The following is a 61,657-nucleotide window of genomic DNA, read 5'->3' on the forward strand; positions in this document are numbered from 1 at the left end:
TTTTTTTTATCTGAATGTGAATGATTTCGAAACGGTTTGAGATATCTTTGTGCGGTTTTCGCAATTATTTCCTCTTGGAATTCTGGATGGAATAGATTCAATAGATGATAATTTCAAGCAATATTCGAATACTAATAGTTTTCAGTATTTTTCATTATATACAACATATTTTTGATCTCTCACATTAGCCCACCTAGGAATAATAATTTTCTATTAGTCCGCTTTCAAATCTATAAGAAAGACTATTTTTCGGGACATACTTGACTTTTTTGGGGAGATGATTTTAGGTTGCTAGAGCCATGCTGACAATTTCATTGTATTAGATAGGCATACTGGTTAGGCAAGGTTTATTGTATATTAAAATGTTCGATGATAGTAGACTGATTCTATTGGCATTTCAAACTGACACTGTTTCAAGAGACTGATTTGAATTTATAATAAATTGGCAATTACGAGGGGGGGTGGCACAAAAGGAGTGGCTATAGTTGCTGCAGTCAGCCCAGTGAGTTGGTACAGCATTGGTGCCATGATAGTCGTAAAATTAGTACCTAATATTGAATATTTATAGAATATGATTCTTCATGTTCTTAGTAGGCTTTCAATGTACAATGGTGAACTTTCAGTTATTTAAAAAGGTACTATACCATCATCTGACCGAAATATCAACTGATCAAACACAAAATGGCAGATTTCTGTGATGTCACTCCAGGAATGGCAGAACACCTACACACAAACTTACATGTTTTAGGCCCACCGCAAACTACATCCATGCAATCTATAGCCCATGCTCGAGGTGGATTGTAAAGGTAAGCCGAACAACTGGGCTGGGCCTGTCACCGCAAAGTCAACCCATGGTCTAGGGCAAGTGTTGCTTCACTTGACTTTTAATGTGGATTAGAGTGGACCATAGATTTCGTGGAAGAACTTTGTGTCAGGCCTTAGGCTAGACACTGATGGTGGAACATGATGATGTCATGAATTGTTGTGTCTGCAGGGAAATACTTGAAATGACAATTCTTGTCGTTCAGTTTTCCATTATTGCTCTATTTGAGGTTAAATCATTGTTCTTCCACTTTTGTAATTTCCCAGTGGTTTATTGTTATTGGTTATTTATTTAATGTTACAAGACTCTTGATGATTGCAAACATTCATGTTTTATTTTCAGTAGCCAACCTAAGATAGGGTTATGATTTTGTCTTATTGAAAGTTGTGTCTAGTTGGGATGTTGGCATAGGTTTCTAATATTGTAGCCCATCTAGCCATTCCTGAGGGAATAGAAACTGCTGCTAGGCTATTCAATAGATCACTGAAATCTGCCATTTTGAGGAATTTGGTGTGTGTGCATTCCGGACAGATGGTGTACTTCCAGCCTTTGAACATACGAAATTATTGGTTGCTCAATCTGTCACGACAAATGGCTACCAATTGTGTACCACATGCCATCGCTGGCTACACACTGCACAGTGTAACGTCACAGATTTGTCAGGATCCCAATATTAATGTTGCTGTCCACTATGTAGTGAGGTTAATGATTGTGTAATGTGAATATAGACACGGCGACCAGATATTACAATGACATCAGTGGCCATATATTCTCTGCAGTCAGATATGTCAGACAACGTCATGGACATCACTACATACATATTTCTCTATAAATAACTCAAAAGGGAGTAAATTACCATGTCTGTAGCCACTGCACAATGAGAGAGTTCATAGGTAAGTGAGCTGTAGCCACAGCAACAAGCTGCCAAACTTTTATTACTGGCTACAAACTGCACTCTGTGATGTCAGATTTGTCAGTAAATGGTAATTGCTTCTGCTTCAGTCACCTATCTATGTAGTAAGGTTAATGATTGTGTACTGTTGCTAGAGTCACGGCAAACTGCTATGGATGTTGTCAGTCTGTTTCTCATGACATCATCATACTTGATGGAGAGTCAATTACCGTGTCTGTAGCCACTACACAATAAGTAAGTTCATGGGTAAGTAGGCTTTAGCAGATTCAGCAACCAGCTGACAAATGAGTACCACTGTCTACACATTGCACTCTGTGACACCACAGATTTGTCAGGATCCCAATATTAATGTTCCTGTGGCCACTCTACTATGTAGTAAGGTTAATGCTTATGTACTGTGGCTATAGACACGGTGACCAAGTATTACAGTAACATCACTGGCCATATATTTTCTGCTGTCAGATGTGTCTGACAACGGCATGGACGTCACTACATACATATTTCTCTGTAAATAACTCAAAGGAGAGTAAATAACCGTGTCTGTAGCCACTGCACAATGATAGAGTTCATAGGTAAGTGAGTTGAAGCCACATCAACAAGCTGCCAAACTTTCACTACTGGCTACAAACTGCACTCTGTGATGTCAGATTTGTCAGCAAATGGTAATTGCTCCTGCTTCAGTCACTTATCTATGTAGTAAGGTCAATGATTGTGTACTGTGGCTAGAGTCACGGCAAACTGCTATGGATTGTGTCAGTCTGTTTCTCATGACATCATCATACTTGATGGAGAGTCAATTACCGTGTCTGTAGCCTCTACACAATAAGTAAGTTCATGAGTAAGTAGGCTTTAGCAGATTCAGCAACCAGCTGACAAATGAGTACCACTGTCTACACATTGCACTCTGTGACACCACAAATTTGTCAGGATCCCAATATTAATGTTCCTGTGGCCACTCTACTATGTAGTGAGGTTAATGCTTATGTACTGTGGCTATAGACATGGCGACCAGGTATTACAGTGAAATCAGTGGTCATATATTTCCTGCTGTCAGATGTGTCTGACAACGGCATGGACGTCACTACATACATATTTCTCTGTAAATAAATCAAAGGAGAGTAAATTACCGTGTCTGTAGCCACTACACAATAAGTAAGTTCATGGGTAAGTAGGCTTCAGCAGATTCAGCAACCAGCTGACAAATGAGTACCACTGTCTACACATTGCACTCTGTGACACCACAGATTTGTCAGGATCCCAATATTAATGTTCCTGTGGCCACTCTACTATGTAGTAAGGTTAATGATTGTGTACTGTGGCTAGAGTCACGGCAAACTGCTATGGACAGTAACAGTGAGTTTCTCATGACACAATCATACTTGATGGAGAGTCAATTACCGTGTCTGTAGCCACTGCACAATGAGAGAGTTCATAGGTAAGTGAGTTGTAGCCACAGCAACAAGCTGCCAAACTTTCAATACTGGCTACAAACTGCACTCTGTGATGTCAGATTTGTCAGCAAATGGTAATTGCTCCTGCTTCAGTCACTTATCTATGTAGTAAGGTCAATGATTGTGTACTGTGGCTATAGACACGGTGACCAAGTATTACAGTAACATCACTGGCCATATATTTTCTGCTGTCAGATGTGTCTGACAACAGCATGGACGTCACTAAATACATATTTCTCCATAAATAGCTCAGAGTAGATTACCGTAGCTGTAGCCACTGCACAATGATAGAGTTCATAGGTAAGTGAGTTGAAGCCACAGCAACAAGCTGCCAAACTTTCACTACTGGCTACAAACTGCACTCTGTGATGTCAGATTTGTCAGCAAATGGTAATTGCTTCTGCTTCAGTCACTTATCTATGTAGTAAGGTTAATGATTGTGTACTGTGGCTAGAGTCACGGCAAACTGCTATGGATGTTGTCAGTCTGTTTCTCATGACATCATCATACTTGATGGAGAGTCAATTACCGTGTCTGTAGCCACTACACAATAAGTAAGTTCATGGGTAAGTAGGCTTTAGCAGATTCAGCAACCAGCTGACAAATGAGTACCACTGTCTACACATTGCACTCTGTGACACCACAGATTTGTCAGGATCCCAATATTAATGTTCCTGTGGCCACTCTACTATGTAGTAAGGTTAATGCTTATGTACTGTGGCTATAGACACGGTGACCAAGTATTACAGTAACATCACTGGCCATATATTTTCTGCTGTCAGATGTGTCTGACAACGGCATGGACGTCACTACATACATATTTCTCTGTAAATAACTCAAAGGAGAGTAAATAACCATGTTGTAGCCACTGCACAATGATAGAGTTCATAGGTAAGTGAGTTGAAGCCACATCAACAAGCTGCCAAACTTTCACTACTGGCTACAAACTGCACTCTGTGATGTCAGATTTGTCAGCAAATGGTAATTGCTCCTGCTTCAGTCACTTATCTATGTAGTAAGGTCAATGATTGTGTACTGTGGCTAGAGTCACGGCAAACTGCTATGGATTGTGTCAGTCTGTTTCTCATGACATCATCATACTTGATGGAGAGTCAATTACCGTGTCTGTAGCCTCTACACAATAAGTAAGTTCATGGGTAAGTAGGCTTTAGCAGATTCAGCAACCAGCTGACAAATGAGTACCACTGTCTACACATTGCACTCTGTGACACCACAAATTTGTCAGGATCCCAATATTAATGTTCCTGTGGCCACTCTACTATGTAGTGAGGTTAATGCTTATGTACTGTGGCTATAGACATGGCGACCAGGTATTACAGTGAAATCAGTGGTCATATATTCCTGCTGTCAGATGTGTCTGACAACAGCATGGACGTCACTACATACATATTTCTCCATAAATAGCTCAGAGTAGATTACCGTAGCTGTAGCCACTGCACAATGAGAGAGTTCATGGGTAAGTGAGCTGTAGCCACAGCAACCAGCTGCCAAACTTTCAATACTGGCTACAAACTGCACTCTGTGATGTCAGATTAGTCAGCAAATGGTAATTGCTTCTGCTGCAGTCACTTCACTATGTAGTAAGGATAATGATTGTGTACTGTGGCTAGAGTCACGGCAAACTGCTATGGACAGTAACAGTGAGTTTCTCATGACACAATCATACTTGATGGAGAGTCGATTGCTGTGTCTGTAGCCACTACACAATAAGTAAGTTCATGGGTAAGTAGGCTTCAGCAGATTCAGCAACCAGCTGATAAATGAGTACCACTGTCTACACATTGCAATCTGTGACACCACAGATTTGTCAGGATCCCAATATTAATGTTGCTGTAGCCACTCTACTATGTAGTGAGGTTAATGATTGTGTACTGTGGCTATAGACACGGCGACCAAGTATTACAGTGACATCACTGGCCATATATTTTCTGCTGTCAGATGTGTCTGACAACGGCATGGACGTCACTACATACATATTTCTCTGTAAATAAATCAAAGGAGAGTAAATTACCGTGTCTGTAGCCTCTGCACAATGAGAGAGTTCATAGGTAAGTGAGTTGTAGCCACAGCAACAAGCTGCCAAACTTTTATTACTGGCTACAAACTGCACTCTGTGATGTCAGATTTGTCAGTAAATGGTGATTGCTTCTGCTTCAGACACTTATCTATGTAGTAAGGTTAATGATTGTGTACTGTTGCTAGAGTCACGGCAAACTGCTATGGACAGTAACAGTGAGTTTCTCATGACACAATCATACTTGATGGAGAGTCGATTGCCGTGTCTGTAGCCACTACACAATAAGTAAGTTCATGGGTAAGTAGGCTTCAGCAGATTCAACAACCAGCTGACAAATGAGTACCACTGTCTACGCATTGCAATCTGTGACACCACAGATTTGTCAGGATCCCAATATTAATGTTGCTGTAGCCACTCTACTGTGTAGTGAGGTTTATGATTGTGTACTGTGGCTATACACACGGCGACCAAGTATTACAGTGACATCACTGGCCATATATATTCTGCTGTCAGATGTGTCTGACAACGGCATGGACGTCACTACATACATATTTCTCTGTAAATAACTCAAAGGAGAGTAAATTACCGTGTCTGTAGCCACTGCACAATGATAGAGTTCATAGGTAAGTGAGTTGTAGCCACAGCAACCAGCTGCCAAACTTTTTCCTGCTGTCAGATGTGTCTGACAACAGCATGGACGTCACTACATACATATTTCTCCATAAATAGCTCAGAGTAGATTACCGTAGCTGTAGCCACTGCACAATGAGAGAGTTCATGGGTAAGTGAGCTGTAGCCACAGCAACCAGCTGCCAAACTTTCAATACTGGCTACAAACTGCACTCTGTGATGTCAGATTAGTCAGCAAATGGTAATTGCTTCTGCTGCAGTCACTTCACTATGTAGTAAGGATAATGATTGTGTACTGTGGCTAGAGTCACGGCAAACTGCTATGGACAGTAACAGTGAGTTTCTCATGACACAATCATACTTGATGGAGAGTCGATTGCTGTGTCTGTAGCCACTACACAATAAGTAAGTTCATGGGTAAGTAGGCTTCAGCAGATTCAGCAACCAGCTGATAAATGAGTACCACTGTCTACACATTGCAATCTGTGACACCACAGATTTGTCAGGATCCCAATATTAATGTTGCTGTAGCCACTCTACTATGTAGTGAGGTTAATGATTGTGTACTGTGGCTATAGACACGGCGACCAAGTATTACAGTGACATCACTGGCCATATATTTTCTGCTGTCAGATGTGTCTGACAACGGCATGGACGTCACTACATACATATTTCTCCATAAATAGCTCAGAGTAGATTACCGTAGCTGTAGCCACTGCACAATGAGAGAGTTCATGGGTAAGTGAGCTGTAGCCACAGCAACCAGCTGCCAAACTTTCAATACTGGCTACAAACTGCACTCTGTGATGTCAGATTAGTCAGCAAATGGTAATTGCTTCTGCTGCAGTCACTTCACTATGTAGTAAGGATAATGATTGTGTACTGTGGCTAGAGTCACGGCAAACTGCTATGGACAGTAACAGTGAGTTTCTCATGACACAATCATACTTGATGGAGAGTCGATTGCTGTGTCTGTAGCCACTACACAATAAGTAAGTTCATGGGTAAGTAGGCTTCAGCAGATTCAGCAACCAGCTGATAAATGAGTACCACTGTCTACACATTGCAATCTGTGACACCACAGATTTGTCAGGATCCCAATATTAATGTTGCTGTAGCCACTCTACTATGTAGTGAGGTTAATGATTGTGTACTGTGGCTATAGACACGGCGACCAAGTATTACAGTGACATCACTGGCCATATATTTTCTGCTGTCAGATGTGTCTGACAACGGCATGGACGTCACTACATACATATTTCTCTGTAAATAACTCAAAGGAGAGTAAATAACCGTGTCTGTAGCCTCTGCACAATGATAGAGTTCATAGGTAAGTGAGTTGTAGCCACAGCAACAAGCTGCCAAACTTTCACTATTGGCTACAAACTGCACTCTGTGATGTCAGATTAGTCAGCAAATGGTAATTGCTTCTGCTTCAGTCACTTATCTATGTAGTAAGGTCAATGATTGTGTACTGTGGCTAGAGTCACGGCAAACTGCTATGGATTGTGTCAGTCTGTTTCTCATGACATCATCATACTTGATGGAGAGTCAATTACCGTGTCTGTAGCCACTGCACAATGATAGAATTCATGGGTAAGTGAGCTGTAGCCACAGCAACCAGCTGCCAAACTTTCACTACTGGCTACAAACTGCACTCTGTGATGTCAGATTTGTCAGCAAATGTTAATTGCTTCTGCTTCAGTCACTTATCTATGTAGTAAGGTCAATGATTGTGTACTGTGGCTAGAGTCACGGCAAACTGCCATGGACAGTAACAGTGAGTTTCTCATGACACAATCATACTTGATGGAGAGTCAATTACCGTGTCTGTAGCCTCTGCACAATGAGAGAGTTCATGGGTAAGTAGGCTTCAGCAGATTCAGCAACCAGCTGATAAATGAGTACCACTATCTACACATTGCACTCTGTGACACCACAAATTTGTCAGGATCCCAATATTAATGTTCCTGTGGCCACTCTACTATGTAGTGAGGTTAATGCTTATGTACTGTGGCTATAGACATGGCGACCAGGTATTACAGTGAAATCAGTGGTCATATATTTCCTGCTGTCAGATGTGTCTGACAACAGCATGGACGTCACTACATACATATTTCTCCATAAGTAGCTCAGAGTAGATTACCGTAGCTGTAGCCACTGCACAATGATAGAATTCATGGGTAAGTGAGCTGTAGCCACAGCAACCAGCTGCTAAACTTTTACTACTGGCTATAAACTGCACTCTGTGATGTCAGATTTGTCAGCAAATGTTAATTGCTTCTGCTTCAGTCACTTATCTATGTAGTAAGGTCAATGATTGTGTACTGTGGCTAGAGTCACGGCAAACTGCTATGGATTGTGTCAGTCTGTTTCTCATGACATCATCATACTTGATGGAGAGTCAATTACCGTGTCTGTAGCCTCTACACAATAAGTAAGTTCATGGGTAAGTAGGCTTTAGCAGATTCAGCAACCAGCTGACAAATGAGTACCTCTGTCTACACATTGCACTCTGTGACACCACAAATTTGTCAGGATCCCAATATTAATGTTCCTGTGGCCACTCTACTATGTAGTGAGGTTATTGCTTATGTACTGTGGCTATAGACATGGCGACCAGGTATTACAGTGAAATCAGTGGTCATCTATTTCCTGCTGTCAGATGTGTCTGACAACAGCATGGACGTCACTACATACATATTTCTCCATAAATAGCTCAGAGTAGATTACCGTAGCTGTAGCCACTGCACAATGAGAGAGTTCATGGGTAAGTGAGCTGTAGCCACAGCAACCAGCTGCTAAACTTTTACTACTGGCTATAAACTGCTCTCTGTGATGTCAGATTAGTCAGCAAATGGTAATTGCTTCTGCTGCAGTCACTTATCTATGTAGTAAGGTCAATGATTGTGTACTGTGGCTAGAGTCACGGCAAACTGCTATGGATTGTGTCAGTCTGTTTCTCATGACATCATCATACTTGATGGAGAGTCAATTACCGTGTCTGTAGCCTCTACACAATAAGTAAGTTCATGGGTAAGTAGGCTTTAGCAGATTCAGCAACCAGCTGACAAATGAGTACCTCTGTCTACACATTGCACTCTGTGACACCACAAATTTGTCAGGATCCCAATATTAATGTTCCTGTGGCCACTCTACTATGTAGTGAGGTTATTGCTTATGTACTGTGGCTATAGACATGGCGACCAGGTATTACAGTGAAATCAGTGGTCATCTATTTCCTGCTGTCAGATGTGTCTGACAACAGCATGGACGTCACTACATACATATTTCTCCATAAATAGCTCAGAGTAGATTACCGTAGCTGTAGCCACTGCACAATGAGAGAGTTCATGGGTAAGTGAGCTGTAGCCACAGCAACCAACTGCCAAACTTTCAATACTTGCTACAAACTGCACTCTGTGATGTCAGTTTAGTCAGCAAATGGTAATTGCTTCTGCTGCAGTCACTTCACTATGTAGTAAGGATAATGATTGTGTACTGTGGCTAGAGTCACGGCAAACTGCTATGGACAGTAACAGTGAGTTTCTCATGACACAATCATACTTGATGGAGAGTCGATTGCTGTGTCTGTAGCCACTACACAATAAGTAAGTTCATGGGTAAGCAGGCTTCAGCAGATTCAGCAACCAGCTGATAAATGAGTACCACTGTCTACACATTGCAATCTGTGACACCACAGATTTGTCAGGATCCCAATATTAATGTTGCTGTAGCCACTCTACTATGTAGTGAGGTTAATGATTGTGTACTGTGGCTATAGACACGGCGACCAAGTATTACAGTGACATCACTGGCCATATATTTTCTGCTGTCTGATGTGTCTGACAACGGCATGGACGTCACTACATACATATTTCTCTGTAAATAAATCAAAGAAGAGTAAATTACCGTGTCTGTAGCCTCTGCACAATGAGAGAGTTCATAGGTAAGTGAGTTGTAGCCACAGCAACAAGCTGCCAAACTTTTATTACTGGCTACAAACTGCACTCTGTGATGTCAGATTTGTCAGTAAATGGTAATTGCTTCTGCTTCAGACACTTATCTATGTAGTAAGGTTAATGATTGTGTACTGTTGCTAGAGTCACGGCAAACTGCTATGGACAGTAACAGTGAGTTTCTCATGACACAATCATACTTGATGGAGAGTCGATTGCCGTGTCTGTAGCCACTACACAATAAGTAAGTTCATGGGTAAGTAGGCTTCAGCAGATTCAGCAACCAGCTGATAAATGAGTACCACTGTCTACACATTGCAATCTGTGACACCACAGATTTGTCAGGATCCCAATATTAATGTTGCTGTAGCCACTCTACTGTGTAGTGAGGTTTATGATTGTGTACTGTGGCTATACACACGGCGACCAAGTATTACAGTGACATCACTGGCCATATATTTTCTGCTGTCAGATGTGTCTGACAACGGCATGGACGTCACTACATACATATTTCTCTGTAAATAACTCAAAGGAGAGTAAATAACCGTGTCTGTAGCCACTGCACAATGATAGAGTTCATAGGTAAGTGAGTTGAAGCCACATCAACAAGCTGCCAAACTTTCACTACTGGCTACAAACTGCACTCTGTGATGTCAGATTTGTCAGCAAATGGTAATTGCTTCTGCTTCAGTCACTTATCTATGTAGTAAGGTCAATGATTGTGTACTGTGGCTAGAGTCACGGCAAACTGCTATGGATTGTGTCAGTCTGTTTCTCATGACATCATCATACTTGATGGAGAGTCAATTACCGTGTCTGTAGCCACTACACAATAAGTAAGTTCATGGGTAAGTAGGCTTTAGCAGATTCAGCAACCAGCTGACAAATGAGTACCACTGTCTACACATTGCACTCTGTGACACCACAAATTTGTCAGGATCCGAAAATTATTGTTCCTGTGGCCACTCTACTATGTAGTGAGGTTAATGCTTATGTACTGTGGCTATAGACATGGCGACCAGGTATTACAGTGAAATCAGTGGTCATATATTTCCTGCTGTCAGATGTGTCTGACAACGGCATGGACGTCACTACAGACATATTTCTCTGTAAATAAATCAAAGGAGAGTGAATTACCGTGTCTGTAGCCACTACACAATGAGTAAGTTCATGGGTAAGTAGGCTTCAGCAGATTCAGCAACCAGCTGACAAATGAGTACCACTGTCTACACATTGCACTCTGTGACACCACAGATTTGTCAGGAGGATCCCAATATTAATGTTCCTGTGGCCACTCTACTATGTAGTGAGGTTAATGCTTATGTACTGTGGCTATAGACATGGCGACCAGGTATTACAGTGAAATCAGTGGTCATATATTTCCTGCTGTCAGATGTGTCTGACAACAGCATGGACGTCACTACATACATATTTCTCCAAAAATAGCTCAGATTAGATTACCGTGGCTGTAGCCACTGCACAATGAGAGAGTTCATGGGTAAGTGAGCTGTAGCCACAGCAACCAGCTGCTAAACTTTTACTACTGGCTACAAACTGCACTCTGTGATGTCAGATTAGTCAGCAAATGGTAATTGCTTCTGCTGCAGTCACTTCACTATGTAGTAAGGATAATGATTGTGTACTGTGGCTAGAGTCACGGCAAACTGCTATGGACAGTAACAGTGAGTTTCTCATGACACAATCATACTTGATGGAGAGTCGATTGCCGTGTCTGTAGCCACTATACAATAAGTAAGTTCATGGGTAAGTAGGCTCCAGCAGATTCAGCAACCAGTTGACAAATGAGTACCACTGTCTACACATTGCAATCTGTGACACCACAGATTTGTCAGGATCCCAATATTAATGTTGCTGTAGCCACTCTACTATGTAGTGAGGTTAATGATTGTGTACTGTGGCTATAGACACGGCGACCAAGTATTACAGTGACATCACTGGCCATATATTTTCTGCTGTCAGATGTGTCTGACAACGGCATGGACGTCACTACATACATATTTCTCTGTAAATAAATCAAAGGAGAGTAAATTACCGTGTCTGTAGCCACTGCACAATGATAGAGTTCATAGGTAAGTGAGTTGTAGCCACAGCAACAAGCTGCCAAACTTTTATTACTGGCTACAAACTGCACTCTGTGATGTCAGATTTGTCAGTAAATGTTAATTGCTTCTGCTTCAGTCACTTATTTATGTAGTAAGGTTAATGATTGTGTACTGTTGCTAGAGTCACGGCAAACTTCTATGGATTGTGTCAGTCTGTTTCTCATGACATCATCATACTTGATGGAGAGTCAATTGCCTTGTCTGTAGCCACTACACAATAAGTAAGTTCATGGGTAAATAGGCTTTAGCAGATTCAGTAACCAGCTGACAAATGTGTACCACTGTCTACACATTGCACTCTGAGACACCAAAGATTTGTCAGGATCCCAAAATTATTGTTCCTGTAGCCACTATACCATGTAGTGAGGTTGATGATTGTGTACTGTGGCTATAGACAAGGCGACCAGGTATTACAGTGACATCAGTGGCCATATATTTCCTGCTGTCAGATGTGTCTGACAACAGCATGGACGTCACTACATACATATTTCTCTGTAAATAACTCAAAGGAGAGTAAATTACCGTGTCTGTAGCCACTGCACAATGAGGGAGTTCATAGGTAAGTGAGTTGTAGCCACAGCAACAAGCTGCCAAACTTTTATTACTGGCTACAAACTGCACTCTGTGATGTCAGATTTGTCAGTAAATGTTAATTGCTTCTGCTTCAGTCACTTATTTATGTAGTAAGGTTAATGATTGTGTACTGTTGCTAGAGTCACGGCAAACTTCTATGGATTGTGTCAGTCTGTTTCTCATGACATCATCATACTTGATGGAGAGTCAATTACCGTGTCTGTAGCCAATACACAATAAGTAAGTTCATGGGTAAGTAGGCTTCAGCAGATTCAGCAACCAGCTGACAAATGAGTACCACTGTCTACACATTGCACTCTGTGACACCACAGATTTGTCAGGAGGATCCCAATATTAATGTTCCTGTGGCCACTCTACTATGTAGTGAGGTTAATGCTTATGTACTGTGGCTATAGACATGGCGACCAGGTATTACAGTGAAATCAGTGGTCATATATTTCCTGCTGTCAGATGTGTCTGACAACAGCATGGACGTCACTACATACATATTTCTCCATAAATAGCTCAGAGTAGATTACCGTAGCTGTAGCTACTGCACAATGAGAGAGTTCATGGGTAAGTGAGTTGTAGCCACAGCAACTAGCTGCCAAACTTTTACTACTGGCTACAAACTGCACTCTGTGATGTCAGATTTGTCAGTAAATGGTAATTGCTTCTGCTTCAGTCACTTATCTATGTAGTAAGGTCAATGATTGTGTACTGTGGCTAGAGTCACGGCAAACTGCTATGGATGGTGTCAGTCTGTTTCTCATGACATCATCATACTTGATGGAGAGTCAATTGCCTTGTCTGTAGCCACTACACAATAAGTAAGTTCATGGGTAAATAGGCTTTAGCAGATTCAGTAACCAGCTGACAAATGTGTACCACTGTCTACACATTGCACTCTGTGACACCACAGATTTGTCAGGATCCGAAAATTATTGTTCCTGTAGCCACTTCACCATTAGTGAGGTTGATGATTGTGTACTGTGGCTATAGACATGGCGACCAAGTATTACAGTGATTTTAGAATTTTGTGCTCGATAATCAGCGGGGGGGGAGGGTTGTAGGTAACCAGGTCCCTTGCCGCCCACAGGAAAGGTGTATTCAAGAAAAATCTGATGGGAATCGATGAAACAAGTCTACAGTTATCATATGATACCACTTTCAAATTCCGGGCTCAATAATCACGCTGTCAGTGTGGGGGAAAGGTTGTAGGTAACCAGGCACCTTGCCGCACTTGAGGGAGGAGTTTTACAGAAGAATGTGATTGAAATCGATGGAACAAAGCCCACAGCTATCATATGATACCATTTTCGAATTTTGGGCTCAACAATTACACCGTCAGCGGAGGAAAAGGTTTGTAAGTAAAAAGGTACCTTGATGCCCTCAGGAATTGTGAAATCGAGAAAAATCCGATTGGAATCAATGTAACAGGTCCACAGCTATCATATGATACCACTTCTGAATTTATGGCTTGATAATCACGCCGTCAGTGGGAGGAAGAGTTGTAGGTAACAAGGTCCTATGCTGCCCCCAGGGTATGTGTATTCAAGGAAAATCATATGGAAATCGATGTAACATATCTACAGGTAACATATGATACCACTTTAAAATTATGGGCTCAACAATCACGCCCCTCAGTGGGGGGGAAGGGTTGTGGGTAATAAGGTCCCTTGCCGTCCCAAGGGAAGGTGTATCCAAGAAACGTTCAATGAAATCGATGTAACAAGTCTGCAGCTATCATATGATACCATTTTCGAATCTTGGGTTCGATAATCACGCCGTCAGTAGGGGGGAAGGGTTGTTGGTAACCAGGTCCCTTGCCACCCCCAGGGTATGTGTATTCATGGAAAATCTGATGGAAATCAATGTAACAAGTCCACAGCTATCATATGATACCATCTTCGAATTTCGGGCTGGATAATCACGCCGTCAGCGATAGGGGAATTGTTGTAGGTAACCAGGTACCTTACCATCCCCAGGGTATGTGTATCCATGATAAATCTGATGGAAATCGATGTAACAAGTCCACAGCTTTCATATGATACTACTTTCAAATGTTGGGCTCAATAATCACGATGTCAGCGGGAGGGCAGGATTGTAGGTAACAACGTCTCTTGCCGCCCCCAGAAAAGGTTTATCCAAGAAAAGTTTGATGGCAGTCGATGGAACAAGTCTACAGCTATTACATTATACCACTTTCAAATGTTGGGCTCGATAATCACGCCGTCAGCGGGGGGGAAGGGTTGTAGGTAACCAGTTCCCTTGCCACCCACAGGTTATGTTGATTCAAGAAAAATCCGATGGATATCGATGTAATAATTCTATAGCTATCATCTGATACCATTTTCAAATTTTGGGCTCAATAATCATGTCGTTAGCGGGAGTGAAGGGTTGTAGGTAACCAGGCCCCTTGCCACCCTCATGAAAAGTGTATTCAAGAAAAATCTGATGGAAATCGATGTAACAAGTCTACAGGTATCATATGATACCACTTTCAAATTTTGGGCTCAATAATCACGCCATCAGGAAAAAATTTATGGAAATCGATGTAACAAGTCTACATCTATCATATAATACCACTTTCAAATATCGGGCTCAATAATCACGCCATCAGCGGGAGGGAAGGGTTGTAGGTAACAAGGTCCCTTGCTGTCTCCAGGGAAGGTGTATCCATGAAACGTTCGATGGAAATCGATGTAACAAGTCTACAGCTATCATATGATACCATTTTCGAATTTTGGGCTCGATAATCACGCCGTCAGTAGGGGGGAAGGGTTGTTGGTAACCAGGTCCCTTGCCACCCCCAGGGTATGTGTATTCATGGAAAATCTGATGGAAATCAATGTAACAAGTCCACAGCTATCATATGATACCATCTTCGAATTTCGGGCTGGATAATCACGCCGTCAGTTGGGGAGAAGGGTTGTAGGTAACCAGGTCCCTTGCCGCCCCATGAAAGGTGTATTCAAGAAACGTTTGATGGAAATCAATGTAACAAGTCTACAGCTATCATATGATACCATTTTCGAATTTTGGGCTCGATAATCACGCCGTCAGTGGGGGGGAAGGGTTGTTGGTAACCAGGTCCCTTGCCACCCCCAGGGTATGTGTATTCATGGAAAATCTGATGGAAAACCATGTAACAAGTATACAGCTATCATATGATACCATTTTTGAATTTTGGGCTCTATAATCACGATGTCAGCGGGGGGGGGGGAAGGGCTGTAGGTAACCAGGTCCCTTGCCGCCCCAAGGGTATGTTTATTCATGGAAAAACCGATGGAAATTGATGTAACAAGTCCACAACTATCATATTATACCATTTTCAAATTTTGGGCTCGATAATCACGCCGTCAGCGGGGTGGAAGGGTTGTAGGTAACCACATCACCTGCCTCCCCAAGGGAAGTTGTATCTTGAAATAATTTGATGGAAATCGATGGAACAAGTCCACAGCTGTCATATGATTCTCTCAACAAATTTTGGGTTGATGATCAGGCTGTCAGTGGGGGGGAAGGGTTGTAGGTAACCAGGTCATTTGCAGCCGTCAGGGAAGTTCTATTTCATAATAATTCGATGGAACAAGTCGACAGCTGTCATATGATACTACTTTCAAATGTTGGGATCAATAATCACGACGTCAGCGGGAGGGCAGGATTGTAGGTAACAACGTCCCTTGCTGCCCCCAGGGAAGGTTTATCCAAGAAAAGTTTGATGGAAGTCGATGGAACAACTCTACAGCTTTCATATAATACCACTTTTCAATTTCGGGCTCAATGATCGCGTCGTCAGTGGGGGTGAAGGGTTGTAGGTAACCAGGTGCCTTGCCGCCCCCAGGGTTTGTGTATTCATGGAAAATCTGATGGAAATCGATGTAACAAGTCTACAGCTATCATATGATACCACTTTACATTTTGAGCTCAATAATCACGCCGTCGGCGGGGGGGAAGGGTTGTGGGTAACCAGGTCCTTTGCCGCCCCCAGGAAAGGTGTATACAAGAAAAATTCATGTAAACCGATGGAACAAGTCTACAGCTATTATATTATACCACTTATATTTTTCGGGCTCAATAATCACGCCGTCAGCGGGAGGGAAGGGTTGTAGGTAACCAGGTCCTTTGCCGCCCCCAGGGAGGGTGTATTCCATGAAAGTTTGATGGAAATTGATGTAACAAGTCTACAGCTATCATATGATACCATTTTCGAATTTCAGGCTTGATAATCACGCCGTCAGCGGGGGGGAAGGGTTGTAGGTAACCAGGTCCCTTGCCGCCCCCAGGAAAGGTGTATTCAGGAAAAAAATTATGGAAATCGATGTAAAAAGTCTACAGCTATCATATTACAATACTTTTTAATTTCGGGCTCGATAATCACGCCGCCAGTGGGGGGAAGGGTAGTAGGTAACTAGGTCCCTTGCCGCCCCCAGGGAAGGTGTATCCAAGAAAAGTTTGATGGAATTCGATGAAACAATCCCTCAGCTATCATATGATACCACATTTGAATTTTGGGCTCGATAATCACGCCGTCAGCGGGGGGGAAAGGTTGTAGGTTACCAGTTCCCTTGCCACCCGTAGGCAAGGTGTATTCCATAAAAATTTGATGGAAATCGATGTAATAAGTCTACAGCTATCATATTATACCACTTTCAAATTTTGCGATTCAAAATTGGGATCATCAAAACTCATCAAAAATGGGATTATTTAAGTCTAATTGAATCGTATTAATTTTATTCCTATTTTATTTTGCAGTTTTATAGATATAAAATTCTTCTTTCACATTCAATTTATTACTCTCATTACCAAAGCTTAATATTGTCATATTAGAATTCATATCGATATAACTATGATTAGTTCCAATTAAATGTTCATCAAAAGCCGATTTATGAGTAGTATTTTTTAATTTTAAAGCCTGAATATGTTCATTGAACCTATTTTGAAAACATTGATGTGTCTGACCAATGTAAAATTTTTCACAATTACTAGGCTATATTCCAGTTTATAAACGCCTGATTTTTTAAAAATCTTCTTGTATATTCTATCAGAAATCTTCCTTATTAGTTAAAAAACATTAATTGTTGTTTTGTATCCTATATACTAGTAGTTCTGTGAACAGTAGACCTCACGCAGTTTTCTCATCCACAAGTATCTGATGTCACCTGTTCTAGTTGATTCAGTAATTTACTCTTAAAAACTGTTATTTGTTTTCTCCAAGATCAAAAACTCACTTATAAAATAAACTCAGTACACGTTTGAATTTGTATCCCATATGATGATTTATTCATTTTCGTGATAATCTTTCCTTCTCATAAAAATATTTCTCAACTATTTTAAAATTATTATTTTTCAATCAAGAATATTATAGTCTCTTTAGCATTATTTAGTTCATTTAATATGTTTTTATTTTATTTTCAATCACCTTTAAATTTTCAAATGTGAGAATATTGATACTGATGGGCACGCATCTTAAAAAATATTGAAACCCTACCTTATAGAAATATATACGGCCAGACATCTGTTTAATGCATGCAATAAAAAATCCACTTGTCAAATCCACTGAATATAACTTATCATTCACATGATGATCATATGTGTTTGTCAAGCTCCGTTCAATCTTATAGAATCTATAGAATAGAATAAATTATAGTACCCTTTAAAATCAATAAAATAATAAAGCAAGAATACAAATTGTAACTGCTAGTTTCGGTGATCACACCATCGTCAGTTTATAAAAATTGCTGAGGGCAGTACGGTGATGAGCAATTATAAACCTCTTCAATTGAAGCTGGCATTTGAAGAGTTCTAAGGAGGGATGAACAGTCCATTGAACATTCAATTCTAAGAATTCCTCCCTTGAGCAAATCCTTTTTCTTGAAGGCGGCAATGACAAGTGCTCTTTTCTTGTATGCTTCACTGCAAACACTCTTCTTAACAATACATATTGCGACCTCGAGAATGGTGTTTCTTATGTTACATGTCTCCAGGGATTTCCTATAGAGGGGACTATCCGAATATGCAGATGCAAATATTTGACATTCTGCATCGAAGCTGCATGTGTTCGAGATTATAATTTGACAGTTGTTTATATGCGTGTACTGGTCAAATTGTGGCCATTTTTCATGACTCCCAGCTTCATAGCTCCTGGAGCGTCAATTGCATTTACAAAATCCGGGCTAGGCCTCCAATAAAATCCCTTTTTCCCGGCTGGGAGAGACAAGCCTTGCCAATGTTCAATCAAATGTTTTTGAATATCTAAAATTTTCTCCTCCTCCTGAGGATATTTCCTGCGTGGTGCATCCTCCTTTTGAGGTGTCTTCTCTTTTCCCTCCTTCTGTGGTTTCTTCCTGTGTAATGTGTCCTCCTTCTGCGATGTGACCTGTGCCTCCTTCTGAGGTGTGACCCGTGCCTCCTTCTGAGGTGCCTCCTCTTCTTCCTCCTTCTGAGGTTTCTTCTTGTTTAATGTGTCCTCCTTCTAAATAGTCCTCTTTCCTAAATAGTTTGAGCCATTTTTTGGAGAATCTAGGATATGAAGGTGACTCAATGATTCTTGGAGACATCAACATTAATATAAATGACTTGAGTAGTGCTGGAGCTTTTGATTATATGGAAATCATGCATTTCAATGGCTACCAATCACTGATAGATGTAGATACTCGTGTAACAAACCTTAGCTCAAGTTGCATTGATCACATCTTTTATAAATCCAAGTTTAACAGGAAAATAATTCAGAGTGCAGTCATTGAATCGCTGATTACTGATCATAGAGCTATATCGGCTTCATTGTCTGTGTCTGGAGACAGGACCGGTCATGCTACTCCCATAGTAAAAGATATCATCGACGTCAAAAAATTGACGGACTTGTTGATGGAGCATGATTGGTCTGACTTATATGCTTGTGACAGTGTTGATGATAAGCTTTCTGTGTTCATGGATAGTCTGCTGGCGTATATAAAGCAGTGCACTCGTTCACGCCAGATGCTTGTCAAAAATATTACGCGTCTGAAACCGTGGATGACAGATGGGATCTGCCTCGCAATTGAGCATAGAGATAAACTCTATAAAGCGCAAAGAAAATCCCCCCAAAACGAGAGATTAAAATTTAAGTACTTGGCTGCAAAAAATAACATCAATAAATTGATAAAAAATCAAAAGATTAAATTTTACTCCAACTTGAATACTTTTCCTGTAAAAAAACAATGGGAAATTATAAATAATCATTGCAGTAAATCAGTTTCCAAACGAAAGTTGATCCATCTGCATTGTGGAGATAGTCTAATAATAGATGGAAACGTTTTAGCTAACAAATTCAATGAATACTTCATAAATATATCTGATGAAATAGTTTCTTCCATACATGACCCAGATGAATCCATGAGAGAGAATTATGATAGAAAATTTAAAAGTTATATTATCGAAAATTCTTTTTTCTTAAATCCTATTAGCTATCAAGAACTACTAACTGAAATAAATAAATTGAAAAATGGAAAATCTCCGTTCCTGATAATATTTCCTCCATTTTAATAAAATATATAGCTTACGCTATTGTTCCGGTTCTGTGTCACATTTTTAATGACAGCTTTTTGAATGGCCATTTCCCATCAAATCTAAAAACAGCTAAGGTAATACCTATTTTTAAGAGTGGATCGAATAGAGAAATTTCAAATTATAGACCCATCTCACTGCTTTCAGTGTTCTCAAAAATTCTAGAGAAACTTTTTAAGAAAAGATTAATGAGCTTTTTCAATAATAGAAACTATTAATGAACTATTTTAATAGAAACCAATTTGGATTTCAGGAGGGCTTGAACACAGAACAGGCATTATATAAGTTTTTGTCAGATATTTATCACAGCATCAACACACCACATAGAAATAGAACATCTGGTCTATTTTTGGACATCTGAAAAGCTTTCAACACAGTTGAACACAGCACCTTGTTGAATAAGCTTCATGTTGCTGTCCGTGGTGTTACCAACATGTGGTTAAAATCCTACTTGATGGATAGAAAGCAGTATGTGTCTATTTCAGGTTGTGATAGTGAGCTGACAACAGTTAAATACGGCGTTCCACAAAGATCCGTTTTGGGCCCAACATCGGACTCAACTTCGGGTGGATTTACTCTAATCCAATTAGAGGTGTTTGTAGCAGGAAGTATAGGCTTATTAGGATGTTTATTATTATTAGCTAAGCCCACTTCTGTCTCATTATTAGCTACTACAACTAATCCTACATCTTGAATGTTTGGTACAGTAGCTTCCAAAACAACACTTTCACTATCACTTGAATTATCATCTAAACTGTCTACATCTTCTACAATAAAATAATTTTCTTCACCGTCATCTAAGTTAATAAACACCCACGAATGTCACTACTATTTGATCATTCGCTCATTTTTACAACTAACAACAAAGGAACACAAATGCACGAATGAAGTTGGTCATTACACAAATTTAACTAGACTGTAATCAGTTGATCATGAACACACTTGGAACAGATAGTATATTAGAGTGGTAGTAGATAATAAAATACTTTAGTTCAGTTGAGCTTATTCTTCAAAACCTTTTGAATCGAATGGTATTGTTTCCAAAGAAATCTGACCTACGGCAGCCGAGATATAAACAGTTTTTTAAGACATCTCATTTGGATAGATAGATGCCAGTTTGAGATGGCTGCCAACTAAATGAGAGAGTTTATAATTACATAATGAGAATCACGGCATACTGCTATGAACAGTGACCATATATTTCTCACTACTACAGTGACATCACCATCATTATACGTGATGGATAGCCAATTGCCATGTCTGTAGCCACTGCACAATGAGAGAGTTTATGGGTAAGTAGGCTGTAGCTAGAGTCACGGCAACCAGCTGACGAATGTGTACTACTGGCTACACACAGTACTCTGTAATGTCACAGATGATTCCAATGGTGATTATTGCCGTTGCTGTAGTCACTATGGAGTAAGATGAATGATGGTGTACTGTAGCTAAAGCCATGGCAGTCAGCTGCCAAATGTGTACCACTGTTTGAACTCTGTGATTTGTCAGGATCCCAATGATGATTCCCATTGCTTTAGTCTTTTCACTATGTAGTAAGGTCAATTGTGTACAGTGGCTAAAGGCATGGCAATCAGCCATGAAAAAATCTCTGAATGCCAGTCATTCTTTTTAATAGCAGAAAGTGATTATTAAATTATTGAAAAAAAATAATTTATTGAATAGTAAAATGTAATTGATTATTTTAAACGAGAATAGACAGTTAATATTACATCAATAAACCTGTATGAGCTACCGGTACCATCTATACAAGGCATTGACAAGACTGAGGAGCAGCAATGTTGTTCTCCTATCTCTCTTCACTGTCATTATAATGTGAACATCACTATAATTGTGTTGAACACAGCCACATATTCAACTCCATTGATGTCACCATATTGTACTCGAGCCTCGAGGGAGAGTCAAATACTGTGTGTGTGGTCACTGCACAATGAAATAATGTTAATCATAATGGGTTAGTAGGCTGTGGCTAGAGACACTACCATCATCTGACAAATGTGTTGAATATAGCCATAGGATCTGACTTAAGTTGTGGCAATATTGGCTACCAATTCTGGATGACACAGTCATGTCTTCACTGACCATATATTCAACTACTCAAGTGACTAGCTTCATAATTCACTACTCAACTGATGTCAACATTGGAATACTCAATGAAGTGTTAATTTCCATGTCTGTAGCCACTGCACAATGAAATGAAGGTATTGAGTAAGTGAGCACTGGCCATTATCATGGAAATTTGCTAGGAATTGTGTATAACAGTCATTATGTCACTGGCCATATATTTTTCATGAACTCCAGTGACTGGCTTCATCATTCACTACCCCAGTGGAGTCATCATTATTATACTCAATGGAGTGTCTGTTGCCAAATTTTAATGGGTGAGTGGGCTGGAGATAGAGCCCAATGTGTTGGATACATCCATGAATTCATCAGCTTCATATTTCACTACCTCAGTGACATCACTGTAACAGTAACCATTTGAGTCCATTGACGTGTCTGTAGCCACTGCACAATGAAATTAGGTTATTGGTGATAGTAGGTTCAGACTAGGGTCAAGGCAATCTGCTACCAATAGTGTATTTCACAGTCATGTCCTTACTGGCCATATATTTCACTATTCAAATGACTGGCTACATATTCTACTACATATTCCTCAGTGATGTCATCATCATTATAGTCAATGGAGAGCTAATTTCTCCATCTTATAAATTTTAAAATTCAAGTACAGTAGTGCTGTAGTTGAGTACTATATAAGTTGTATCAATACTGCATGCAATTAATTATAGGTCTACCAGTTATACTGTTAGTTAGCCTACGGTATATCATTAAAAGGGTGAGTCAATTTAGTTGGCTAAAGAAATATTCATCTGTGCCAAAAATATGTTGTAAATTTAGAGTTGATTGATGAAGGTTATTGTCAAATATTTATTCACAAATGGATTACGGTAGGCCTACTACTCGAGCCTCAAGTGAAAGAAGGAAGTTTATAAGATTGTTCAACTATTTAGTAGCTGAATAATGGGTAGTTGGGTTGCTAAAAGTGATAGCGGAACAAAAATTGGATTTCAAATTCCCTCATTTACGTGAAGCAAAAGTAAAATAATAGAACACTGGAATGTTTTCTAGAAATATAATGAATTATCTGAAAATTACATTGGCCTACATGTTTCAACACCTATAGGGTACCGTATCATCTTCAGTGTGAAAATTCAAAACTTTTAATCCAAAACAAGGAATTTTCACACTGAAGATGACACCATAGGTATTGAAACATATAGGCTACCTATGTAATATTCCAATGAACACATACTGCACAATGAGAGAGTTTATGGGTAAGTAGGCTGTAGCTAGAGTCACGGCAACCAGCTGACGAATGTGTACTACTGGCTACACACAGTACTCTGTAATGTCACAGATGATTCCAATGGTGATTATTGCCGTTGCTGTAGTCACTATGGAGTAAGATGAATGATGGTGTACTGTAGCTAAAGCCATGGCAGTCAGCTGCCAAATGTGTACCACTGTTTGAACTCTGTGATTTGTCAGGATCCCAATGATGATTCCCATTGCTTTAGTCTTTTCACTATGTAGTAAGGTCAATTGTGTACAGTGGCTAAAGGCATGGCAATCAGCCATGAAAAAATCTCTGAATGCCAGTCATTCTTTTTAATAGCAGAAAGTGATTATTAAATTATTGAAAAAAGATAATTTATTGAATAGTAAAATGTAATTGATTATTTTAAACGAGAATAGACAGTTAATATTACATCAATAAACCTGTATGAGCTACCGGTACCATCTATACAAGGCATTGACAAGACTGAGGAGCAGCAATGTTGTTCTCCTATCTCTCTTCACTGTCATTATAATGTGAACATCACTATAATTGTGTTGAACACAGCCACATATTCAACTCCATTGATGTCACCATATTGTACTCGAGCCTCGAGGGAGAGTCAAATACTGTGTGTGTGGTCACTGCACAATGAAATAATGTTAATCATAATGGGTTAGTAGGCTGTGGCTAGAGACACTACCATCATCTGACAAATGTGTTGAATATAGCCATAGGATCTGACTTAAGTTGTGGCAATATTGGCTACCAATTCTGGATGACACAGTCATGTCTTCACTGACCATATATTCAACTACTCAAGTGACTAGCTTCATAATTCACTACTCAACTGATGTCAACATTGGAATACTCAATGAAGTGTTAATTTCCATGTCTGTAGCCACTGCACAATGAAATGAAGGTATTGGGTAAGTGAGCACTGGCCATTATCATGGAAATTTGCTAGGAATTGTGTATAACAGTCATTATGTCACTGGCCATATATTTTTCATGAACTCCAGTGACTGGCTTCATCATTCACTACCCCAGTGGAGTCATCATTATTATACTCAATGGAGTGTCTGTTGCCAAATTTTAATGGGTGAGTGGGCTGGAGATAGAGCCCAATGTGTTGGATACATCCATGAATTCATCAGCTTCATATTTCACTACCTCAGTGACATCACTGTAACAGTAACCATTTGAGTCCATTGACGTGTCTGTAGCCACTGCACAATGAAATTAGGTTATTGGTGATAGTAGGTTCAGACTAGGGTCAAGGCAATCTGCTACCAATAGTGTATTTCACAGTCATGTCCTTACTGGCCATATATTTCACTATTCAAATGACTGGCTACATATTCTACTACATATTCCTCAGTGATGTCATCATCATTATAGTCAATGGAGAGCTAATTTCTCCATCTTATAAATTTTAAAATTCAAGTACAGTAGTGCTGTAGTTGAGTACTATATAAGTTGTATCAATACTGCATGCAATTAATTATAGGTCTACCAGTTATACTGTTAGTTAGCCTACGGTATATCATTAAAAGGGTGAGTCAATTTAGTTGGCTAAAGAAATATTCATCTGTGCCAAAAATATGTTGTAAATTTAGAGTTGATTGATGAAGGTTATTGTCAATATTTATTCACAAATGGATTACGGTAGGCCTACTACTCGAGCCTCAAGTGAAAGAAGGAAGTTTATAAGATTGTTCAACTATTTAGTAGCTGAATAATGGGTAGTTGGGTTGCTAAAAGTGATAGCGGAACAAAAATTGGATTTCAAATTCCCTCATTTACGTGAAGCAAAAGTAAAATAATAGAACACTGGAATGTTTTCTAGAAATATAATGAATTATCTGAAAATTACATTGGCCTACATGTTTCAACACCTATAGGGTACCGTATCATCTTCAGTGTGAAAATTCAAAACTTTTAATCCAAAACAAGGAATTTTCACACTGAAGATGACACCATAGGTATTGAAACATATAGGCTACCTATGTAATATTCCAATGAACACATAATATTTCAAGACAGCATTCCAATGTTTCATTGTGGATAAATATCACTACATCTCACCAACAACTGTATTTGAAGTCAAAAGTGAAACTTACGAGACTATTGATAACTACAAAAGATTGAGAAATCATTAACAGATAATCTGATTTTCTCTGCCTCTGTTGTGATAGCACAATGTTGATTCGCTTCACAAACTGAGGGCAATTAGATTGAAAGAGCTTGTTGAATAGGCTACCCTATAAGTGTCATTGGTTGAATAATTCAAGCAATTATTTTTAATTTATTACAATAATATATCACAAAAGATTGAAAATAATTACTCAGTTGGAATGAGATAATTCAACAAATTCGGTTTTTCCAAACAGGTATACAATAAGCCATGTCAATGATCGAGATTTTAAGAAAGTGTACAGTACGTTGTTAGCTTATATGATTACGGTAATCTTATAAATTATATAATTCAATCGAAAATAAAAGTTGAGAGATTAAAATTATTATTTCCAACAAAAATAATTTAAAAATCCAAACAGCTGAATACTGTATTCAAATCATTTTATAAACTTTAATATGTTCATTTTTTGCTGCAACAAGATCGATTTTTTTCACCAGGGATCACTTGCAAAGCTGAAGTTTTCACTTCGACATCTTCTCTCGTCAGCATTTCCCTGTAAAAAAATGAAAAAGTCACAAAAATAATCACATACACGATAATAATCGCAGATCACAGTTCTAATGAAGATTAGTGAAGGGGTTTGAGTCCTATAATGATATACGGTAATGGTTTTTAATGTGAAGTTAGCATAATGAATTTGGTACGGTACCTATCAAATTTCACTTGAAAATGACGGCTTTAGAAGAAATGAGGGGTAACGAGAGAAGATTTTAACTGGGAGGTCCAAATTAAATTGTATTGTCCCATTGTTCATGAAAATTATTTTTTTTCGATTTGATTTGAAATGCACAAGCTCGCGGAACGAGCCTGCCTATCTATGGGATTGTTTCCTCGGTTTCTAAGAGCATCCTGTTTGCGAGTAAAACAACCCTGCCAGCTATTTTTTACATTCAAATTCAAAATTTTCAATGATATTGAAGTATCTTCTTAAAATATATGAATTCAGAGCTACTTTCTTGTATTTATAAAATAGAATTATAGTACCCTTTGAAATTAATTAATTTCAAAGGGTACTATAATTAATTCTATGTTATAAAGAAATTGAAGTAATTTTATAGTTTTTCATTTTTCAGCATTTTTGCTTGAACATAATAGAAATAGAAATAGAAATTTCTTAATTGACATATAAGACATTCAACAAAATGTATGGTCAATCGTCATATACATATTATACAACATTTCAAGCATAAAAACAATACAATTTCACAATATAAAGTAATTTATAAAACCATTTTCACAATTCATACATACAAAAGTCAATTCCATAAAAATCAGCCACTGTATAAATGCATTCTTGCTGCAGGATAAATTTAACAGTTTTTTTTGAAACCCATACAAGAATGGCTTCTAATAGATAGTGGCAAGAAATTGTACAATTTTACTCCTATGAAAATCCAGCTTATATATCTATATTAATGGATTATATAGTAGAATAGACACTATCAGTTATACACTAACAAGTATATAGGCCAAAAATAGAAATTTGCACTCATTTATAATTTATTTTATTGCTATTAATTCCCATTCACTGGAGAAAAGTATTGTCACAAATTGAAGTAGGCTATAGTAAAAGTATTGACTGATCTGCTATTAAAAAATGAATGTATTTCTCACCTGTAAGTGCAAATAGAGCATGAGAAATGTTTTGGCTAGGCTATTGTAAAAGTATTGACTGATCTGCTATTAAAAAAATGAATGTATTTCTCACCTGTTAGTGCAAATAGAGCATGAGAAATGTTTTGGCCTGTTTTTTTACTCTTATTTTCCAAAAACCGACAAATGAATACTATCACATAATATGATTAATCTGTTATTACAAAATTGATGTATTACTCACCTTGTTAGTGCAAATAGAGAATCAGCAATGTTTTGGCCTGTTTTTGAACTTGTCTCTACAAACAGACTTCCATACTGTGCTGCCAATTTCATTCCTTGCTCCTCTGTTATACATCTTAGACCCTCCGCCTTGGCCTCTTCCCTTACGTCCACTTTATTTCCACACATCATTATTGGTATACGACTTCCAGATATCTCCTGAAATTTGAAATAATCCAATCGATTGTAAACTCAGTTTCAAATGGAACAAGGCGTTACCGGTAATGTATACTAGAGTAACATTTTCAGAACCAATTTCGATTCCGATGTTTCTAAGTCAGACTCTGTTCTGTATTCAGGCTGGTTCTTCAAGCTAGGAAGTGTATAAACCTATATTGGACTAAATGATGGGACTGTATAGTTGCCAAGTTTCTTCTTCCCACCGCCTTCTATTTGGTAGATGGCTGCGTGTGATGGTCATCCCGATATGTTTGTTGATTCTCGTTAATAATGATCAATTATAGGCATTTGAAATCCATCATATGCATCAAGAGAATATTTCTTTCCATTATTTAATTATAGATTTCCTTAATTGATATTACATATCATTGTAGTTCATTTTATTTCTTCATAGCCCATAAACAATAACGATTTGGCAATGAGCACAATATGAAAAAGATTGAGCTAGGTATCTGCTTTGTCTATTGATAGACAGATATACCGTAGCGAACCAATTCTGAATATAATTCTGAACAATTCTGAATAATTCTGAATATGGTATAACGTGGATCTCACAATAGAACCCAGAGGATAAACAAACATGCCATATGAAAGCATGTAATATTTATGTTGAATTGATGTTGTTACTGCATACAGCATAGATTCAATGGATAAACAAACGTCATAACATTATACTGAGGAAAATGTTGAAAACAATCAAGGGTACATTATTATTGTGTTTTTAAAGATTTTCCAATCACTGTGGAAATGAGCTCTACATCAGTAGAGCTCTGAAATTGTGAGTTGTGAAAAGTGCTCTTAATTATTATTTTGGATATAATGATAGGCTATTATTAAATATATTATTGTGAGCCACACAATATTATTTGCAGATCATGAAGTTTGCAAGCGTAAATTAATAATGAGTTGATGGCACTTGAATGGAATAATTGAATTATTAATTGAGAAATCTTGACCCCATGGTTCACATAGGCCAAGGCCTATTGTGGGAGTTCATATTCTATTTAACTAATATCATAGAGAAAATATAACTTATGCTATCTTTTCTCGATGCTGATTCTTTAAAAGCTTTATCACCTCAATAGATTGCATCCAATCCCTTATATTGACATAGCTTCTCTCACTTGTCACGTCATAAAGCAGCATAACACCATCTGACCGACGGAAGTATGATCTTGTCATGGATCTAAATCGCTCTTGACCTTGAAAAATATTGAATAAAGTAAAACATTGATAAAAAATTGAGTAGAAAATCTAATAATATATTGTGTTTTTATTTCATGGAAGAAAATGCTTGAACTGATTGAAACAGGTATAGTTCAATTATTATGAAGTTAAACAATAATTTGTATTAAATATAAAACGTTTAAATATACAATATAAAACGTATTAAAAGATAGTGGGACACCTTACTCAGTTTGACTAAATGATGGATACAGTATAGATTAGATAATGTGGGTACTCTCTATAGGGCTACTGAAATTATTAGAACGTGATAAAAGTACCCTGTTCATTTTATCAAATCTCAACATGTATTTTCAACTCAGAGTCAGCAATATTAGCATTATATCAATAATTTCAACAATATTAGCATTTCCAAGTGCAAATTCAATTATCTACTCTTGAAAACTGCTCTAATGAGTCAACTAGTTGTGATTCCACAAAATGAAAAGGGTTCTTGATAAATTGTATTGTGTTTCAATGTGGGTACTGTATTTATTGCCGAATTCTCTACTTCAATATCATCACAGATTCACACCTTGTCTGTGATATCATAATGGTTTCATCATGATATAGCTCTACTAGATGTTTTAAATGAATATGGTACGGTACCAGTATCGTGGTTTCAACTTTTTATGACATTTTTTGTTGCATTAAATTTTAAGTTTAAAATGATTTCTCAAATGAAAAAGCAATTCAATCAGTTTTATCAAGAACCGTATATGATAATAGCAAAAAGTTATTCAATAATGAGCAGTTCGTGATGGAAATAAAGATTGAAGAGTTCAATATGATCAGTGTCATGGCGCACATCAGGTTCTCTCCAAACATTGGTGTGTCCCTCAGTAACTCAATCATTTTAAATTCATAAGATGTATTTAAGATGTTGTTGCTCATATACAATAACAGAGTTTATACCATACATAAAAAATATGTATACAGTGTAACAATTTATGTTACAAAACAAACCACAAACTGAATATTTTTGATCACTGAGAACATGATAAATGAATAATTTTTTTTATGATTAACATTCCACTACCAATCTATCAAATGGATACACTAATTCATAACATATGTTCAATGTAGATAATTGCAAGCTTTAATAATTATTATTGCTACCTGCAGTATCCCAGAGCTGAAGAGTGACGTTCTTCTCATCTATCCTTATTGTTTTCACCTGATAATCAACCCCTGAAAAAAATATAGAGGTACGATACCGTCTGAGATTTCTTAGCAGGATTCATAAATACAAAAGTTACAGCAGCTTGTAGCGGAAAGCTTAACAATTATATTTATGAATATTCACATGAAAAAAAACAAGATTTTATCAGCTCCACAGACAAAATATTTTACAACCTTGATATGGAGAAATTCCAAAGCATTTCCAGGTTTAGTGTGATTTCATGAATTTTGTTAGAATACATGGATGAATTTATTTATTTCCAATACTGAGTGAACATCTGTTTAATTATTATGATTATTACTTACCGTATCATGAATTATTATAATATTACTGAATACATAGTGTTTTTTCAAGAAAGGTAATACTTATTATAATATAATTTAGTAGACCATGTGCTAGCAAAAAAAAAATAATCTTGTTTCAGTAGAATATATTATCGTTATGATAATAAAAGTTCTTACCCACAGTAGATCCAAGGTTTTTTGAGAAGAGACCTTTACAGAATCGATGTATGAAATTTGTCTTTCCAACTGAAGAATCACCAGCAAACAGGATTTTGAAGGTTCTATCAGGTGGTCCAGTGGGGTCCATATCTCCATATGTGCTACCAAGCAGGATGGAATTTGCTCTGGTTGTACAATGCTGTGGACAATCCATTCTTGTCGGACTAGACCTTGCAGAATCATAGTTGCACATCTGAAAAATTGAAATTTCACGTTTGTTGATTTCAGGTATTATTTATATATTTATTTTTATTAAGATAACGAATAAAACGAAAATATTGTCTATACAACAGATGAGAGTAGACGATAAATAGTGCTGGTTAATTATAGTACCTGATATACAATTATTAAAAAGGTGTGTTAAACGGAAAACAATAAATGAATATAACGGTATGATATATGTACGGTAGGTATCAGTGGGTACCTAACTGGAGTTTGCAAATGAATGATTGAAATTAATTATAAAATATACTATAATTATACGTACGTACATACAGATTATACTTTACATACACGTACATTCAGAGACAAAAAAATATATGTTAAATAAATGTTAATAAACATTCAGTACTAATTTCTCTATGATACATTCTATAGTATATAACGCTCTATGATTCTGCAGGCACCCTCTGGGCGAACCCGAAATTGAATAAGTCAAATTATTTATTTAGGCTATAAACATTTTTGTTTAGAGATGCTGCAAAAAAATAAGAAAACAAGTTCATCTATTAGTTTCAGAGGCCTGATATAATTTTGAAGTTGAATATAAAAATATTTTAAAAATCAGCTTTGGTTCCCATACATAAACTATGCATTTGTGATGCCAAAAATGGTAATAAAGCCAATGCTCTTTCAAACGAACAGCATGTGCCTTAATAAATTTTGAATTTTTTTGAGTTTCCTTCTTGTGCCAGGTTGGAAAATATTTTCCAATATATCTCAATCACCTATGTATTGTAGTTTTGGATTGGAAATGAATAAATGACAAAAAATAGTTTTTCAAGCTATTTGCAATGACTTGAAAAAAAACAAAGTTCAATCTTTGTGAATATTTTTGAAATATTATCCATAGATTTCTTCTTCATATAGTAGATTTACAGTCTTCTTGTCATTGACGGCATTAGAAAAATATGGAATTACATCCATTTTCGAAAAATTTGGCGGTTTGTGACTGAGAAACGGTACCTATGTTTCAGCGGTTATGAGGTGATTGAAAAAATGTTCTTATTCTAGAACTCAATGAGGATATTACTTTTTATGGAAGCTGTGAAAAATCTCATTCAGGTTTTTTTACTTGAATGGACTTGATAGATGAAGTTCTTGAAACGAGCGTTATTTAATTCCTTTATCAATTTCTCAAGTAATTAGTTTTTTTGGAAGATTTTTAGTATCTCAGATTTTTTTTAGTCCAGGATACTTTGAATATCAAATTTTTAGTTATCGTGTATTGCTTTAGCATTGGAATGATTACAAAACAAGAAAAGCATATCATGATCTGAAAATTTTTCAAATCTTAGAAGTGAACTAAATAACAGGATGACATTTATTTGAAGTAAACTGTTTTAAGTATATTCTATGAACGTTTTCCTCCAATAAGTGAAAATTAACAGAAAATCTTGATATTTTTTAATTACTTTTTTCGGTTTTTGATCATATTTTTTTCAGAAACTATTGAAGATAGCCTGCAGTCTCATAAATGGTATTGAAGGATTCAACGGTGATATACAGTATTCATAGAAAGAGACTAATAGGATCCTTTTGTGAACTATTTTAACGACACTACAGTCTAATATATTTGAATATTAGTTATTGAAACTAGTACTCACTGTGTATTAAAGACTAATATTCAAAGATATTGTCTTTATCTACTACAGTCTAATATCGTTGAATATCAGTTATTAAAACTAGTACTCACTGTTTATTAAAAACTAATATTCAAAGATATTAGACTGTAGTGTCGTTAAAATAGTTCACAAAAGGATTATTAGGCTACTTGCAGTTCGTCATGGTTAATGAAATAGGTGAGTACTAATAGGATATTGTGAAACACCTTGAAAACTTCAGGATGAAATTTAGTTTTTGAATTCATTATCACAAAGTTGAAAAATTCCTAGTTAGACTAAAGTTTGTTACGAATGATAGCCTACATCCTAATAATATGCAAATCAGATGGGAAGAGGGAGTCGACTAGTCTAGTCGACACTCTCTGTCGATATACAAGTGTTGATACGTTGTGAGATAATTCGACTCGTAGTTCTTCCTTTGGCTGATAGGTGGCAGAGTCTGTCTAAAAATATATACAGTTTCTCTACACTGCAACAGCGTGGACAGAAAGCCGTGATTTATCAAAAAATGATCAAATAAGATTTCTTGTTTCTGAAAGTTCGAGCTTTAGTAAGAATGATCCATTATCCTTCTCGAATGAATCAATCCTTCATCGTTCTAATTTCTAGTTTACAATGACATCTAAACTAACCAAGTTGTTGCTCTTGTAATTTTGAACAACTCGGAATTAATTCAAAGCTATGAAAAAATGTAAAGGAATCCACTACTGTAATTTATGAAGATATCAAAAAGTTTAAAAACAATCAATGAAGTTCGAGATCAATCCATACATTTTAGTAGAGATTATTGGTTGACTCAAATAACGTTAAAAATGTTAACTCGATCTATTTTAGAGTTCTATGGTCTTGAATTTACTTATGTAGCACACAATTGACTATTCTAATTTGAAGTTCTTTATTATATTCAGCATTTAGTCAGGTCGCAAATGTCATGCATGAATAAGGCATTCCGTGGTCATTTTTGAGTAACAGCCGTGGAAGATGTCTCAATTTCTATCGTTAGGTCTAGCATAATAAGGAACGTGATGAAGTCGAAATCACAGGCAAACACTTCGGAAACAAGAAGGCCGCCAAAATTTTCAGGATTTTGCTATATCGCTTGTATTTCAATAACAGTTCAAGATAATCAACCGTTTTTTAGACGAAAATATTTTTAAAATCTTCCTCTACAATTTTTATTCTATAAAATTCTCCTCTAAAACGCATATATTTTTAGTTATAACCTTCAAAAGCCCAAAAAAACTTTTTCTAAATTTGTTCAAATTTAATTCCATTATAACTTTTTTTGTGCAAGAGATACAGAGAAATTTAAAATCTATGAATTTTGGAGCGTTTTTTCAACTTTGAAACGATATATCTTTGTGTGCTGTACGTCAAAAAATGAGTTCTCCAGCGCACTCCAAAGAAAACCCTGCATGATTTCTGGTGCGTTTTTCCATACGCATGAGGTAAAGCTGGAACTATAAAATCGATTTTTTCATAACTACTTTAAGATAGAGACTTGCAAATGGTCTCAATCTCTTCGTTACAACAACACGAATAAGAATATTGATGATGGAAACAAAGAAAATATTCGACATCATTGAAAAATACAAGATGGCGGTCATTATTGACAGAAATTTTTATATCGCTTGTTATTCAGTTATTGTGAGAGATATCGGATTGGTTTTACCACCAATGTGTTCAGAATCAACCAAACAATAATGATCGAGAGAATCATCTCATTTTGACCACTCTTCCCATTATTATTTATTCAACTTCAAAAACTTGAAACATACATTTTTCGGGGACAATATTTCACTTTCCACTCTGTATAAATGTATTCGCAGTGGACAAACACTAGTATTATTGGCACAGTGTTATAGAATATTTCCAAAGCTTTAAAATAACATTTGATTGGAGGCTGTAAGTCCATATTTTACGGCTGGAGCGTCATCGGAAAAAGAGTAAAAAGTACTGTTTGCAGCGGAAAACACAATTTTCCCACCAAATGCCAATTCCAACAATTAGAAAACCGTGTAACTCATGACTACTTGAAGGTACAGACTTGGGAATGGTATCAAACTCTTTGTGATGGTGTGTAGAGAGAGATTATCCATACTGGCAATCTCAAAAATGTTTGTGATCATGAAAAAACAAGATGGCGGCAAAAATATGTCGATTTTCAATAAATCGTCTGTAATTCTAATAATGTCGAGGATATCGGATCAATTAAGCCATCTGGAAGCTCAAAAATAATCATACTACAATATCCGAAGGATTTATCCAATTCCACCAACTTTTACTACATAAAGAATAATATTAAAATCAGGCAAAATACATTCTGAGTTTATTATTCTATTGATAACTATACTACAAACATTGTAGATTCTATTTAATCTATACTATGAAATGTATAGAAGAAATTACATTCTATACTCACCGGTTCATACTTGATACTCTCCAATTTCATAATAATTGATTTTCTTCGACTCTTCCACGTTGAATAATGTCAGTAAAGAAAAATCCAAAATTATTTTTACGATAAAATAATGACTTTGAGATATCGGAACTATCATAGTTATAAATATCCATTAAAATAATTTTATGTAATGTAATACTTTATTGAGTGAAAAAAATTGGTAGAGAATTCGTCAATTCAAATCAATTCAATTCATATCCTTGTCTATTATTCCACAAAACACATGACACTATCGTTTTCTAGCTCCACAAAGTTGCCAAATACGTTTTTAACAATGTTGAAATATAATCAATTAAGGCAGACGAACGGCAACGCTGTTCTCCTATCTTTATCCACTCTCATTGTAATGTGGCATATTTCCATTTTATTTGCAAATTTTATTTTTTAAGAGTAGCCCTTGTTATCCATAATCATTAAAAATCAAAACTTACATTGATCATAATGACTTAAATACTATACTGCTTACATGGGATAACTATAAATATAATTTATAAGTATTTTATATTAGACAAGATTTATTACTTTCATGTTTTTCTAGCTGTGTAGTAATTTAGTGCTCTGCGTTGTGCAAGCGATGTTTCAAGAGAATATCCATTTTACAGTCGCAATATCTGTCCTACCTAGATTACCAATCACAATGCGTTGAATGAATTTAAGAAAACTTGTTCGGTGAATGTTCCGACAACACCCAAACTTCAACAGATCGCGAGGACTGCCAAGAATATTATCCATGTACGTGAGTATGTGCAGCAGAAACCGCGGCAGTTGCCGTGAACAAGAATTCAGCCTCTCTGACTTGAACTGGGCAAATACTGTCAATGATTATCGACTTCTTGTGGCCTAGACTAGATTATAAGGATGTGAACAATCTGTTATTTCAACAAGCTGCTGCAATTTGCCAGACTTATGTACAAAATAATCGACATTCTGGATTGTCGATTCGCAGACATGGTAATAATACTAACTGGCAACTTAGATCGTGTGATTTGAGCATTTGACTACGCTAAACTTTTTCTTGTAGGGCTATAAGTTACAGATCTATGCCAATAAGCTGTGAATCATCACTGAAGTCATCAATAATCGGGCTGAACAATAATTTATGTTATATGCCACATTATTTATGGAGAATCATGTAAATTATAGGGACTTCTCAGATCCCCGCATCGGAGGCAGTCATTTGAATTCTGTCATATTCAATTCATATTGACAGTGATGGGCCTCCAAACAGAAAAAAATCGTCAATATCTCTCACATAGCTTTTTTATACAATTTTAAAAATAAAAACGCAAAATAAAAACCTATTTTTTGGTAAGTCCATTTCGCCGTCAAACACATTTACACACTGATATGCGAGCTTAGCTAGCTAAAATTAAAAACCTTTTAATACAAAATTCTCTACTTATAGGCCTACTATAACGATTATTTTCTTAAACTCACATTTTGCGATTTCCTATCCATTAGATTTATCTCTTGTAAAGATTTGATCGATTTCGACTGATAACTGTCACAGTCCGCCGTGTCCTTCATTGTTGATCTTCCACTGTCTGAAAAAAGAATAGATTGTTCTCCAGAAACTGCATTCTCTAATAGTGATCTATTCTATGATAATATCAAGTAATCTATGGTAATAATCTTACTACTCGACTGAATACGTTTTTGGAAACAAATGAACATGGTTACTACGAGTACTTACCAATATCCTCTATCAACCTTTCAATGCCAAAAGGCACAACTTCTTCATCTCTAAGAGAATATTCATTTATTCCACTGGAGCAATCGGACATTCCATCTTTTTCCAGTCTGAAACATCACAAGGAATACATTATCGAGAAGTTCAACCAGATAAATAATCCATTACGTTTTGTATTGAAGAAGTTGAGTCATTGATATAAAAAATGAGAAGAAAATCTATCAATAAATTTTCATTTATTTTATAGTAATCATCAATCATTTTGTGATTCAGTTGGTGTGAGTAATAACTGTTGTTATTACCTTAGAATGAGAGACATGAATCAAATCTAGAATCATTATTTTTTTCAATATTATTATTAGGTTTTTCCTCCAAACAATCAATTGAAATCAATGAAGCGGCTGGTTCCGTGATGCGTCAATAAGCATTCTCTTCTCAATCGCTTCTATCGCTTCTCTTAGGTAGCCTAAGTAATGTCATAGTGGAGCTGCGAATGTAGCTCCTAGCTTGAGAGTGTTGAAAATAGTGCATGTATTTCAATGGGTTGAAACACAATGGAGTGGTATATTTCTAGCTTGAGAGTGTTGAAAATAATGCATGCATTTCAATGGGTCAAAACATTGAAATACATGCATTATTTTCAACACTCTCAAGCTAGAAGCTACCTTCGCTGCTTTACTGTGTTTCGACCATTAGTCAAGATTCATGCGCCTGCTACTCTTGTTTTGAATGTCACCACTTGCAGAAGCGACTCCTTTTATTATCATTGGGTTTAAAATTCGCTTTCCAGTGGTTCGAAAACACCTTGAGCAATTGGTCCATTTACCTCTCATCGCCTCATTACTCACTCACAAACCTAGAGCTCATGTGGACATCACCCTCAGAAATGAAACTTTTAAGAAGTAAGAAAACTTCCGACATTAGTTCTACAATAGTAGTCTGGCCTCATATTAGTGTTAAAAATTCAAAAGGAACATTCTAGAACGTGTATCCTTAAATCATGCACATTAAACGGCATTTTTTATAAGAGAGATAAAGGGAAACAAATATATGATAAGTTTAGATTAATAAGATATAAGAATAAGCTTCGACTCTCAATAAGATATTCTCGTCTATGAAAATGATTATTATATCTATGGAGCGTCATAAGTATCTTATGTTTAATACATTTTCGATGAACTCATGATGAGATGTTTTGTCATTACCTTTTTACTTTCCTTTCTGCAGAGTCTAAAGAGCTTGCACGAGAAAAACAAGGGGAACGAACACAAGTTCTATCCATCACATTCAGTAAACTCTCGTTGGTGTCGTTCAGTTTTGAATTGGCTTCTCTGAAAAGAAATTTAGTTTTTAAGAAGTTATCAAATTTGCCGCAGTGACGTAATTTTTGTGCATATAAGCCCCTAAGTCGTAAACAGAAAAAGATCAGAGTTTAACTCTCTGTCTATCAATTCTAGTGTTTCAATTCTATCACAAAACCACATCGTAGTATCCTGGATTATTACCGTAGATCCATATTAAATATTGCTATCGAAATCTCGTTCCCCTCAATTCAAATGCAATGATTTATTGTTATCTAAACAATCCTACTTCTCCTAAGAAACTCTTGTGAAAGAAATAACATATAAAATTGTTGATCTTAATCACCTGTAAAACTACCTGTAGAACTAATCACCTTCATGACTACTATGTTGAGTAGATAAAGGAGAGATTATGATTATATATTTTTCCATTCAAAATATTATGTATGTAAGAGCAACAGGCACAGTTCAAATAGCACTTATATCTTATAACATAATGATAAAACAAGAAAATAAAAAAGTAAAATAATTGTACTCGTATTTTGAAGAATTAGACTAGTGATAATTTTGCATTTTAAATTGGACGGACTTACTGTAATAGACGGAGTTGATGATGAGCATGATCTTCTTTATTCATGTATTCCATCAATAACTCTTTCTGGCTGGAAAACATTTCAGTTTGTATAAGAATAGAATAGAATAGAATGACTGCCTTTATTTTATACCCAGGAGGGCGAAGTTAGGGCGCAGTCGGCCCTCTCTTACACTTAACCCTTCAAGTGGATATTGAATAATTGAGAATATTTAATTTCTTCAATAATGAGTGATACAATACACCGATAAATTTACAAGAAATCATAACTTGAGCAAACTATTCTCTGCTATACTCTTGTAGCAAATGAAAGCGAGGTCCACGTTATAATGGCAGAGGAGAAAGATAGAACAGATGTACCAATTCTCTTCCTTGTCATTGCCTTCTATGGATAGCTGGTATCGGTATAATATTCAATGTAATACCAACTGTTCAGTCTTTTAAAAAAATTTCGATTTGTCGATAATATTATTTTTCAATTTTTTAATAATATTATTCAATAATTGAGAAATAATATTTTGTTGATTAATTATATTTCTACATATTTGAAAATATAATAACGCTATCTGGATGGTCCGATGAAAAACAAGGATAGCAACACTTATGTCAATCAAATACTGTCATTGTAACGTGGAGCTCACTATAGGAAAGAAACACCAACAACTGTAAAGGAACAAACAATAAATAGAAAGTTATCTGAAGTTTGAATAGAAATACTATTCTAAGAAAATTTCATATATTTGATTGATTGAACAGCTTGATAGGTTTTTGTTTCTCATAAAATTATGTAGATATTTGACAAAGTAATCTGACCTTTCCTATAGCATTACTCCAGCAGAGGCTACGCAAATTTTAATTATATCTCAGTTGTCTACCTTGAACCATAAAGAGGCACAATTTTATCATACAGTGACTATGAATATTTTTGTTTGAAACGGATTATATATATATATTATATATATATATAATATATATATATATATATATATATATATTATCATTGCAAGAATAAGAATAATTCTCTCTAAATGAATGAGAGATCTAACAATCTATAAATTCACTGAATAGAGATTAGGGATTTATTTTACTTTGAAATAATCATAGTTTTTCGCAAATTACTCCTATCCATTAGGGATATTCAACACAATATCACCATAATAATAATAATAATAATAATAATAATAATAATAAAGAGTAAGACAGCTTTTCAAACGTGAAAAGGTAATGGAAAAAATGAAAAAGTAATAAAATTAATGTTGTTGAGTTCTCACCTGTAACTCTCTTTACACTTTCTCTCATAATCTGACTTGAGTTGTACCATTTCAGCTCTAACAAGCTCCAGGTTGGCTTTAGTGTCGGATAAAAGCATTTTGAGGTTTTCGCATTCGGCTGGGGAAGGCATTTCCGAGTCTAAGCGTCCCCTCCGTTTGCTCTCAGTGAGTAGTTTGTTAACCTAGGTCATAACAAACAACCTATTATATTTTGGTTACTCTTCACTCTCACTCTAACTCACTTTCACTCTTACTCTCTCTCTTACTCCACCCACTCCACACTTTCCCTCTTAATATTTCACCCAGGCCCAGCTGAAGAAGATTCAACGCCCTAGGCGAAAAACCAACGACCCTCTTTCTTATCAATTCTCCCTCACAAAGAAATATGAATTAAATGAGAACGACTTGATATTGTCAAAGGCATTTATTTATGAAAACAATTTGAGATTTTGTTTCTGTTGTTGCACCATCATGAAAACAATTTGAGATTTTGTTTCTGTTGTTGCACCATCATAAATTTCTAGTACAATGATAGTCTCCCGTTTTTCGGAGAAGACGATAAGCCGTCGGTCCCGATTACCTAAAAAGTAGTCGTCTTATCTCATCATCATCCCTTCCACTCATTACCCACGCACAAGTCTAAGAGCTTATGTGGGCATCACCCTCAGTATTATTATTATTATTATTATTAGCTTGAACAATGCAGCAGAATATTGTGGGTGATGCGATGCATTTAGGCTTCGATCAATGACATTTAGCCATTTAGACATTAAACCAATGACCCATTAGCTTTGTGGCGAATCATATGATTGCCACCTGTGATGTTTTCAGCCGGCATAGTTTGGTTATCACTTGTAACAGATTATTTTCAATATTTATTCAGAGTTCAATTTTGTCATTCCAACATTAAAAATATTTCATCATTCCTCTAGTTTCATTTAATCAATTTCAACATAGGAAATCAACAAATTAAATTCCTATATTGGTGACCCCGACGTGATCATCAGCAAGCATTTTTACAAATATTTCATGTGAGTAAAAGTGACCTAAAAATTACTCAAGTTATCCACCACGATGGATAAAGAACAAATTTCTGTTCTGTTCAACAATATTACAGCATCAATTGGATATCTTTTGCCGAGAATTTAAAATGCTAAAAAAATGTATTTTCAAAGCTTTCATTAACCTATGAAAGGATGAAATTTTGCATTGAACACTTTCAAGTTTTAATTTCTACAAAAATGAACATTACACTTCTGAAACATGGAGCATCGATAAATGACAGTAATTCAGGAATGGGAAAGAAGAGTAATCATTCAAGAATTAAGCACTTGGTTTATTTACTGATGCTTCCAACCACTCAGTTGGAGAATGCTTACAACTGGTTGAAGGCGTATGGCAACCTCTTGCTTTCTTTTCAAAAAAATTACCTTTAAAAGAAAGTTGCTGGCCAGTATACTATGGCTAACTACTTGCTGTTTATGAGCGGTACAGCATTTTCGCCACCTCTTAGAAGGACATCCCTTCACTATCTGCACAGACCACAAGCCTCTAGTCTATGCTTACCAACCAATCAACTCCACAAACTCAACCAATCAACTTCCACCAATTCAACTCTATCAATTATCATTCATCTCTGAGTTTTCGACGGATATACAATATGTTAAAGGTACCCAACTTCAGAAGATAACACCAGAGAATTCTTCTCTTTCATTGGAACGTGTACCATTCCTGGATCACCACTTACTGTGCTCTGTGATGTATCTGCAGAAAAACCTTGACCGTTTATTCACAAACTTTTAGACGAAAAGTCTTTGACAGCCTCTACAACCTCAGTCGTTTTCCTCGACGTCAATTACAACGATGTTCTCCTGTGAATTACGAATTAAGTGCCGCAAATGGAAGCCAGCATACATCCAGCATACAAGACGACTCAACTCAGCCTTCCCACCCTGTTCCAGGAAAAAAGTGAGCTTCAAAATTTCGGATGGCCAAATCGTCTGCCCGTGGGGGGGGGGTAATGTGGCGAATCATATGATTGCCATCTGTAATGTTTTCAACCGGCATAGTTTGTTTATCACTTGTAACCATTTTTTTTTCTCAATATTTATCCAGAGTTCAATTTTGTCATTCCAACATTAAAAATATTTCATCATTCATCTAGTTTCATTTAATCAATTAAAACATAGGAAGTCAACAAATTAAATTCCTATAGCTTCGACCAATGACAGCAGATCTCAACCTTCATTGGTCAACAGACTATGGCCAATCGTAGGGCTTCACCCATACTATGTTTGATTGCTCAATGTTTCATCTTTCAATTAATCAGAGAATGATAATGTTTTAATGGAGAGCATCATCTCGAATTGTTCCACTAAAGCAGTGGTTCCCCTCGACATTATTGTTTTCATTTGATGTGGATATCTACCATAACATCACCTTCACAACTCAGAGAAGAATCTGACTTAGAGGGATAGACCTAGCTAACACTTAACTCGTCAAGCTTAGTAACAGGCATGTAATCAAAAGCTTTTTATCAAACATTTCAGTTTTCCAATAATGTTTACTGTTGCTTTACCTAAGTTCTTCAGCGTTATACCATGAAAAATACAGAAAAATGAATCCATAACGTTCAAGGAAAAATAATTCAAGATCGACTCTTGGAGTTTCGATAGTTGAGAGCTTGTTCACTATGGTCCTATAGAATAACATAGCCAATCAATTAATCTTCAGTAGTGGGGTAATTGGGTACTACTCTATTTCATCCAGAGACACTAACAATAAACTCCGTAATAAGGGAGTTTTAAATGGGTTTAGTTTTTTATGGATGTGTGAGGTTGAACGCATACTTGTATTTCCACAATATTTCTTAGAATCTCATATAATGGTCCAGCTTGTCCTCAAGTGATTGATAAAATCACTGTGCAAGTAAATATATTGCTCCACCAGTTAATTGTTTTTATATTTTTTTAGGTTGTGCTCATGATTATATTGTTAAAATTATGATTTATAATACTATGGTAAGAAATTGATGCTTTATAGTATACTGTATTACTGGAATATAAATTCATACAATTCATGATTTGTTTATAATTGTTCGATTGAAATAAAATGTGAATTAAATATACAATGAGAGAGAGACATAATAGATACTCATTTAAGAAACCTCCAACATGTTTGTTGTGCAGATAAATAAGTAGGAAAAGCGCATCTGAGGGGTCAGTCCCCCAATATTCTCCACCATCTAGTCACCCGCAATAATGCTCTGGTTTATTTCTTCCACAAGAACTACGGAAAATGTTGAAAGAATATCGAAGTATTTGAGAGAAGTGAGTAAGTAAGTAGAGAGAGGAGAGAGAGAGAGTGAGAAAGCGAGAGTGAGAGAGAGAGATTGATTGATTGATTGAGTTCTTTATTTATGTAGATTACAATATATACTGGTATCACTTATATACAATAGCTACAATACAGCAAAATTATAGATGAATTTACATAATATAGACTAAGAAAATAATTATTGAACTGTATATGATATGAAAAAGCAGTTGTAATATAATAACTATAGATAATAATCATATTGTTATGCATCTACATAAATTGGCGGAGCTTTGGACATATCAATGTCCATTCTTCGGAAAGAATATTAAAAATATCCTCCCCACTAACTCTCTACCAAAACGTTAATTTCGTTATTTAAACTAAGGATTTATTTATTAATGGAAATATTGTAAAAGTTTTAATCAATATGAATATTAAAGAGAAAAAAAAACAGAAAATTGATAGAGTAAAATAATTATATAGGTAGATAAGATCAAATAATTGATTAATAAAATGAAGTAGGCTGAAAGTAGATCAGGGTTATCAACTTTCAGTAATATACAGCATTATGCAGTGGATAATTGAAATAACATGAGTTTATATAATATATATATATATATATACAATTCGTTCTATAACATGGTTTAAAGGTTTGTATTTGTGGGATGGGTGGGGGATGGATGTCATGTGATCGTTCTAGGGCCGGACAGTTTCAGTCATTTGTTCCAAAAGATGTTTTTTTAAAGTTAGGATGAAGCTCGCTCGGCTCTCCATGGACCTGATAGAAACAGGAAGTGCATTCCATGCACGACAGGCACTGACTAAGAAGGATTTTGTGAAAATAGTAGTTCGATGATTGGGTATCCTTAAAGTACTTTCTCCGGTTCTAGTATGTGAAGCATCTATCCTCCTACCTTCAGAGACAAATTTGAAATCATCTTTAAAATAGTTCGGATTACCGTATATCAAGATATCTCTAACAAGCTTGACTATTCGAAAAAGCCTCTGATCGGGAAGCTTTAATGTTGAACTAGCAATGTGGGCTGGGGTGATATGATCATGGCGTTGGAGAGAGTAGACGAAACGTAGACAATAATTTTGGCAACGCTGTAGTTTATCATTCAGAGTGACTTGCATATCGTTAAGAACAGAATTACAATACATTAAATGTGGGAAGATGAGAGATTGAACCAATAATAATTTAATGTTTCTAGGGAGGATATCGTGCATTTTCTTCAATGCATGCATGGCTGAGAATACCTTTTTACAAGTTTTGTTCACTTGTTCTGACCAGTCAAGAGTATTATTCATAATAATGCCTAAATTTTTAACTGAGCTACAGTAAGGAATGTCATTACCGTCTACACTAATTTTGTGAATCGATTCAAGGTCAATATTGTTTATAAGACGAGAATATCCAATTATAATGGGTTGTGTTTTGATGGGATTAAGCTTAAGGCCATTTTTCTTTGTCCATTCCACTATCGAATTGATATCCTGATTCATTATTCCAACTGTTTCATTAATTTTTGTTATGGGACAGCTTAAATAGATTTGAAGGTCGTCTGCATAAGTATGGAAACTGGAGAATTTGATAATGGAAGAAAGGTCATTAGCATACAAAGTGAAGAGGAGAGGGCCTAAAATTGAACCTTGTGGTACTCCATGCATAACGTTTTTCCAAGTTGACTTTTTGTCACCGACAGATACACATTGTTTCCTACCTAATAGATAGGATTTAAACCAAACTAACGAGTTGTGACTGAAACCAAGAATAGCCAACTTATTCAGAAGGACTGTATGATCAACAGTATCGAATGCTTTAGAAAAATCAAATAGGGTGAGGATGGTGCATTTTCTTTGGTCCATAGCTAACCTTATATCATCAGTGACACGAAGCAGAGCTGTCTCAGTTGAATGGAATTTTCTAAAGCCTGATTGGAAGTTATGAAGCTTACTATTGTTGTCTAGAAATTTTACAACTTGAGCATGAATGAGTCTTTCTAGCACTTTGGACAATGCAGGTAAAATACTGATTGGTCTAAAATCCTCAACTTTATTGGGTGATGGAACTTTATTTAGAGGGCGAACCAGAGCAAACTTCCAGTTTTCAGGGAAAATGCCTTCTTCAAGTGACTTGTTGAAAATGTATGTAATGGTTGGTAAAACAGCAAATAACATCTTCTTGATAAATTTAATAGGAATTTTGTCTACACCCATAGCATTACTATGAATACGTTGAATTGCTCTGAAAGTGTCTTCTTCTGAGATTGGATGGAAATGAAATTGATCAGTGATTGGTAAATCTAAGTTTGTAACCTGCTCTTCAAGATCATCAATGTGATTAGCAATGACAACTTCGTCGCGTTGGTTAGAGTGTGAAACGAAATGGTCATTTATATTATTCAATGGTAAGTCAATTTGTGGATTCGATTTCTCTTTGCCAAGCCCGAATTCTTTTATTCCCTGCCAAAGTGATTAGAGTCTTGTCTATTGTTTGTCATAAACGAATTCAAGTACCTAATCTTTGAGTTCCGTAATTCCTGTTTAACCCTATTTCTAAGGCTCCTATACTCTATCAAACTGTCCAAGTCAAATGTCTTTTTAAATTTTCTATGTGCTTTGTCTCTACGTCCCATCATCTTAAGTATGTCTTCAGTCATCCACGGTACTCGTCGTTTTCTATTAATCCTCCTTGTCACATAAGGTGCATGTTTGTCATACAAAGTCAAAGTCCAATTCTCGAAAGTCTTGACCATGTCATCAACTGAGGGTAATGCTTCAATTTGATGCCATGGAGTCTGAGCCACATCAGTCAGGAAGGCGGCTTCATCAAAGTTTTTGAAGTCTCTATAAGTGATAATTTTCTGTTCTGGCTTGGGTATCTTATGGGAAAGTACACAGTAGATCAAATCATGTCTAGAAATAGCTGGGACTGAGATTTGGCCTGCTTGAACAACCTCATTGGGATCACTAACAATGAGAAGGTCAATGAGTGTGTCTGATTCATTAGTATGATGAGTTGGATCGAGAGGTAAAATAGTCATGTTTAGGCATTGGAAAATTGTAGTCAGTTGAAAGTAGTCAAAGTTACGATTTGTCATGTTCAAGTCGGTGTTCATATCCCCCATAACTAGTATACGGTTATAACAAGGCATAAGAGAAAGCAAGGCATTTTCGAAATCTGTGAAATGACCTATTTTTGGTGGGCGATAACAGATACCAACGAGTAATTTATCAGTACTAGATAAGGATAATTCAAGTAGCATAAACTCTGGTCTGGAACAATACTCTTGTTTAGATGTGATTAAAACTTTTGTTTTGATACCTTCTTTCACATAAATTGCTACACCCCCACAAGCTTTATTTAATCTATCATTCCGGAAAAGATTATATCCAGGCAATGCAACAAAATTTGATGAAATACTAGGCTTCAAAAATGATTCGGAAATTCCGATTATATTGAAGTCCTGAAAACGGAAGATTGCTCTGAGTTCATCAATGTGGCAACTGAGGGATTGTACGTTAAGGTGAGCAGCCTTGAAAAGTTTTTTGAAAGAGTGGAGCTTATTTGCTAGAAACATACCTGCGTCATTATTACTATTATTGAAATAATTTTGGTAAGAGATGTAATAATTATTAGTAAGAATAGAGATAATGATTCTCTAAGTACCCTCTGGAGTATAGTAGTTGATGCATTGAACGTAGTTTTGGGAATTAATATCAAGATAAATTATTAATCAGTATTAACAAATGTGGATCTCCTTAGTTTGAAATAATTGCCTCATACATAATCATAAATAGCAGTGGAAAGATTCATTTATAGAACAGAAAGCCAGCTCATGAAAAATGCCAAGGTATATCTATTGTGAAATGTTTTAATACGAATTTCCTATTTTTGTAGTGAAGGGCACCTTAGTAATCGAATCCTGAAATGATTTAATTTACCTTTATTTTTTGAAGGTCGGTCATCCTCTCGACTGTGTGGACCCTCTTGGATCCTCCCTCGCCGATAGAGATCTTGATCCTCCCGTCCGATGACCAGACATTCCTATGCCCATGACGGTCGGCCGCAGCGTTGAGGATCTTGAGGCGCTCCGCAGTCAGATCCTCGCGAATGGTGACGCCGGAACCCTTCAGCTTCCTCTTAGCGTCGAAGATCATCTTCCTGGTCCGGTAGCTGCAGAGTCGAACTATGATGGTCGGTCCTTGGGTTTAGCTTGCCCTTGTTGAGGTGGTTGACGCCTTCCAACGCGATGCGAGCGGTTGACATCCGCCAAAGTCACGGGCACGTTCAGCTTCTTGTTAAGACATCGAGCGCCAGCAGGTCCGTGTCTTCTTTGTCACTCTCCGGGATCCCAAAAATACGTATAGAATGTCGGCGCCCATATTGCTCGAGGTCGTCGACCTTCAGGTGACAAGACACCTCCAGCTCACGAATTCTATCGTGCAGCTGTTTGTTCTCCTCCTTCAATGCCTGAAGTTCCTCGAAAATAGATTTCACAGCCATTGATACAGCACTGTGGACAGACTCTTCGATTTGCTGTCGAATAATGAGGAGGGTCTCTTCGGACAATGCTCCAGAAATAGCTGGCTTCGGAGCATTGACCTCATTCTTCGGTGTGCCTCTATTCGGTCGAACCATCGTGTACCGTTAGGTGGATTTACACTTTTATAGGCGAGAAGGTGAACTGAAGATTTAGGAATGTTTTTTCAAGATAAATAAAAAGAGTGTGAGTTAATCAAAAATATAATTTCACTATTGAATTAAGCTGAGTGAATCCAAATAATTGATAATCAACTTCACCAACAACAAAGTAACTAAGATTTATAGAGAAATGAGAATTAATGGTTAGTTTCTGAGACTAGTTTTGATGACAATCAACATAAAAAAATGAGATCTCAGACAAAACTCATCAATGAATTCTTCTTCTTAGTCTCAATGAATTCTTACGGAAACATTTCATCTCTCAAAAGCAATCTCATAGAGGTTGTCAGTTAACCAAAATCATTTTAAAACTAGATGAAACGACAATTGGGAGTTAGTATTTTTGAGTGGAAAAAGTATCACGTTGATATTTTTGTAGTAGTTTCGTTTACATTCACCTTTAAAAAAGTAAGTTTAACCGACCTACCCTGTACATTATTGATATCTCTCATTATCCATATCTACCATATCTTATAAATAAGATCTCATATAGTACTGATATCTTTTCCATTCAACTATGTCTATAGTTGAATAAAGCTATTTCTATAACTTTTTTTCGATCATTTAGTATTGCAATTATAATTTTTCATTGCGTCTTCTATTTTATTATATTTTCATTGAACTGTATATCCATCCTATATGCTAAAGAAAGCACATGAGGGGTACCTGTTGTCTTTATAAATGAATGTCACCGATTTAATATGTGAATGAGTCACGTTATCAATATCTCTATATCTATCAGTCATGATTATTTTATCCTGTATCGTTCTCCTATTCTCACGTGCTTCTAGTGAAGATGATTATTCTTAATTTTCAGATCCAAAATTTCTCAAATTAATTATAATTTTACAGTTTTGATTACAAAGTGAGAGGAATTTTGCTTTAAATTTGGTTTTTAATCTTTGTAAATTCAAAATTTCTTCTTGTTTTTGAGTTTTTGGTCAGACAATTAAACAAATTGTAAAAAGTGGAGAAATATAACCTACTTCATGGACTAGTCTAATGGATCATCAACATTTGGAGGTGGAATAGATCTGGGCTGAGCCTGTTGGTCCTCCACCAAATTATTTAATAAAATAGTTGTGTATCATTGGATCAATAGAGGAATAAAAATGTTCTCATCTTTTGCAATAAGTAGTGTGATGGTTTGATATGATTTGTAATGGAATGAGATAGTACCTCAATCTGTGGAAAAGAAACATGTTCTAATCGATTAAAATCTACTGTGAAATTAAACTTTTGAGCTTACTTTTTGGAATAGATTCAGATGTGTTTGTAGCTCAAGAGTTTCAGCTTCCATTTTTTTAACCAGTAACCGTTTTTCCTGATCGAATTTATTTCGGGCTTCCTCGTGTGCTTGGGCCTCGACTCGCGCCACTTGGGCTTCAAGTTCCTCTTCAAGTCCCCTCAGTCGTGATATATGATTTTCTCTCTCCCTAAATCAGACAAACAACAATAACAAAACTTTATCATTGAATAGTGAATGATGTCATAGAGGAAGGATAAGCGTAAGTTAGTCTCTATTTGTCTATATTTGTCTATCTGATGATATATGTATACTAAGATTTTGCATGATTTGGCTCACTCACGTTCATCATACATCTCAAAATCTTCTCCTTGAAGCACTCAATCGATCAATCATTACTATTGTAAGGCCGTATTGGAAAATTTGATTCCCTCAAATCAGTAATTGAATTGAATTGCTGCCTTTATTGTATCCTAGGAGAGTGAAGCTAGGGCGCAGCTGCCTTTATTGTATCCTAGGAGAGTGAAGCTAGGGCGCAGCTGGCCCTCTTTACATTTAGCGCAAAACCTCTCTCCTTAACTAATCATTTATACCTAGAAAGCATCTTAATTACAGTATGATTGATTGATTCGCTGCCTTAATTGAAAACGTAGGATGGCGAAGTTAGGGAGCAACCGGCTCTCTCAGTGTAGAATGTATATTATTTATATAGTATAGTAATGTAAGTATGATGATACTATAATGGTGGTGACAGTGAACAGTCAAATACTGTGTTTTTAATAATGGCAGCGAATCAATCAATCAATCAAACTGTAATGAAGATGCTTTTTAGGTATGAATGCTCAGTTAAGGAGAGAGATTTTGTGGTGTTTTTTTGAATTTATTATAATTCCCTCTTGTTCTAATCGGCCTATTCCCATTCAACTCGGCCGAACGAGTATAAATACCATTAGAGTATATTGGAATTATATTGCCACTGTTCACTGTCACTGTTGCATGGGAATTCAGTTTAATACAGTATACATCATACTGTCCATAATCATCGTATTGTAATGGAGATGCTCTCTAGCTATGAATGCTCACTTAAGGAGAGAAGTTATGTGGTAGAAGAAAAAAATTAATGAATTAACGAATCTTGAAAAATGTTCATCGTTTCTGTATAGTATATATAAATTACGTATTGTTGTTGTTTTATCCTGTTGGAATAAATACAATTGGTATATTCCATATAAAAAGCTAGTCCATTTCTAGCAACTGAGCTCAAACAGTGTGATTCCTAAAAGAAAAAATATTATTCAATGACCATTTGATGTGAATCTACGTTCTTTTTTCTGTATAAGAACTACTGATCATCAGATAAACATGATTGATTTATTATGAGCCACACGTTATTCATATAGGCAGTACACGCAATAGCCGATATTGATAATAGACAGCTGTAATACATTCGTGAGAAACATAGCATTTTGAAGTGGCTTATGTATGTTGAAACAGTGAATTGAATCAGTGCATGTCCATTAATAAATTCATTGCAGTTTGTTCCTAATTAAACCGGATATTGGAATGTTAATGGGCTTAAAATGAAAGTACAGTAGTACACTCAACAGATGAAGAGTTTCTGATCAGCAAGTAAAGTCAATAGGATTGAATAAATCAACTTGTTACACGTTTTCGCTGTTATATGTTTTTCGCATTGTAGTTTGCTCTTAGCCAATCTCGTTATTGAAATATTGATGAGTTTGGAATGAAATGAATACTCTCCACAAATGGAACATCTCTGAACAATATATCAATATATGAATACTAAAGGATTGTATACATAAACTTACACACTTTTAGTGATTCTTTTAGTGTTTGATTTGATTTTTTTGGATGAAACCGTGTTCTGTGATGTACGATGTAATTCAACAAGAGTACAGTGCAATAATTCCTAACATTATGGAGCACATACGTGCGTCTATTGTGTATGCTACACCTTTGCAAGTAAGTAATATTTATGCATCGTAGAATAATTGTACTATCTAATAAATGTCTCCAATTCATCTAATGTCTCCGATTCATGAGTGAACCACTGGGTCCCGATACGTAAAAAATTACTTATTATCATGAACTCAACTGAATTACTGTGATGTAATTAATGGTGATAACTCACCGCTTGAACATTTCTTCTAGTTTCTGATTGTCTTCATGCAACTGTTTGACATCCTCCACTAGAGAGCTGAGTGCCCCTTCAAAATGTGTGACAAGTTGAGGACAGTTGTCTACTGTTTGAAGTTCTTTGTATAGATTTGCCAACTTTTTCCCACTGGGAAGAGATAAAATTATATTGTAAGTTGATTTATTTTTCGACAACACACACAACATGATAAAAGAGCTGTCATGAAAACAAAATTGAAATCTTATTTCACGGGATAAAAATTTTATGAACAATGAGCGGAATAAAATAGTACAACATTAACAATAAAGAATCTCTCACATATATGTGAGATATATTTCATATTCAAAACAACGGACTAATCTGTCATCGATAATCATATGAATGATCTCGAAAAACAGTCTACAACCTTATATATACTCGTATCTGAAGAAATTAAAAAATGCTTTCGTGGCAATTCGATGTATTCTTAGCCATTAGGGTGTAGTCAAAGCTACGTTCAAACTTATCAAGCATTTTCGTTTTATATTTTCCCACCGAACATCAGTTTGCAAAAGGTTCTTGAAAATTTATGAAACTTGCTCAAGTTCATTCTCAAACCATACAATAAAAAAAAAGTATTTTATTTTCCATATACGAAGTACATGGGAGACTCAATAGGAAAAGTTTCAAAATGTGATATAAAAAAGGAAAACATCCGCAGATCATGCATATTCACAAGTTCATTTGTTGAAGCTGAACTCTTCATTGAATAATGATTTAATGTTTATTTTATTCATAAATTCATCTTGTTAGGCTGAGAATTGTATCATACGTAGAACTCTAGAATAAATCGAATAGCTTGAATGAATGTAACAAACGTGAAATTTTACTTTTTCACACACAAATATTCTAGCCTGCTCCAAAAATAATAATTATCAATAACTGAATTGGATGGCATATTTCCAAAGGATCAAGTGAAACAGTAACTAAACAATATACAATTTTTTTGATGTAATAAACAAAGAAGTGAAGTAAGAGACTCACCTTATACTCGCAATATACTAGTATAAGTATAGCTAACTCACAGTAAAAAAATAGTTTTTCATAAAATTACTATAGAACCCTTAATTTTTAAGTTGGGAACAGTACTGAGTACTGGATATCAGTACTAGTACAAGTGTAATTTTATGAAAAACCTGCATGTAGTTTTATAGAAATGGATGAGAAAATCTGTATAATTTGAGGATCAAAGTCAGTTTCTGGAACAGTTGAGTATTCGACTAATTGCCAAATTCATGATATGAACTATATGTAGAGTAATGTACTCTAATTTTCATGTTTTTCTATAATGGATATCTATTTCTATTATCCAGCTTTGACATCTCTTCCAAAAAATTAATTTCTTTCTCCGAGATGGAAAAATCTATACATAGGAGTCTACTGAATACAGTAATAGCTAAGACCTCAAGGTAGTACTGTACTGTAGGTAGTATATACTATTTTCTATCCACGTGGGTCATCATAAATAATTTCAGAAGTAAATTTGAATTGATAGGGGAGGTATGTTTTAATGAAAAAAAAGAAAATGGAAGGAGAAACAACCTGTTATTCAGGAATTTGTCGATGTTGGCTTCACCAACTCCAGCGACCAGGTGACCCCAAGCAACATGGGCTTCCGACTGTCTTCGCATTGATGAGAGCCGACTCACATCTTGAGCAATTTCGTTCGACAGTCTTCTGTTCTCAGAGTCCAAACTCAAAAAGTTCCTGAAGCCCCAAGCAAAATCATTAAGACTTATTTTGCCGTCGCCGTCATGATCGAGGTCTTCAAAAATGGCGTCCGAATCCGCTGGTCCAATATCGAAACCGGCACACAGCTCTCTGAACTCATCCGGACCTATCAGGCCGGTGCCTTTCTTATCACAGCTGCGGAATAGATCCTCGAGCCTTGGGTCCGTCATATTATTAAGTGTACGAACCAGCCTGGTGACAAAAAAAATTAATCATTATTGTGGTTCCAATATTATACATGTCAAAAAAATCAAATCAAATTATATTAAGGTACAAAACTATACATGACAAAAAAAATAATCATTATTGTGGTTCCAATATTATACATGTCAAAAAAATCAAATCAAACTATATTAAGGTTCTTACGAAACAGAATAAGTTACAACGAGAACTTACAAATTCAATAAAAAAGCCTAATTACCGGCAAGGCAAACTACTGAGCGCAAGTAAGAGTAGCCAATATTAATATTTATGTCAATAAAACAAAACATGGGTAACAACCGTAAATGATGTCTCAATCTCTTTGTTAGGGCTATAGGACAAGTATAATGCGGAACATGCATCAAGTCGAAATCACAGACAAACACCACGAAACCAAGATGGCCGCCAAAATTTTCAGACTTTCTTTTAACGCTTGTACTTTGCTAACTGTGCAAGATATTCATTGCAAGAAAATATTAGAATAGCCTTCCTCTACAATTTTCATTTTATAAGAATTCCCTCTAAAACACATTTTCTATTATAGCTTCTCAAAACCTAACAAGAAATTTTTCTCCCATTTTTTTCAAAATTTCTTACCATTATAACTCTTTTCTATGCAAGGGGGCCTATAAAAATTAGAACGTATTCTCATCTTTAAAGATGATTTGTCATCACGCGCTGTACGTCAATAAATCTGTTCTCCAGCGCCCTCCAAAGGAAACCATGAATGATTTCTGGTGCGTTTTTCCTAACGTACGAGGTAACAGGCTAGAACTATAAAATCGATTTTTTCATGGCTACTTCTTGATTAAGACTTTCAAATGGTCCATATCTCTCAGTTAGAACAAGCTGAATAAGAATGCTGATAGATATAGATATAGATAGATATAGATATATTTATTGATAATTGTTACTAGGCTGTTACTTTGGGAACATTTACAAAAATTTACAATAAAATTAAATCAAACTTAAGAGATAAATAATAATTATTCAACAGTTCTGCACTAGTATTGATCAATTACAAATATCGAAGAAAATAATATAGTATATATTAAGCTATCAACATTATACTAGATCACATTAGCAATACTGGAGGAAAGAAAAGTTGTTATTTGCATCCATGTGGAATGAAACTTATCATGAAAGTATTCGAAATATTAAACTTCATAATACAATACAATAGAGAGTAGATGGAATAGGTTAGAAATAAACTAAGAAGGTAGTCCTATTACAAAGCATTATGATCAGACTTTTAATAAAAAAGAAAAGAAGTAATAATTATGGAATGAGAGCATGAATGCACCAAACCCTGCCAATCATAATGACCTTATGCTAAGGTATCATTTATCAATGATGACAAAAGCCTCGATTTGAACAAATAGAAGCTTGGTGGCTTGCTGATGATGGAAACAACAAAAATAATCATAATCATAGAAAATTTCAAGATTGCGGCCATAATTGACAGAATTTATCTTATCGATTGCTATTCATTAATGGAGAGAGATATCGAATTGATCACTAGAGTATTGAGAATCACCCAAATTATAATATTCAAGAGAATAGTCTTATTTCAAGTACTCTTTTCATGTTTGATATAATTTCAAAAGCTTGAAACATACATTTTTTGGTGAAAAAAATTCACTTTCCACCCTGTGAATGTATTCGCATTAAATAATATATACACTAATATTATTCGGACAGTGTTTTTGAATAATTCCATAGCTGCTTTGAGTTTCTAGTTGAAGGCTATTCGTCCATTTTCCACAGCTGGAGCGTCATCGGAAAATAAGAAAAAGGTACAATTTACAACAAAAAACACGTTTTTCCACCATATGCCAAACCTAACAATTGGAAAAGCGTGTTCCTCATGATTCCTTGAAGTTAGAGACTTGGAAATGGTACCAATCTCTTCTTTATCATGTATAGAAAAAGAATATCCATGATGCCAATGTTGGAAATATTTTTTTCTCATGAAAGAACAAGATGGAGGCAAAAAAGTTGTGGAATTTCAAGAAATCGCCCATATTTCTATTACTATTGATATTATCGGATCAATCATTCATCCATCTGGTAATTTCAAATTACTCTATATAATTTCAATTATACTACAATAGCCAAAATATACATCTCATTTCAACTACTTGTTCCATTATTAATTCAACTACAAGAACTTTAAACCTGAACTTTCTGGGGGCTTAATCTTACGTTCCACTCAGTAAATATCATTACAGTACAAAATGTACATAACAAAATGTCTGTATTGGCACAGTGTTGTAGTCGATCCCGTAAGCTTTGAAATGGCGTCTAGTTGGAGTCTGTAGGTGCATTTTCGGCTGATGGATCGTCATCAGAAAAAGAGAGAAAATACATCTTTCAGCGGAAAAACATGATTTTTCCACCATATTATGCCAAACCTGTGATGAGAAAACCTTATATCTTATGACTCCTTGAAGATACAGACTTGAAAATATATAAATCTTTTCGTAATTACGTGTAGAAAAATAATATCTCTGTTGAATATGGCAAACATTTTCAAAAAATTATATGGAGAGTGTCTTTCAGATAACGGATAAGGATAACGAAATAAACTTTGAGAATTGATGTTACAATAATATAATTATCATAGCGGAGAAAAGCAGTACTGACTCAAAAATTATGGGAGTGGCTATGTTGACGTAAGCCACGCCTCGAATTCAACAAGCACTCTCATTGCACAGTGACTTAACTTGTCTCATTGAAGGAGACAGCTCCTTGGGTTTGAGGACGTGGACTACTAATTCAGTTATTCTTACATCAATTTCATATTACTGCCTTGAGGAGTGTATTCAAATATTACATGGGATGTTTACTATGGTGTATGACACTTGAAATCTTGTGAAGACCTTAATATGCTTGGGTTTCTGGATCTAGTGTTTGGTTTTGTTTGGAGTCCAGTCCAGATCATTCACTCTTAGGCTAGGCGCACACCAGTTAGTCAAGACATGATCAGACACGTTTAGTCACAATACTTCACATAGCTGCTTGTGACACAACTCACACTGATTAGTCATTGAAATTAAACATGTTTTCATAAGCAACTATGTGAAGTATTGTGACTAGTCTTGTCTTGACTAACCGATGTACGCCCAGCCTTATAAATCAATTCAGACATAGAATTGCGTTCGAGTTATAAATCAATTCAGACATAGAATTGCGTTCGAGTTTGAACTAAATATATCTACAGAGACTCTATCTCTGTTAATGTTGAGAGCATAATTGTTCAAAATATGCAATGAAATAAAAAATTGTTCGAATTTAACAATCAATAATTTTATTATTCAACAAAGTTCTTGAGAATAAAAATTTTTCCTGAGCCCGTTGTGGCTTTCCATAGCATAATTATATGCTATGTAATTGTTGGGATGAACTAATAGATTGTCATCGAAGGAAATAAAAGTGGAGGTCTATAGCTCGACAATGGTTTTACAAATTTCAGAGAATTGAAAACCGCCTTCCATGAAAATTCTAATCTCTATCAGACTATTAGAGATAAAATATAGAACATAGTTTTCATTTGAAAATACCTGTCAAATTTAAGAGGTGTAGTATCGTAAATCCCGATACAATCTACAGGTGGATAATGAATGTTATTCTTTTATGAAGCTTTGACCTCATCAATAATAATTGTTCGTTGAGTGAAAAATTCAAAGTCTGAAATTTCGATCTGGAGATTTCATCACACCTATCAAAATGCAATAGAATTTTTTACACTATTTTTTATAATATCAATCAGCTAGCTGTATCTGATAATGGAGCTGTACTTGACAAAATCGAAATTTTAAGACATCCAAATTGCTGGAACATTTGTTTGATGCATAGTCAAGATTAATCTTAATGGGTTTGTAGTATAGATCAAGATAGTGATCGACGACCTCATATAAAAACCATCAATTCGATCATGTGACATTGAATTTTAAACGACGATGTTATGACGCAATTTCTCGGAATCAATGAACAAGACTGCTTTGAACAAACAATTATTTTTTGAAGACGTCACGTCTGTTTGTCGAATTGAACACATAATACTAGAGACCATGTTCGTTTCTTGATGCTTCAATTCAAAATGTAGTAATATTTGCAATTCTGTTTTCGTGCAAAATTAGCTTACTTTTATTGCTTCAATAAATATGGATTTGAAAACTCACATAAATACGATTTTGAAATTCCTCATCATACAAATGCATCCCTTAGTAGTTCTTGTGACGAACTATTTTGGAACATAGAATATTTTAGTGGTATAGAGTTTCACAATGTCAAGCTATCTATCGAATATGAGCGTAAAGAAGTAAACATTTAGGCTAAGCATATTATATGAAAATACTGGAGAATAACTGCTAATACATCTTCACATCTTCTAACTTCTAACTCTCCTATGCCCCTTATGGAGCAGAGACTTGATATTATATTTCAAGCTTCAACTATAATTGTGATATTAAATGAAAAAAAAGAATGTGGCTGAAGAGGTTTCCAAGTTTCACAAAATCGTCGAATTTATACTAGAACATAGCTAGTATATTAAATTCCAATGATATAACTGGATAGAAATATAATTTTAGAAAATTTGTACAGATTATGAAGATCTTTCAATTCGAATATTTGAATTACAATTGGATACTTCTATTCAGAGGATGGATTGGACAGAATATCTCTAAAAAAATAAAAATATTATCCATTAGGATATTTCATGTGAAGAAAGTTTTATTGAAATGATTTCAATTATATTCAAATGTTCTATTTCGTTCCATTCAAATGAGCCCAAATATTATTATTATTATAGGCTGATTTATTCTTTTTTAAAAGCTTGTAGATCCTAGCGTCCTACTTAACAAAACCATAATTGAGAATAGAAGGGAGATATATGAAAATATAAATAGTGATTTACATAAATTTGAAGAGCTGGCAATAATTCTCAAAATGTTTCAAGTTAACACATCAATTTAGATTTCAGGTAACACTTTTATCTCAGTTTTGGATTTGTTTATGGTAAGTGAACCTAGATACACGTTTCTCCAGTATATCTGAAATCGTTTGTGAATACGGGTATTCAATTAAACGTTCTACACTGGTACAATTTATACAGGTACGTTATTATATACAGCTGGTACTTTCCAGACTCTCGTTAATAGTACTACGCTTCTTGAGAATCTGTTAAGCAACTAAGCAAGCATTTTAATCTTAAATTATTGAAACTCTTAAACATACTTGGAGAATTTTAAAATGGTGTTCGCATTCTAGAAGAATGAGAGTGTGTAATTGTATGCTATACTCAATGTAATAGTATGTAATCAAAACACTCAACACTTTCAAGGAAATCGAAGCCTTGTCAAGATAAAAAAACTCCCCCAATGAAGTTTTTACTCATTTTTATTATCTACGTGGATTGATTCTGACTAAAACCTACAGTTTATGGAAAAATCACCTTAATACCATATCGAAATATCTATCTTTTAATCTGTTATCTGTTCTATAATAACTAGATTATAGTTTTGCGGCCTATCACTTCTTCAAATCTAAATGAGAGGAGTTTCACTTCTCTCTCATTATATATAATATTATACAGTATAAGCATAATATTAAAATTCAAATGTATTAAAATTTTGAAAATCATGGCATATTTTTAGCCTGAAAATGTATTTTTTTCCAAATCAATAGTATGTAAACAACATATTTTCAACAACGCTTTTTAATTTATAGTATGTAATCCGTACATAGTATATACGTTATCGCTCGAAAGTAATATTAATGGTAAGAATAGCTGAAAATTTATTATTCAATGCCTAGATTAGAATAGATCACGAATTAATTCTGAAGCTTATAAACGGACCAGCAGGTCCGTGAAAACATGTAGTGGGCCTATCCCAAACTTATCTGTATAACACAATAAGCATGTAAGCATGTGAATAATACATTTATTCCATAATATATTCGGATTATTGGAATATTCTTACTTAAACAATAGATTCAACTGAATTTCTATTATCATTCCCGTCCTGTTTTGAGAAAATACAAAAATCATTTTATAATTTTCTTCCCGAACGTGAATGATTTTGATACTCCAAGAACAGAATGTGTATTAATTTGTAAGTGTGTATTGTTAGAAGCAGTGAAATACAGAACGTGAAAGATTTCAATGCTATAATAGCAGAATCTGTATTAATGATAATGGACGAATGCATGATAATAGTGTTATAAGAAAGTATTATGCTAGAAGGGCTTAATTATTCTCCTTCTTGGCATTTTCTAATAGCTTCAAACTTATTTTAGAAAGAGATCATGATACAACTACAAAATAGCGGAAGAAATACGAAGTGAGTACTTACTCAATATAGTTAAGGCGAATTTGTGAAGTGGAAGAGAACGTGTATTATCGCGACTTGAACCGATCTCTGCGACGGATCTATCTACTGCACTGACTCAGACAACATTATTGTTAACATAATGATGCAGGTGTGAGTTAGACTTCCTCGCTCTCTAACTCTCTCTTTCTCACGCACACATACAAGCTCTCTTTCTCTCTCTTGAACTGATTCTCTCTTCAATTTTTCTCTCGTTTCCATTGTTACCAGCTGTAGTTTAAATTTAGCGCATGCGTACAAAAGCGAAACAGAATTAATTAGTGAACTCTGTGGATATGGGTGACAATAATCCCAACAAGCAAACAAGTGTAGAAGGAATTGTAGACTATAAAAATCAACATATACACTCATAAAACTCTCTCCCATAGTTTTCTTTCTCTCACTTTCCATCTGATATAATATTCACTGAAATATACACATTGTGTATATATGTGAACTCATAGAGATCACATATGTGAATGAGAACGCACACAAGTTTCAACAAGAATCATCGTATGCAATGTTATTGATTCAGATGCAAGGTGACAAGAGTTACAGTGATAGACGAATCTCCTTCAAGTGGTGCCATCTTAATTGTGATACGATATGCAATCAGATCATATGCATCATGTGTGTTTTGATTAAACTCACAATGCGATAATGCAAGAAGCACGAACATCTAAAAGAAGCTTTGCTGTTCTTATAGCAAAATAAATAATCATTGAGAATATAGAAGAAAAAAAGCTTGCAATAAGTCCATGATATGTTGAAAATCTCAAAATGTCGAATACTCCTTCGCAAGGAAAAATGGAAATGTCCTTATCCCTCAAAAGCCGGGAGATACTAGCTGAAGAGGGTGTTGTGGGGGAAATCCCTGGTTTTTCAATATGAGACGGAAAAACTATTTTAATGAAAAACTAGTGATGAAAAACTTCAGAAGGAAGATCTCTGTGATACCTCCATTATCAGAGAGAGTTTGTCTCCAAACAAAATTTTAAAAATTCCATTAGATTTGAAAAATATTCATCACTATCTATATATAGATATATAAAAGCGAAATGGCACTGATCCATTCACTCATCCATGAACAGAACTAGAAATCTACCAGGACCAGAACACGTTCAAATTTGGTAATATATTCAATTGGCATTCTAGAGGCGCACTAAGAATGGATTGGAAAAAAATCCAACCAATTCAGCGTTCTTTCAGCGTTTTCTCAAATTTTTCAAGAACAATTTGATTAAAAGGTTGAAACTCCGTATACAAACTAAGCTTAGGTGTAACATTTTTGTATCGAAAGGGTTTTGAAATGAAGCTGAAAATATGCCTAAAATTGGCGGTTTTTAGCGTTTTTCTTGCGTTTTCTAAGCTTTCTCAAGAGCTCATTGAGATGAAATGTTCAAATTTGGTACACAAGTTCAGCTTATAGTCCAGTCAAGGAAAGGTTATAGAGGGAAAAGTTGGGAAGACAATTTTTGACTCTGCAGTTCTATTTAGGGTAGTGAGGAGGTAAACATATCAAAAGTCCCCACCCCTAACCCCTGTGCTAAGTGGGTGGGGGTGGTTTAAAGGTACCATTTTTTGGTTTCTCGCATAAAACTGAAAAACTATTTATCTTAAAGACTTGACTGTCATATAACAAATTGAAGCTTATATAATTTCCTACAATATCGATCCTACAATTTTGTTTTATATCTCCTCTAGTTTCCGAGATATCCGCTCTTGAAGGTGTGACATTTTTGAAAAAAAAAACACGTTTGCTACCTATTTTTTCTATTTTTGCTCTTATAACTTTTCAAAAATCTATGGAAAAAATCCATGCTGATTATGAGCTTATAGAGCATTAAATTGTCATCAATTTGATGTGTAATTTCACACTTTTACGAATTTCCCTACACCTATTTCAGCAGCTTTAGTGTTGAGTGTGAAATCTCCATTTTTGCAACAATAGACCAATTGACAAAGGAATTTGGAGGGAATGTTTTAAACACAATTTTTGACTTTGCAGCTTTGTTGAGACCAGTTGGGAGGAGAACATATCAAAAGTCCCCATGCCTAACTCATGTGCTAAGGGGATGAGGGTGGTTTCAAAGTTGCATTTTTCAGTGTTTTGCTTCCACGCTCATATATACAAATAGGTATACGAGACGC

General features: G+C 35.8%; 1 protein-coding gene across 1 annotated transcript; it reads right to left on the bottom strand.

Annotated features, from left to right (window-relative positions):
- Positions 1–25,908: 25,908 nt before the first annotated feature.
- LOC111048995 (ras and EF-hand domain-containing protein homolog) lies at positions 25,909–59,644 on the bottom strand. Its single transcript, XM_022334987.2, has 14 exons — positions 59,492–59,644; positions 52,743–53,123; positions 51,156–51,308; positions 49,007–49,193; positions 39,732–39,913; positions 38,462–38,530; positions 37,773–37,898; positions 36,571–36,677; positions 36,315–36,421; positions 30,531–30,765; positions 30,006–30,077; positions 28,740–28,864; positions 27,445–27,641; positions 25,909–26,100 (listed from the first exon to the last, which is right to left on the bottom strand). The coding sequence occupies exons 2-14, from the start codon at positions 53,099–53,101 to the stop codon at positions 26,007–26,009; spliced, it is 2,013 nt and encodes a 670-aa protein (XP_022190679.2). The 5' UTR covers positions 53,102–53,123; positions 59,492–59,644; the 3' UTR covers positions 25,909–26,006.
- Between the last annotated feature and the right edge of the window lie 2,013 nt (positions 59,645–61,657).

The sequence above is a fragment of the Nilaparvata lugens genome, chromosome X (genome assembly GCF_014356525.2).
Source record: "Nilaparvata lugens isolate BPH chromosome X, ASM1435652v1, whole genome shotgun sequence".
In the NCBI taxonomy this organism is placed as follows: domain Eukaryota; kingdom Metazoa; phylum Arthropoda; class Insecta; order Hemiptera; family Delphacidae; genus Nilaparvata; species Nilaparvata lugens.

What these genes read in the sequence shown, in the direction of transcription:
- LOC111048995 (XM_022334987.2), bottom strand. Translation starts at nt 53,101, where the DNA reads ATGACGGACCCAAGGCTCGAGGATCTATTCCGCAGCTGTGATAAGAAA. An exon ending in GCAGAAAGGAAAGTAAAAAG is followed by an intron (nt 36,678 to 37,772) that starts GTAATGACAAAA and finishes GTGATGTTTCAG; the next exon opens with ACTGGAAAAAGATGGAATGT. An exon ending in AAGGTTGATAGAGGATATTG is followed by an intron (nt 36,422 to 36,570) that starts GTAAGTACTCGT and finishes TTCTTTTTTCAG; the next exon opens with ACAGTGGAAGATCAACAATG.